The sequence below is a fragment of the Echiichthys vipera genome, assembly GCF_963691815.1.
Source record: "Echiichthys vipera genome assembly, chromosome: 13".
Classification (NCBI taxonomy): Eukaryota; Metazoa; Chordata; class Actinopteri; order Perciformes; family Trachinidae; genus Echiichthys; species Echiichthys vipera.
In genome coordinates, this window is record NC_139838.1 from 3178556 (window position 1) to 3250644 (window position 72089).

The following is a 72089-nucleotide window of genomic DNA, read 5'->3' on the forward strand; positions in this document are numbered from 1 at the left end:
CGACTCCAATTGTTCCACACGCGGGCGGTGTTAAATGGACCTGTATCTCAAGCTAATTTACCAAGAAGAAGTTGCTAAAGGAAGAAATCTGCCATCTTAAAAGTAATGCAGAGACTGCAAACACACCGACCGCCACCATCTAGAATAGATTTGGAAATGCTCATGCTGTCAGATTGGCAGAGTTTCTGGTCTTTCGAATTTTCTGCTCTTGACAAATAATGTGACAGACATATTAACATCTCTCTTGAAGCAATGTCGGAAAAGTCTGTGGACGCCTAGTATTATCATAGCTTTACGGTGATAATATTTTCACATACCTAACTATCCAGGAAGTAACAAAAAAGGCTCAAATAGCAATTTTTTGAAAATTTGCATGAGTCAAGTCCTAACCAACAGTGCTCTTTCTATCCATCTCATTTCCCTGTTGGCCTTAGCTCAGGCTGTGTACCACAGGGTAGGAGAACTGCTAAAACTCTTTGGGGATATGGTCAAGGCTGGTCTGGGTATTCAGAATTCTCTGCTCTTTATAGATAGTGTGACAGACGTAGTTACATCTCTCTTGAAGCAATGTCTGAAAAGTTATGAAATAAGCATGTGGCCTGTTTGAACCCGAACCCTCAAAGAATTGGAATCATGAACAGTTAAGAACTGTAATGGGTGAACAGTATAGCAATTAGAATGACATTTCGAAATTGTTAAAATCGAACCGATACCAATACTCCAATGTTCCACAAGCGGGTTTCAGTTGGTGGTACATGCCCCTGAATCTCTAGCTAGTTCCCTGAAAAGAAGATGAAAAAGAAGTGATAAAGGAGATAATCTGCCATCTTTAAAGTATTGCAAAGACTGTCACACATGAATGTTCATGCTGAAAGGACAGACCAAGCAAACCTCAAAAAGGTATGATAGAACTGTCTGTGTGACCGGTGCAAGTCTGTGGGCGCTGAGTATTACCATAGCTTTTCAATGACAATTGTATCACTTACCTAATCATCCAGGAGGAAAAACAAAAAATAAAGCTCAGAGAAAATGTGTTTAAAAAATATGCACGAGTAAAGTCCCTAAAAACCGTGCTCTTTGTTTCCATGTTGTTTCCTTGTTGGCCTTGGCTCAGGCTGCGTACAGTAGGGTAGGAGAACTGCTGAACCTCTTTAGAATTCTCTGCTCTTAGCGGATAATGTGACAGATGTAGTATCATCTCTCTTGAAGCAAAGACAACGACCGCCACCATCTGGAATAGACTGGGAAATGCTCATGCTGTCAGGTTGGCAGAGATTCTGGTCTGGGTCTTTCAAATTTTCTGCTCTTTACAGATAATGTGACAGACATATTAGCATCTATCTTGAAGCCATGTCGGAAAAGTCTGTGGACGTCTAGTATTATCATAGCTTTACGGTGATAATATTTTCACATACCTAACTTTCCAGGAAGTAACAAAAAAAGGCTGAAATAGCAATTTTTTGAAAATATGCATGAGTAAAGTCCATACCAACAGTGCTTTTTCTATCCAGCTTATTTCCCTGTTGGCCTTGGCTCAGGCTGTGTACCGCGGGGTAGGAGAACTATTGAAACTCTCTGGGGATATGGTCAAACAGTGGAAAGGGCACTTTGAGGCCTCCCTGAATCCGACCAACACATCTCAAGTCGCAGTCAGGGTGGGAGAGAGTTGTGAAAATCCAAATCAAGTTTTAGTACGTTTTTTTTGAGCCAATAACACTATGCAGATGATATGGTTCTGTTAGTTTCTTTAGACAATGACCTTCGGCACACACTGGGGCATGTTGCATTTGAGTGTGAAGCTGTTGGGATGAGAGTCAGCACCTCTGGGGCCGTAGTTCTCATCCATTGGGGGCAGGATTGCTCCCCATGAGTGGGAAGTAAGTTACTACCCCAAACAATGGAGTATAAGACTTTGGGAGACCTACATCATTTAAAATTGTGCTACTTGCTATCCAGTGTCCTTAGAATTCAATTTAGCAGATTTTGATTGTTTTAAGTGAACGCAAAGAAAGAAATCTGCTTCCACCCGGTTTCCAGGGAGGCCATCCGCGTACAGGTATAGAGGACTTTTCCCTGGAGAGGGGCCCTGCAAGCAAGTCATGGGTTTGATCCCTGCATGAGCCAACCAATAAATCTCATATATGACCCAGAATGTTTAACTACAGCATGTGTTCAAAACACAAAACTATCATATTCAGTCATTTAAACGTTTAAAGTGAAACTAATCACAATTTGTTTGCACAAATCACGTGGAAAGAATTGTTTAGGTTGATAAGATGATAAAACCATATTATTTAAACAATGGACAATAATGCAACTTTTACATGCTGCTGCTGGTAAAAAATAAATTGAACTAAACTAGCAGTAATAATATTACTTGAATTGAACTTAATAGTAATAGCAACACAAATAATAGATTAAACGCTAGACAAAGTGATTTACATAAAGAATACCCTTTAAATAATTACACAAGGGCGGCTGTGGCTTGGTGGAAGAGTGGGTTGTCCTCTGTTCGAGAGATTGGTGGTTCGATCCCCATCTCCCCTGAAGAATTAAAAATCAATGTGTTAGTGTGTGTATTAGTAATAATTCAATTAATAATCATGTGTCAGCATGTGTACTAGTAATGATTAATAAGAGTGTGATAATCAATGATTGAAGAATTAATAATAATATGTTAGCGAGTTTATTAGTAATGATTAATAAGAATGTGATAAGTGTGATTATTAGGTATGATCATTTAAAGTGTGATAGTGATTATTAGTCCAAGCTCAAACTTTTCTGTTTCCAAAAGCACACAAACTTTTGACTCAATCTTTTTCTGCTTTCTCCAAAAGCGCAGGAACAGTAAGTCGGTCAAGGTCACAAAGACAATGAACTAGCCATGTTGCAAATATGCACCTGGCAAAGTTAGTTGAGATTAGGGAAGTTGCTGTACGTGTTGTGCTTTCTTCACAGATAAAGAAGAAGACTCCTGCTCTACAGAGGCTACTCCTACGCACAGGGAGGAAGATGGAGGCTGGAGCAACTGCTACTTCTAAAATACACATATGCACGCACAAGCGCACACATAACCACGCCTTTGTAACAAGTTTATATGCTGGAGTTTTTACAATAGATATCAGAACTTCTTGCCTCTGATCACGGGTACTGTGTGCTCACAGTTACTCTAGATAGAGAATAGAACATTTCTCCAGACGTCTGTATCATCCGATGTCCTTCTGCTAATAAATGCCTGCTGGCGCACTAAACTACCAACGACTCTGCTGACTCCAGAAAGCCTCCTGTAGAATTTGAATTACGCAATATATACTCTGCTAGGTCCTTTTGATTGGTGTGAAATTCTGAAAAGTATTGTGTAAAATTCCTACAGAGAAACTTGGTGACCCCGGACCTGATTCTGACAAGGAGGCTCAGGTAAAAGGAGCTGCAGAGGTTGGACCGGTGACCACGCGGAGTCACTGGGAACCTCCTGGGGCCGACTGAACTTCTCCACAAGGGCCCATCACTGACAAAAGGTAAGCAGTCACCTATTCTTCTTAAGAAGTGAAGACTGTGATTCGGCCTTAAAATCTAAATTGGTGGAGAATGTCAGTATGTTTCCTAGAGGTTAATTTGATCCAAATTTAGCCGGGGGACTGACGATTGAAAAAAGGCCTGTTAAACTGATTTGGAATCAGTATAAGTAAAAGGTAAAGGAGTGTTGGGATCATAAATCCTGACAGGTCCTAGGCGCATAAACGGTGCTCAGTAAGACGTTCAGGGAACGCAGAAAGGCCGGAGGCTGTAGAGACCCTCGAATATACATTAGGCATTAAGGACTAAAAGCGCCACAGGGGGATAGCCCCTAGGTGAGCCTAGAAAGCCACCATAGGTCTGGGACCTAAAGGTTCTGGGAACCAAAGAAAAAAATGTAGGTCTGGGACCTAAAGGTTCTGGGAACCAAAGTATAAGAAATACTTAAAAACTGTGTTTATTTGTGGGATTGTTGTGTGGGAAGTTTCGAGGATAATAGAGAACACAAACAGATAAAAGTGTGAGTAGGTTTCTGTGGTGGTGGATACACCCAGTCTGTAGCCGCTGATGGTGAAACACTGTCAGTAGAAGCTTGTTGCAGACATCACAGAAAAGCCTGACGATTAAACTCACCACTGGTCTTCTCTTATCTGGGGGTACATAAATAACGGGGCTGTGACACTCGGCTTTTGGTCATTAAAAGTAGTGATTTATATCGTCTCACTCCGCTCTATCACGGTAGAGTAGAAGCTTGAGTGAGGGGAGGATCACTGGGGACTAGATCCACTGACCGGATAACGAGTGTGTGTGAATAAAGAATAAATAAATACCTGTGAATAGTACTTTAACAGCTGAAATAACTATGACAGGCCCTGTAGCGTCCCGGCTGATTGATGGTCGGACTCTTTAACTGATGGTTCACAAGTGTTTATTTTTGGGCAAAATAGATGATACCGTTGCTCCATTAAATCTTTTGACACCTTGAAGACTCTGAACACACCGTGAACACAACGTGAACAATAAGAGTAAGAGCTATGGAATGAAACAAAAATAATATGTAATAAATAAATAAATAATACCATCTATATAATATCATGTTCAACAATATCAAAATAGTGTGTTTTTAACCTTTTACAGAAAATGAATTGTCATTTACAATCATGAAATATACTTTAAACCTATTTTATCTTAATTACAAACTCAGAATAGAGTGCAATAAACAAACATATCTAACTAAAAAAATGATATTATAACAGTTATTATATCAGTTTGCAGCTTTAACTTCCAAAGATTGTTAATGCACACAAAAAATAATGCTGTATTTATTAAATACTAGCAGCAGTGTAATGAAATAATTGTCTCCTTCAGAAAGATAGATAGTCTGAATCGCTCCAAAACAGCGTTACTGATTAAATTAAAAGCTTAAAATAGACTTGTATAAAACGATGCAAAGCAACACAAGGACATCCCGTTTTGATAACGCATTAAGCACCACATGAAACAAAATGATGACAAACCTTGTGCCCTTATAAGCCAGGTGCTAAATAAACTTGTCGGTTTACATTTCCTTGAGTTTTTGCACTTTTGAGAGACCCGTTTGCAATACACTTAACTTTCTGTAAAGTTGTTCTTTTTTTCCGTTTCCGGTTACACTCTATCAAAATAAAAGCACAAGCCTAAAAACAGGAAGTAACAGTAAAATGCAACTACACATTTTAAGAGATTTCTCATGAAAATGCAACTACACATTTTGGGAATATGATGTGCTATATTAAAGGTAATTTACAGGCCCAGGATTAGGTTGGGATGAATACTGGCAGCGAGTAGTAGGACGGGTGAAGCGAGCCAGAGAATATGGTAAAAAATACTTCAGTTAGAGGAGGACAAGGCATGTGAAGAAGTAGTGGGAAATAATGGTCTGAGTAGGTTGTGGCATAAGAGAAAGAAGGAGGAGAAGGAATAGGAGAAGAGGGAGGAGCGAAGAGCAGATTTGCATATGGCCGGACTGGCAGCTGAGAGTGTAGAGACAGCTGAGAAATAGGGCAGAAGAGAAGGAGGCAGAAACAGTACCCCCACCCTATCCACACCCACCCCCATCACCATCAGCCCCTTCAGCAAGTAGAATTTATCCAGATTTGTCTTTACAGTTACCTACGATTGAGGCAGAAGGAAGTATGAAGGTAAGAATGAGAAGAAACGCAGATTATGAGGATACGAAAAAGAGGGAAGAAAGACTATAGTATAATAACAGGTGATTCTGAGAGGGTGAGACTTCAGACAGAAGAGGAGAGACAGTGGGAGGAGGAGAGACAGCGTCAGAGAGGAGCGCAAGATGAGGAAAGGAGGGTGCATGAGAAAGGAGGGGCTTTCGGAGAGACAGTATGAGAAAAAAAGTATGAAAGGGAACATGGGAAGTCAGGAATACTAGGAGAAGAGTTAGAGGGAGAAATAGAGGGAGCAGCAACACACACGACAGCGACACAAAGCAGGAAAACCCAAACCTGAGACTGACTTAACTGACTCAGACCACTCTGACTATGACTGTAGAAGCCAGAAAAGCGACAAACACGGGAGAAAGAGAGAGGGATTTAAAAACAAACACGTAAAATCAGTATGATGAGTTCAGGCTCAGAGGGGGAGGAAGAGGAGATACTATGGTCAGAATGCGGAAGTGAAGGAACAGGAATTAAGACTAGGGACAGGACCACCGATATACAAACCATTTAGTTTAGCAGACAAGGAACACATGAATGCACAACTACCACCACTTAGTGACGAAGCTGGAATATGGTTACAGAAATTAGCTGGTCTAACCGTAGGCACAGAGCTCACCATGAATGAATGAATGAATGAATTTAAATTTTTGGTTCTACATCAGATGTTAAATAAAATGACATAATATTTTGACAATTTCAACCAAAAAAGGATTGCTTTTATTAGCCCACCCTAACATCACAGTTCTGACTGTTTATACACAACGTATTTACTTATGATTAAACATATATTTGATTAAAAGTATATTTATTTATACCTAAATAAATGAAATAATTTACTTACTTTATATACATTTAAACATATTATACATGTAAACATACATACACATACTCACAAAGCAAAAATCAAAAATCTGCAAAATCAAAATTCATATTTGCTTGAATAAGGTTTACTTTTGTCTCATTTCCATGTATTAAAATGAATAACATTTCCCCTTTTCTTATTCATTTATTTATTTTGCTCTTTTCCAATTATAACATTTATACATATGCATTAATTATTTTCAAATTTCAAGGTCTTTTAAATATCGGTCGTGTTGTAATTACTTTCAGTTTATCATTAAGGTCATTCCACATTTTTACACCAATAACGGACACGCACACGCATCTTTGTCTAATGTTAGTTCTTGCTTTTCTTGTTTCAAATCGAAGCAGTCCTCTTAAATTATAGCAATTGTTTCTTAATTTAAATAAAGATTGAATACTTGTAGGAAGATTTTTTACAGCTCTGAATAAGATTTCAAGTATTTTTAGCTTGACTATATCCGTAAATTTTAAAACATTAGATTTTATGAAAAGCTCCTTAGTAGAGTCACGGTATCCCATCATAGGTGATGTGAGAGGATTAAGATTCAAGATTCAAGTTTTATTTATCCAGAGGAAATTATTGTGCAACTGTTTCAATTCAAAGATGGGAAAGGATCAGAGTAACAATAAGCTAACATAATCAAATAAAATAAAGCTAACATCAAATAAATCAAACAATAACTAATGTGACAGAGTGCAACGGACATAGTGGTTAAGCGTAGGTTTATACAATATACAACAATACGCACTGTGCAGTTTAGCAGCATATGAAATAAAATAAGTACAAACTAAATAAGTGATAAAGAGCAATAATTGAAACAGTGTTAAAAATGTAGCAGCATTTCCTACAGAATTAAGAATTAATTGGACAGAAATACGGATTAGGGACAACAGACCAATTAGATTTAGATGCAGGAAAGACTGGCAGGAAAAGGTCAGGAACAAACCCAGGGTCAGATCCACTGCAGGGATCAATGTTTAAAGCTGCAGTTATGAAAGGAACAGATAAGGAAGTGCAGGCAAAGATGGAGGATGACCCCAGAGCAGACACAGATCCATTACACATATGGATGAGGACACTTCAACATCACATGCGTAGAGCAGATGAAAGAAAGGCTGTGAGCAAAACAGAGATAGATAATTTGAAAATACAACTGACCAAATTACAGTTAGAGACACAAGCACAGATGAGCCAACAACAGGAGGAGCCAGCGCCAATGGGAATCCCCAGTTCCAGTTGCCCCAGTTGCAGGCCAATTCTATGCAGGACCCCCTCCCCAGGGACCATGGAACCCACCAGGACCATGGGGCCCACCACAATCACATTATAGAGGAGGAAGAGGACGAGGCTTTAATCCTCGAGGAGGTTATGGAAGGGGCAGGGGCGGACCACCGGGGGCCAGGGACAATGGGTGTTTCGTGTGTGGAGGTCATGGACATTGGGCACGAGACTGTCCACAAAACCAGAGAGGTCTACCAAGAGGGGGACCCCCGCCACAGCAGCAACAACAGCAGGTGCCATCACAACCACAACTGGCCCCAGGTAACCAGTTGCCCCAAGGCACCGGGTATCCAGACCAATACTAGGGGTGCCCCGGGTCAAGGGCAAGGGGAGAGGCTGACTCCTTGCTACGGGAGAAGTGAACGAACGAAAAGTGAACTTTTTAGTCGATACAGGCGCAACACATTCAACTCTGATACAACCTCAGTTCGGTCAACAGCTCTCCAAATATTCCATAGACCTTGTGGGATTTGGAGGACAGCCAATGCCACTCCCTTTCACAGAACCCCTCACCACTAAAATAGCTGGTTACCAGTTTCATCAAAGCTATGTATATACACACATATCCTATGTGGCCCACAGGGGGTGCAAGTTCATTTCCCTAATAGGGTAAAAATAGACTGTTCAGAGACAATTACTTCAAGATGTAACATTGGACAATGGATCCTAGGGGAAGATCCTGATCAGCAGCAACAGTCGGCCAACGTTTACTGGACTCAATTGAAAGAGGACCCAGACCCGCCAATTACCAATGTTTTGAAACTGTATCAACAATGGACACCGTGGATTCACTCAGTGCACCCATATGAACCGGTCCCTGACGTTCCCCACTGTACTTTTCTCTATGACCGCACCCAAACTGAAGAAGTGTATGAGGAAAGAGTTAGGGAAGTAGAGGGTTCCCCTTGGACACTGACTTTGGACTGTATATATATATATATATATATATATATATATCAGAATCAGAATCAGAAAACCTTTAATGTCCCGCAGACGAGGAAATTCTTTTGTCACAGCACCAACAGAATATTACAAAATAAGATAAAAAATAGCAAAAATAAGCAATAAAGTTAAATTTTAAAAAGGTAAGAAATAGAAATAGACATATATACATATTCACATGACATGGTGCAGTTGTTCTTGTTTTGTTTGTTTTGTAATAATATAATATGGAGTGAATAAATATGAGTAAATAAGACCAAATAGTGCAAAAACAGAAGTGACCATAGTTCATAGTACATATGTATCAAAGAAAGGAGTAGTAGCACAAGTCCTGCTCACTGCAGAGCAGGCAGAGTGGTACAACATGGGTGACACTGCAACACCCCATATTAGCTTAGCATTAGGAGCAGGAAGTCAAGCTAAAGATTTAGGGCCCATGGTAAAAACAACATCTCAGTTACAGGACTGGGAACAAACCACAATCCCGGCAGTCACATACTCTAAAGAAGGACAGGTGTACAAGATCACTCATCACATCACCTCACAATCAGAATTAGAGAAAAAGGTAATCCAGGCATCCACTCAAAATTTTGACCAGGCATAGTGTAATAACGTTAATCTCACCATCCGTTTTTACTCTATCAGGCTCTTGACTAAGAAAAGTAGAGGACGGCTTAAAAGCGCCAAACATAACGTACACACACAAAGGAGTTAATGCAGCGAGCTGTTTAGCAGTTCCAGATGACGAAAACCCACATGACTGCATTCCACTGACAACGCAAGCCATTATAGTGAGACCCGACTTGCATGCAAAATCACAGGATCGACCAGACATTGACTTGTATGTATACGGCTGCTGTTTCAGAAAAGATAATGGAGGACTAAACGCAGCATGGGCAGTGGTTATCAAAGATCAGGGAAAGTTTGAGACACTAAGTACAAGAGAAGTGAAAGAAAAAACCGTCAGCTCAGCGAGAGGAAGTGATGGCAGTGACAGCAGCTTGTAAGCATGGTGAGGGAAAGAGAGTGAACATATAAGATAGATAGATAGATAGATAGATAGATAGATAGATAGATAGATAGATAGATGGATGGATAACTTTATTTTTCCCCGAGGGGAAATTAGGTCATCGTAGCAGCGGTACAAAACAATCAGAAATACTAAAAATAAGATAAAATATAAAATACAAAATATGAACAACAATAAAATAAAATAAAAGTACAGTATCGCAGATAAACACTATATTACAGTGTGCTGTGTGGATTTTAATGTGCAAGAGAGATAAAGGTGCATTTCAGTGATAGGTTACTTTGAGTAGTGTTAGTTTATTCCCTGAGCGTCGCTCAGCGTGGCTGTGCAGCGTTGTACAGTCTGATGGCAGGAATATGCAGACTCTGCGTAGGCCAGTGCAGCAGTGCATTGTCAGTTGAAAGAGTGAGAGAGAGCAGGTTTTGTGACAGCTTCAGGTCTGCCTATTAAGCATGAGGAGGAAATGAGGACAGAGAAAATAGCTAAAATGATGGCAACTATAGGTTTATCATGATTAGACTGTTTGCCTATGACATTATGCTCTAAGAGGGCTAGTGTGAACAGAGAAAAGAAATTTACCCCTTATGAGTTATTTACAGGTCGCACCATCCCTGGACCAAGACACCAGGAACCGCTACAGCCAGGGGCCACACCAGGACTGGCATGGTCCTACGTGACTCAACTCCAAGGCTGGGTAAAAACATTGTCAGGAAGCCAAGGGAGGTCAGGACCAGTACCAGCCCCACTGACTTTGCTAGGAGAACCTTGGGTGTATGTAAAGACATTGAAAAGAAAGTGGACACACCCCAGGTGGACAGGACCCCATAGGGTAGTGGAGCGAACCTCCACAGCAGTAAAAGTGCAGGACAGTGACAAGTGGATTCACCTTTCAAGGTGTAGACAGGGGGAGGAGCCCAAAAGGTCCTTAGATCAAGTCAGAACAGATCTAACCGATCAGGGTTAAGGGACTTCTGTAAATACATATAATCTATGATTGACCCACATACACCAATAGTAAAGAACACCACAGTATATAGAGTAAATAGGGTAAAGGGGTTAAGTAGGAGTAGAGAACAAACAGTGTGTGTGTGGACACTTAGTGTGTTTATTGTAATATTCATTATTTTAGTGGTAATTTATCTCATATGTGCATGGTTTGATAATTGTTAGAGTTATAGAACTTGGCAGGCCACGTCCGTGGCATCCCTTTAGACATCCAGGATTTTGTGGTCTCGGAGGAATGATCACTCTGGTGAGTGATCAACAGGGGGAATTGAAGAATTAAAAATCAATGTGTTAGTGTGTGTATTAGTAATAATTCAATTAATAATCATGTGTCAGCATGTGTACTAGTAATGATTAATAAGAGTGTGATAATCAATGATTGAAGAATTAATAATAATATGTTAGCGAGTTTATTAGTAATGATTAATAAGAATGTGATAAGTGTGATTATTAGGTATGATCATTTAAAGTGTGATAGTGATTATTAGTCCAAGCTCAAACTTTTCTGTTTCCAAAAGCACACAAACTTTTGACTCAATCTTTTTCTGCTTTCTCCAAAAGCGCAGGAACAGTAAGTCGGTCAAGGTCACAAAGACAATGAACTAGCCATGTTGCAAATATGCACCTGGCAAAGTTAGTTGAGATTAGGGAAGTTGCTGTACGTGTTGTGCTTTCTTCACAGATAAAGAAGAAGACTCCTGCTCTACAGAGGCTACTCCTACGCACAGGGAGGAAGATGGAGGCTGGAGCAACTGCTACTTCTAAAATACACATATGCACGCACAAGCGCACACATAACCACGCCTTTGTAACAAGTTTATATGCTGGAGTTTTTACAATAGATATCAGAACTTCTTGCCTCTGATCACGGGTACTGTGTGCTCACAGTTACTCTAGATAGAGAATAGAACATTTCTCCAGACGTCTGTATCATCCGATGTCCTTCTGCTAATAAATGCCTGCTGGCGCACTAAACTACCAACGACTCTGCTGACTCCAGAAAGCCTCCTGTAGAATTTGAATTACGCAATATATACTCTGCTAGGTCCTTTTGATTGGTGTGAAATTCTGAAAAGTATTGTGTAAAATTCCTACACCCCCCGGTCCACATGTCGAAGTGTCCTTGGGCAAGACACTGAACCCTGAATTGCTCCCCGTGCTGCGCATGGGTGTGTAAATGTGGTGTGAATGGTTAGATCAGATTAGATGGTATGTAGATGTCCACTGCCATCAGTGTGAATGTCTGTGTGAATGGGTGATTGTGACAGACACTGTGAAGCTTGAGTAGTCAGATAACTAGAAATGCGCTATATAAGTACAAGTCCATTTACCATTTACAAGAAAGATATTAATTTCCAAAATAATGTTAGTATTATACTAAGGTTATATTAAGGCGCAATATATTGTGTTTATGCGTAAGCATACAGCTGAGCACATTAATGATTATAATATTTAATTCATTTATTTTTTCCACTATTACTTGACCCATAAAGTAAACACAGTAATAGATTATAATATTTAATAAAAACATTTCCTAATGACTCGTACTTCCCCTACCAAATAAAGACCGTCACAGTGATGCTTTATATTCAAAATTTTATTGAAAAACAGCTAAATTCTAGAACACATAAAAACTAAACTGACATGCTTGAAAACACATGAATAGAACAAATAATAATAAACAGCATGAAATATACAGTTTAAATACAGCTGATATTTGTGCATTCATAAATATATACAATATAATTAACAAAAAACAAAAGCATACAAAAGATAAAAATAACAATAAAAAAGCATAATGATCTTACCATTGCAAGCAAACAAAAAAGAAAAAATTAAATTCACACATTTGAAAAGGAGCAGGAAGAGGTATAATTTGTTTCTCTATAATTAGTAGTATTTACAATATAAATGGACATTTATAATATATGTAACCCTGTTAAGTATCCTTACTCATAAAATACATAATTCATGGTATATATGAGTTCATGTTTGGTTAAAACTTTAACGAGAAGTCTATCAAAAATGCAACGGTTAAAATAGCTTGATAAAAGAGTAAGGTGTAATAAATAAGATTAAAAGACACAAATTCAAGATTCAAGATTCAAGAAGCTTTATTTATCCCGAGGGAAATTATTGTGCAACAGTTTCGATACAAAGGCGGAAAAGGATCAGAGTAACAATAAGCATAAACATAAATCAAATCAAAATAAAGCTAACGTCAGATAAATCAAGCAATGAACCAAGTGTGACAGAGTGCAACAGACGTTGTGGTTAAGCGTAGGTATATACAATATACAACAATACGCAGCGTGCAGTTTAGCAGCAGATTGAAATAAAATAAGTACAAACTAAATAAGTGAGAAGGAGCGATAAGTTATAAGTGTTAAAAATGTTAAAAATGTAGCAGCATGTCCTACAGAACTAAGTGACAGTATGGAACAGTGGAGTGTAGCAGCATTTCGTACTTAAGTCAGTTACAGTAAACCACAGTGAAATGTAGCAGCATGTCCTAAAGCACAGTAAGTGTATCAGCAGATAGTTACAGTAAACCATTAATAAATAAATAAAGTGATGTAGTGGTGATATAAAGTGACAGTGTAGTATAGCAGCATTACTTACTGAAGTAAGTGACAGTACAACTGAATAAAGTACAACTGAATAAAGTGGTGCAGTGATGGTATAAAGTGACAAAGTGACATTTTCAGGATACAGTGTCTCCACTGTTCTTTACCTGACTGGGGGGAGATGAATTATAAAGTTTGATGGCCGCCGGAAGAAAAGACTTCCTCCGGCGTTCAGTATTACACCGGGGGAGAATGAGTCTATGGCTGAATGTGCTTTTGCTGGAGGTCAGCAGCTGGTGGAGAGGGTGAGAGTTATTGTCCAGGATGCTGTGCAGTTTAGACAGCATCCTCCTCTCAGACACCGCCACCAAAGAGTCCAGTGTGACCCCCAGGACGGAGCCAGCCTTCCTGATGATCTTACTGATCCTCTTTGCGTCTGCTGCCCTCAGTCTGCTGCCCCAGCACACAACAGCAAAGAAGATGGCACTGGCTACCACTGACTGGTAGAACATCCTCAGCATGGTGTTACAAACATTGAATGACCGGAGCCTCCTCAGGAAATAGAGACGACTCTGGCCCTTCTTGTATACAGCCTCAGTGTTCTTGGAAAAGTCCAGTTTGTTGTCCAGGTGTACTCCAAGATATTTGTAATCCTGGACAACATCCACAGTCAGTCCGTTGATGGAGATGGGTGTGGGGGCAGATTTACTCCTGCGGAAATCCACCACTAGCTCCTTTGTCTTGGTGGCGTTTAGAATCAGGTGATTAGCTGCACACCAGTCGACAAAGGAGTCCACAACGTCCCTGTACTCCTCCTCCTTCCCCTCACTGACACAGCCAACAATTGCAGAATCGTCGGCAAACTTCTGCAGGTGGCAGAACTCAGAGAGGAACTGAAAGTCTGAGGTGTACAGGGTGAACAGAAATGGGGAAAGAACAGTACCCTGTGGAGCTCCAGTGCTGCAGACCACGGTGTCAGACACTCCGTCCTGCAGTCTGACATACTGTGGTCGACCCGTCAAGTAATCCGTAATCCAGGAAACCAGGGGAGAGTCCACCTGCATCGCCGTCAGCTTCCGTCCCAGCAGAGCAGGCCGGATGGTGTTGAACGCACTTGAGAAGTCCATGAACAAGATTCTCACTGTGGTCCCCGCTCGGTCCAGGTGGGCGCAGGCACGGTTGAGCAGGAAGATGATAGCATCCCCCACTCCTAGTCTCGGCTGGTAGGCAAACTGTAGAGGGTCCAGTGATGAGCTGACCAGGGGCCGAAGAAGTGAAAGAACCAGCCTCTCCAGGGACTTCATCAGGTGCGACGTCAGCGCCACCGGTCTGTAGTCTTCTGGGGTGCTGGGACGCACCTTCTTTGGTAATGGTACCAGGCAGGATGTCTTCCACAGCACAGGGACCTTCTCGAGACTCAGGCTGAGGTTGTAGATGTACTGCAGGACTCCACACAGCTGGATCGCACAAGTTTTGAGGACCCTCGGGCTGACACCGTCGGGACCTGCTGCCTTGCCTGGGCGGAGTCTGCACAGCTCCTTCCTCACCTGCTCTGCAGTGAAGGTCTGTCTGCTGTGTGTGTTGGTGGGGGTGGAGAGAGGTGGTGGCGGGGGGGAGGGGACAGGTAGGGCAAAATCAGGAAGGAATTGAGGGGGAGGTGTCAGCAGGGTTGGAGGTTTGGAGGTGGGTGGTTGTAGAGGAGCCGTGGAGAGGTGGTCCAGAGCCCTTTCATCAAATCTGTTGAAGAACAGATTTAGCTCATTGGCACGTTCAGTACCACCTCCTACCGTCTGGCTACCAGATGGTTTGTAGCCAGTGATGCTCCTCATGCCGCTCCACACGTCCTTTAAGTTGTTCTGCTGGAGTTTGTGCTCCAGCTTCCTCCTGTAGGTGTCTTTGCCCTGTTGGATCCTCTCCTTCAGCTCCCTCTGGACCTGCCTCATCTGCTCTCTGTCCCCCTCTCTGAAGGCCCTCTTCTTCGCATTCAGCAGGACCTTGATGTCTCTGGTGACCCACGGCTTGTTATTTGGGAAACAGAGTACAGTCTCTGTAGGAACAACGCTGTCCACACAGAAATTGATGTACCCTGTTATGCAGTCCGTGAGATCATCAAGGTCCTCCCCATGTGAATTACAGAGCAAATCCCAGTCTGTGAGTTCAAAGCAACCCTGTAAAGCTTCGTCAGTCTCCTGTGACCATCTCCTCACAGTCCTGGTGGTCACAGGAAGCCGCTGGACTTGGGGCTTATACAGGGGCTGCAGATGGATGAGGTTGTGATCTGATCTTCCAAGAGGAGGAAGGGCAGTGGAGCTGTAAGCCTCCTTAACATTAGCATACAGCAGGTCCAGTGTCTTGTTTTCCCTGGTGGGACAGTCCACAAACTGCTTGAAAGTGGGCAGTGTTGCAGCCAGAGTGATGTGGTTGAAGTCCCCAGATATTGCAATGAATGCGTCTGGGTGCCGTGTCTGAAGTCCCGCGACGACGGTGTGGATGACGTCACTCGCGCGCGCCGCGTTTGCAGTCGGAGGAACGTAAACAACCAGAACGATCACGTGTGAAAACTCCCTCGGCAGATAATATGGCCGCAGACTCACGGCAAGCAGCTCAATGTCCGGGCTACACACACGCTCCTTTACAGTAACGTGTCCAGGATGACACCACTTGTTGTTAATAAGAATAGCAAGTCCCCCACCTTTCCTCTTGCCACTCTCACGGTGACTCCTGTCCGCCCGAACAGTCTGAAAGCCGTCCACAGTTACGTTCGGGTCCGGGATGTCCTCGTGGAGCCACGTCTCCGTGAAACACAGCACACTGCTCACACGATACATCCACTGAGTCTTCACCAAGCCCGCCAGCTCGTCCATCTTGTTAGCCAGAGACCTCACGTTCCCCATGGTGATGGAAGGGAGAGATGGTTTATATCTCCTCTTCTTTTCCCGTTGTTTACGTCCAGCCTTACATCCCCTGTACTTTCTCCTCAGTTCTTTGGGGATTTCAGGCCTCTCCCGCATTAGCGCCGTTGGTGCTAGCGACAACAGCTGTTCACGGGTGTAAACAAAGGAGCCGCCGCATTGTTGCGTCCAGACGGAGACGCGGTCGGCAAAAATAGTCCCAAGAATGAGACAAACGGACAAAAAACACATAAGAAAGTTCACGAGCATAGTCTGCTAAGGTTAGCACTACGACTTACAGGAAAAAGTACTAATAAAAAGACAGTAAAATAAGATAAAATAGCAAAAAAGTGCGGAAAGGAGAGGGAGCAACTGTTGCTGGCTGCCGCTTTACACAGCGCCGGAACCGAACTTCTAAATTGTCAAATCTTTCATTTTATTTTGAAGAAACTCATGAAGAGAGAGGAAGTACTGATTGAGAAGAAGTGTGATCCTGGCATTTTGTTGGTTAAGGTGTGATTGACAGGTGTAGACAGGAAGTGTGAGAGGGTGTGTTTTGGGGAGAGCTTGACAGAGAGAACAGCGACGTGACTAAGCGCAACGGCGACGCATGTCCGCGAGTATGATATTCTACAAAGAAAATAGTTAAGTGTGTAGTTTTCAATGTTTAAGAGACTGTCTGCTCGACACTCGTAACCTGGATATTGAAGCTACTGCTGTTCGGTGTACAGCTTGAGAAGTTTCAACTCGGAACTCCTGTCGAAACTGCACTGTTTTAGCTTAGCCTAGCTACTGAGCTAACTTTGAGCGTGTTGTTAGCATTCGTTAGCTAAGCGAATGAACTTAGCCGTGAGGAGCTAAACCAGCTTCTGATAGGCTGTGCCTTGTAGTCCCAACGCGGGAGCAAGAGGATTCGGCTCGGCCGCTGCTAGAGTGTGTGACTCGTTGTCGTTGGATATAGTCCCGAGCTGCTAGGCTCTATCGCCTGCTCGTCTGTCTTCATCTACCTGCATTGTCACCTTCCAGACTTCGGACGCTGGATTTCATCGCACTCAAAAGTCACCATATCAGGCCTGCAACGGGGTTATTTTATTTTGCCGGCTGTGTGTGTGTGTGTGTGTTTGTGTGAGTGTGGGCCCACTGAGTGTGTTTGAGTTTATTACTGAAAGTAACTAAAATCTAACTAATTAGGATTGAATTTAGTTGAGTCATAAAGAGTAATTTTGAAACTTAAAGGATTAGGATAGACATATATTTTGGGGAACTTAAAGGTGTTCTATTTAACTGAAAAGGTACTTTTTGGTGTTTTTCTAAATTTGATTTATTTTATAACTAGCAGTAAACAAATAATTTACTTTAAAAATATTTCAGTTAAAGTGTATTTGTGTTTTGTTTGAATACATTTAAAACTTGAAGTAAATCATTGATTTGTCTTTTTTTTTTAAAAAGAGTCTTGTGATATTTCCTTTGCCAAAGTTGAAAAGGTGAATTCATCTAGGTGTATCAGTTGAGGTCGTATTAAACGAAATCCAAATTACTTTCAGAAAATTACTTAAGAAAATAGGGTTAACATACAGTAAATGAACCCAGAAGCCTCCCCTTAGTAAAAGGTCTATTGAGGGGAGTGCTACATATAGTAATTACCACTTATCTTTACTTTACGCGGCTGGTGACATAAACTGCACAGGGGACCTGTAGGCAGCTGCACCGATGACTTCCTCTTTGCCCTCTCTTCTACCACTCTCCTCCACTCGACGCCTCACTTTCTGGCACCCTCCAGCTCCCGCTCAAAGAACGGAGATGCTGCTTACTCCTCAAAAGACATCCCCGGGTTTGTGAGGCCTACATCTGCATATGTCTTAAAGACTGTCGTGGAGCAGTAGAAGTACTTCACTGCTGTTGCCTGATGAACCGAAGAGCCATCGCAGAGATACCGGGACTTTGGCTGACCACAAACTGAACAGTTTCTGGTCGTAATCATCTTCTGCTGCTAATGTTGCTGTTGTCTTTTAAGGAACTCACTCACAATCTACTCCACTGTCGCCCGACTCAGTGACTCATCCTGGGGTAAAGCCAGAGGTGGAGGGTTAACAGGTGCATGAGGCAGGGTGATGACAGGCACACTGACCGTTTGACTGCCTGTTGTCAAACTCTGCCACAGCTGCTGTGTTTCCAGAACCTTCTCCGTGCATTTGTTGATGGAGGAGCTGGTGTTTTTTAACTTGGCCAAATGTTTTCCATATCTTGAGATATGTTGCCATGTGGTTGGATGGAGGAGGCTTTTGGGGTCAGTGCAAGTCCTCTGGACCATTGCAGCATAGTCTACATCCACCCGCTTCAGAGTGTCTTTCACACCATGTTGTTTAATTAGAAGCCCGTCGATGACCCCCGTGGCTTCTGTCAACCGGCTTTGATCCAGGACCTGAATAAGACCTCCAGTCTTATTGGGTCCGGTGCGGGTGGCCCTGGGAGACGAGGCAACAGGCAGCAGTGCTACCCCTGACAGATCTAAACAACAAAGCATATGTTTATTATATTGTTTTTGAGCTGTTCAAGATGTCACATTTATTATATTTTCCCTTCATTTTCGCATACATTAGCTTATAAATTCTTATTAATGAACAAAATATAAACGATTGTCATTAAATCAATCTTACCTCCTGCTTTGCTACAGTGCAGAATCTTTTCTGCTTGCTCTCGCCTTTGCTTGCATTTTTTGCTACTATCCGCTACTATTTGCTTCTCCTCAATAAGAAACAAAGTGCAAAAGCTCCTGTATACTTATGAAACCAGTGGGATTATATTTCTTTAAGATAACAGAGGCATTTTTGAATATTTTTACGACTTCCTCAACGCTAGGCAGGGAGGCCTACCATTCAAGATAAGCCTGAGCCTGTGCTACTGTACTAAAGGTAATCAGCAGAAGATTCCTCCCTTTTCTACGGAAGATTACCACAAACTACTACAGAAGATTTTACTGTTGGAAACAAAAATTAATCAGTTATACAAGTATATATAGAAGTGAATGGATGTTGTGGAAACAATACCACTCTAGCACTGACTGAAAACAGTGGACAGGGGCATGCCAGAACCAAGCCAACTAGCAATGATGAAGCTACAAGGAAACGGGAGGTCCCTGTACAGGGTAATAAATCTACCAGCGATAATACTCCCTGGAACACACTTGGTGCAAAGCCAAAGAGAAGACCACCTCCCCGCGACAAGGGAGGACGGATAATTGGGAGGACTGCGCTACCATCTCCATCCAGGCTTAGCGCTTCATCAACTCCCCTGCCACGTAGGACACAGCAGCGGACAGCTGAGAAGAGGAAAAGTACCAATGAACCTCCCAAGCAAGCAAGTGTTCAACTAAAGAATAGGTTTGCTCCACTGTTGCCTGACAATGGATCCCCCTCTGATTGCCTGAATAACCCACCATCACCACGCAGAAGGGTAAGACCTGCTAACTTAAAACCACAGAGAAAGCTAACAAGAGGGCCTGAAAATCTGATTGTGGGTGACTTTTCTGTAAAAGATATGAAAAGCAATAAACACACCAAAGTACTCTGCTTTCCGAAGGATATGGTGTCTGACTTGGAAAAAAGAATCCTGGAAATTGTGGCTGAACACCCAAATGTGAAAAATATCATTCTGCACATCTGTTTTAATGACATTGAAAAACAACAATCAAGGGACCTGAGAGAGCACTTCAATAAACTCTTTGAAACAGTCAGCGCTGTGAATGCTGAGGCGTTTATCAGTGGTCCTCTACCCCCGATCGAGAGAGAAACTGAGAGATGCAGTCGACTTTACTCACTGAATGCGCTCTCCAGCGCTTTTCTTGCTCATTCAATGCATTTTATTGACAATTTAAGCTTTTTCTGGAACCGCAGGCATCTTATTAAGGCAGGTGGACTTTGTCTAAATAAGCTGGGAGTAAGGCTTTTCATGACCAACATGTCTTACTTCCTGCGTCATCCATCTATCATCACTGCCAAGGACAAGAGACAAGAGGAACCAACGAAAAAGGAAGACACAACACAGCTTATCATGAACCTTGAAGGAGGACCGCCATTGGAAAAGGAGAGCACTGACCATTAGAGACACCAGAGCAAAGAGGAGAGGTGTCCATCCCCCTCTACCGCCCCCTTCATTTCGAATGCGCGTGAAGATCCCTCCCCCAGACCCCCCAAGCCTCCATCCAGGTCTCCATCCTTCTCCCTTCCTCAAGTAAGCCTTTCTCCCCCTTGGAGTCCCGGGAGTTACCCCCACCCACTCCCCACCCTACTTCTATTTTTGCCTCCCTTGACCGACCTCAGCGATCCCCCCCTCAGCGTCATCTCAGTGGCAACCCCTTCTCACCTCCTCCCTCCCCTCCTCGAAGGCGTGCTTCACAAACCCTCAGCCCTACTTCGCCCCTCTCATGTCAACCCCCTCTACGCCCTCAACGTCCACCTTCAGTAGTTCGTTCCAGCTCTGACGCTGCTCACTCCTCCTCCCCCTCATGGCCACCCCCGCCCCGCCCTGACAGCAGTCCTGAATATTACTGATACAGAAAAGGGTTCAGCAGTAGACCCAATTATCAGCTGGGCCCAAGGCTGCCTACGTCAAAGCTTGGCACCTTCTACATTCCTGTTGTGACTACCAAGAGAGTGAACATTGGGAAACCTAGACACCCTGCTAACCTAAACAATCTCATTCCTATTCTCTCCAAATCAAAATCAACATCGAAGCCTGTCAATAACACCATCAGGATGGGTCTGCCCAATGTTAGGTCTCTGAATAACAAATCATTTTTAGTCAATGATTTTATTACCACTTCCAAACTTGATTATATGTTTTTAACTGAAACATGGCTGGAGCAAAATAACAGTGCAAGCATTCTGATCGAGACAGCACCCCCGAACTATAACTTTATTGATGTATGCAGATCTGGGAAAAGGGGGGGAGGGGTTGCTACTATATTTAAAAACATATTTCAGGGGAAACAGATGTCACTTGGTGATTTTACATCATTCGAATACCTGTGTGCTGTGTTGAAATGCTCTACCAAAATTCTCCTGTTAATTATTAACAGGCCACCTAAATACTCAGCAAATTTTTTCGATGATTTCAGCGAATTTTTGTCTAGCATCTCCACTGACTTTGACTGCCTAGTTATAACTGGTGACTTTAATTTTTATATTGACGATTTGAATGACAAGGGTGCAAAGGAACTTTTTACTATTTTAAGTATACATTTGAACTGTCTCAACATGTGAAAGAGGCTACTCATTGTAAAGGACACACCCTGGACCTGATTATCACAAAAGGTCTCAATGTTTCTGATGTTCTTGTGACTGATCTTCCAATGTCTGATCACTTCTGTGTTTTCTTTAATTCCGGAAACACAAACGGAATCAAAGAACGTCAAAAAGCACTACATCAATGAACATGCTAATGTACTCTTTAAAAATGCCATCTCCTCGCTACCACCTCTAAACCCATGCCATGTTGATGATCTTGTAAACAACTTTAATTCCAAAATTGTGAATATCATAGAAGTCATTGCACCTGTTACAGTTAAAACGATTTCTGGTAAGCAAAAGGCACCCTGGAGAAAAGCTGCTGTTGTAACAGCCCAGAGAAGAGAGTGCAGGAAGGCTGAACGAATCTGGCGAAATACAAAACTTCATATTCACCATGACATCTATAAAGAGAGCCTCCAGGCCTACAATTTAGTCTTAAAAAGTGCGAGAGAAACATTCTTCTCCAATATCATAAACAGCAACACTAATAAGGCCAAGAACCCTATTTGCAACTGTCGACAGACTGACCAACCGCCCAACACAAATACCAGCCGAACTCCATTCCACACAGAAATGCAATGAGTTTGCATTCTTTTATACTTATAAAATTGAAGGCATCAGACGTGCCATCAATATCTCAAACAATAAAGTTGGATCACCACCCCGTTTAGGCCAAAATAACACAGCAATGATGGCAAGCTTTAATGCCATAGACTCTAAAACTCTAGTGGAAACAATGACAGATCTAAAGCCACTACCTGCTGTCTTGATGCTTTACCTACCAACTTCTTTAAGAATGTTTTTGACTGCCTATCAACAGACGTATTGCAAATAGTTAATAACTCTATTCAATCGGGCAATTTCCCAAAGGCCTTCAAAACTGCAGTCATTAAATCTCTTCTAAAAAAGAGGAGCCTAGATGCCTCTATTATCAACAACTACAGACCAATTTCAAATCTACCATTAATAAGTAAAATAATTGAGAAAAGTTGTACTCCAACAACTAAATCACTTCTTGGCTTCTACTGGCTGCCACAACAACCTCCAGTCAGGATTTAGACCTTTTCATAGCACCGAGACGGCCCTTATTAAAGTTATAAATGACATCCGTCTTAACACAGACAGCAAAACTTCAGTATTAATGCTATTGGACCTCAGTGCTGCATTTGACACTGTTGACCACTCAATACTTTTGGACAGGTTGGAAAACTGGGTGGGGCTCTCAGGCACAGTCTTAAACTGGTTCAAGTCATATTCACAAGATAGGAACTATTTTGTCTCCATTGGCGACTTTGTATTTGAACAAACCAACGTAACGTGTGGAGTCCCCCAAGGTTCAATCTTGGGGCCGACTTTATTTAACATCCATATGCTCCCACTAGGACAAATCATGCAAAATAATAACATTGACCACCATTGCTATGCTGATGACACCCAAATCTATGTAGCGCTATCACCAAATGACTATCGCCCCATAGATCGTCTGTGCCAGTGCATTGAGCACGTCAAACACTGGATGGTCCAAAATTTCCTTCAACTAAATGAGGATAAAAGTGAGATAATTGTTTTTGGTGCTAAGAAAGAATGGTTTAAAGTCATCCAACACCTTCAATCACTGACCCTGAAAACCTCAAATAAAGCCAGAAATCTTGGGGTTATTATGGATTCTGATTTACATTTCGACAGTCACATAGAATCAGTAACAAAATCGGCCTACTGTCACCTCAAAAATGTAACAAGACTTAGAGGGCTCATGTCAGCTCAAGACTTAGAAAAACTTTTCAATGCCTTTATTACCAGTAGGCTAGACTACTGTAATGGTCTCTTTGCAGGTCTTCCCAAAAAAACTGTCAGGCAGCTACAGCTTGTTCAGAACGCTGCTGCTAGAGTTCTAACAAAGACCAGAAAATGTGAGCACATTACACCAATTCTTAAATCATTACCCTGGCTTCCTGTACGTCAGAGAATTGATTTCAAAATCCTCCTGCTCACATATAAATCACTACATGGTCTAGGGCCGAAGTATTTCACTGATATGCTCCCACTACATAAGCCTTCTAGATCACTAAGATCCTCTGAGACCAATCTGAGAGATGTAAGACTTTCACCCACTCCGACCACTTTTAAAACTAGACTGAAAACTTTTATTTTCACCTTAGCTTTCTTCTAAATCTTTGCACTTTCAACGTCCTCACTGTTTTTATTATTGTCTGTTTTTATTCTCTTTGTCTTTCTGTAATGCATCTTAATTCATGACATGTTGTGCTGTGAAGCACTTTGAGTCTGCCCTGTGTATGAAAAGTGCTATACAAATAAAGTTGCCTTGCCTTGCCTTAAATCTATTCTGAGCAAACTGTTTTTAACTCACGCCTGTCTGAGGGAGGGGAGGTGGGTGGTTTGAGTTGCCTGTATCCGTCAAAGACTCTAGTTTGGCTGTGCCAGGAGCTGGTGTCAACGGCAGCTGCAACTGTGGAACTGCTTTCGATTGCGGCATAGACAACAGGACAGACGCGGCTCCACCTGGATCCTCACTGCTCTCCTGAAAAACAGCATCAATACAGTGACTCAGTGGGTCAGTCTGTAGGTCAGTCGGTCAGTGACAGTGAGTCATACATCTGGATTACCTGAGAGTCTGTGCCCACCACAGCGGCAGGGCAGGGATCCTCTGTCTCCATGGCTGCAGCAGCTGAGATGTTGGGCTGTGTCCTGTTCTTGTCCCGGTTTAGGAACACAGGACGACAGCCTGGCTCCAAGTACTGCAGTCCAAATCTCTCTCCTGTGTCCCTGTTGGTTGTCTGCAGCATTGAGTATTTTGCCCTCCCTGTCATTTTTACAGAGGCATCTCTGAAATCAACAGGGGGTAAAAAACAGCTGGCAGCTCCACATCAGGCAGCTTCTGGTCCACCAGCCTATGGAAGTTCCAGCGCACCACTACCGTCATTGCCTGAGCCTGGAACAGTTCACAGGACACCCGGTTGCTAAGACCCAGTGAGCCTGGTGAAGGTGGAAGCCCTCCTGCTGAGAAGTGCGTCTCACATGGAATCCAATCAGGTACAGCACGGTCCTTTGCCCCTGGTGTAGTTGAGCTGCAAGGTTCCACCAAACCTGTACAGGATTCCCTCCCCTACCCCCGAGTCGCTCAGGCAGCCTCTTAGGATGTGGACACGCTGGATCCTCCACAACTCCAACATGGAGGCTTTAAAGAGGAGCACATCATTGGCGTTCTTTGAGAGGTGGAAGCTAGGCAGACCATCTTCGAATCTCTGCAGCAGTTCTCTGGGCTGTGGCACTTTGGTCTTACAGTGCTTCCGGATGTGCTGCTTGGTGGGACTAGCAGGGGATATGCCACAGAAGCTGTACACCTCCTGGAGCCTTTTCAGGTCGCTCTGGTCTACAACAAGGAACGCTGCAGAAAGGAACTGGCAGAAAGAGCTGTACACAGGATGGTGCTCTGAGACACGATCCCTTGTAAAGCGGCGCATGGAATGAAACAAGTCCAGCTTGATCGTGATGTTCTTGTTAAACTTGTTAAACACTGGAACTTCGGCACCAACACTCACGAGTCCCGCTGGCAGCAACAGGGTGCCAGGCCCAAGTCATCGGCACCCTCCTCCTCCTGCCTTCTCCCCGCGGAGTGGCAGTGCTCCACCAGGGAGAACGGAGCGGCGGCCCCGGGCCTGGTGAGCTCAACCACTCAAGCCGAGGGAACCCTGGTCGAGGGTGAACAGGGGCACTGGGGCTCGCCGATCTCTCCCCCCTATGCCTCCGGATCTACCACTGGATAACAGGTTTGACGTCCTAAGCCTGCAGGAGTTTCCCCCGCTCGGTGCGCGCTCCAGCTCGTCTCCGGCATCCGCCCACAGAGTCAGTCGTGGCTCTCGCCGACCCAGGAGCCGGGGTCCGCTCGCCCAAACCACCCCCCCTGCTCCGTCCCGGTTAGGAGCAGCCGCGAGGCAGCGCATTTCCTCCTCCCGTGCTGGTTGTCAGAACCTCGATGTCATGTACAGCCGCCTCCGCCAGCTGCACCTGTGGCTTAAAGGACACTGCCTGGGGAAGAGCATTCCATTCGTGGACAACTTCACGACTTTTTTTAGAAGACCCAAGCTTTTTAGACGCGACGGCCTGCACCCTAACCAGGAAGGGTCAAGACTTTTGTCTGCAAACATTGACCTGACTATCGAGTCCTGCACCTCCACCTCCTCCTGACAAAAACCCAGTGTTGGGATCAGGATGCAGAGTCAGAGTTTAATTCACCTCTCTGTGCTGCCCTTACCGCAAGCACACAGCAAGCATAGCTGCAGTCTTACACAACTCTCCGCGCGCTCTGTGTATCACTTTACAGCTCAGTATCCTATACAAATGCTGTGTGCCCCACGATCATCTACATTAATTAAATCAAAAATGAACAGAAGAGGAGCTATACAGAAAAACTTGATGCAAATCAACACCAAATCTGCGATAATGCACCAAAATCAGAGAATAAAATGTGGACTTTTAAACATCAGATCTCTGTCATCTAAAGCTGTATTAATAAATGATCTGATATCAGATAACCACATTGATGTTCTCTGTCTGACTGAAACCCGGCTGCATCCCGAAGAATATGTTAGCCTAAATGAATCCACTCCTTCCAGTCATATTAATATTCATATTCCTCGAGGCAGTGGTCGAGGAGGAGGCGTTGCAGCTATTTATGACTCAGGCCTATTAATAAACCGTTAACCTAAACTAAATTATAATTCATTTGAAAGTCTTGTTCTTAGTCTTTCTCATTCAACCTGGAAAACTGCAGCCGATTATACTTGTTATAGTGTACCGGGCTCCCGGTCCTTACTCTGAATTTCTATCTGAATTCTCAGAGTTTCTGTCGAATTTAGTCCTTAAAACTGATAAAGTAATCATTGTAGGAGATTTTAATATTCATGTGGATGATAGCCTTAGTACCGCGTTTATCTCTCTATTAGATTCGATTGGTTTCAGTCAGTGTGTACATCAACCTACTCACTGTTTCAATCACACCCTCGACCTTGTTCTGGCTTATGGTGTGGAAATCAATGACTTAATAGTCTTTTCACAGAAACCTATTTTATCAGACCATTATTTAATAACTTTTGATTTCATATTACAGGACTACTCACCTCTGGGCAAAAGTTTCTACACTAGATGTTTATCTGATAGTGCTGTAACTAAATTTAAGGAAGCGATTCCATCTGCATTTACTTTAATGCCTTATCCTAATATTCAAGAGTCCTGCACTAACGTTTGTCTCTCTGAAATTGACCATTTTGTTAAAAGTGTTGCAGGCTCACTAAGAAAAACACTCGACTCTGTTGCTCCGTTAAAAAAGAAGAAAATAAAACAGAGGAAGTTAGCTCCGTGGTATAACTCACAAACCCGTGAACTAAAACAAATATCGCGAAAATTAGAAAGTAAATGGCGCTCTACTAAATTGGAGGAATCTCGCTTAGCTTGGCATGAAAGTCTAAAGACATATACGAAGGCCCTTCGTAATGCCAGAGCTGCCTATTACTCATCTTTATTTGAGGAGAATAACAACAATCCTAGATTTCTTTTCAGCACTGTAGCCCGGCTGACAGAGAGCCACCGCTCTGTTGAGCCATGTATTCCTATAACCCTCAGTAGTAACAACTTCATGACCTTCTTTAATGACAAAATTCTATTCTATTCAAGACAAAATCAACTCGCTTGGCACCAATTTTTCATCAAACCCAGGAACCTTAGAAACTGTACGACCTGATATTTTCTTGGACTGCTTTTCTACAGCTGACCTTAACAAATTAAACTCTACTATTTCAGCATCAAAGCCTTCTACTTGTCTCCTAGACTCTATTCCAACTAGGTTACTCAAAGAAGTGTTACCTTTAGTTGACACTCCTGTATTAGATATGATTAACATGTCTTTATTAGCAGGTTATGTACCACAGTCTTTTAAAGTAGCTGTAATTAAACCTCTCCTTAAAAAGCCCAGTCTTGATCCAGAGGTACTAGCCAACTATAGACCTATATCTAACCTTCCCTTTCTCTCTAAGATCCTCGAGAAATAGTTGCCAATCAGCTGTGCGGCTTTTTACATAATAATGAGTTACTTGAGGACTTCCAGTCAGGATTTAGAGTCTCTGTGCTTGTCTTACTAGATCTTAGTGCTGCCTTCGACACTATTGACATCACATCCTGCTACAGAGACTAGAGCATCTGATCGGCATTAAAAGAACCGCACTGAGCTGGTTTAAGTCATATTTATCAGATAGATCGCAGGTTGTACATGTTAACGACAAATCCTCCATGCACACTAAAGTTAGTCACGGAGTCCCACAGGGCTCTGTTCTTGGACCGATTCTATTCTCCTTATATATGCTTCCCTTAGGAAATATTATATGGAAGCACTCCATAAATTTTCATTGTTATGCTGATGATACACAATTATATTTATCGATCAAACCAGATGAAACCCATCAGGTAGATAAGTTTCAAATGTGTATTAAGGAAATAAAAAGCTGGATGACCTGCAACTTTCTGATGTTAAACTCAGATAAAACTGAATTGTGTCATTGTGCTTGGCCCCGAAGGCCTCCGAAACTCAATAACTAAAGATATTGTTACCCTGGATTATGTTGTGTTGTCCTCAAGCAGCACAGTACGAAATCTGGGTGTTATTTTTGATCAGGATATGTCCTTCGATTCTCACATAAAATTAACAACAAGGACTGCATATTTTCACCTGCGTAATATTGTGAAAATTAGGAACATTATGTCTCAGAAAGATTCAGAAAAACTAGTCCATGCATTTTTTACTTCTAGGCTGGACTACTGCAACTCCTTATTATCAGGCTGCTCAGAGTCTCCAGTTGGTCCAAAATGATGCAGCTCGTGTACTAACTAAAAAAAATCGAAGAGAACATATTTCTCCTGTATTAGCTTCTATGCACTGGCTACCTGTAAAATCTGGAATAGAATTTAAAATCCTTCTCCTTACCTATAAAGCGCTTATTGGTCTGGCCCTGTCGTATCTTAAAGAGCTCATAGTACCGTATCACCCAACTAGATCACTGCGCTCAGAAAATGCAGGGCTACTTGTCGTTCCTAGAGTCTCCAAAAATAGAAGGGGAGGCAGAGCCTTCAGCTACCAAGCTCCTCTCTTGTGGAACCAACTCCCAAGTGTTATTCGGTAGGCAGACACTGTCCCCATATTTAAGAGTAAACTTAAAACTTTCCTTTTTGATAAAGCTTACAGCTAGGGCTTACGAGCTCTCAGCTATGTTACTGTTGTTATTCTTAAAGCTGCGTCTGTTCAGTTTATTGATGCTGCTATAAGCCTAGTCTGCAAGGGGAAATATTAACTTTTCTAATACTCTGAGATTCTCTCCTCTCTATGTCATTCATGTCTCATCAATGCATGTTATTAATTCAACTTCTTCCCCGGAGTTGTTTGTGCTTTGTCATCTCGCAGGTCTCTGCTGATCGTGGTGGTGCCTACTGCCGTAGTCCTGTGGATCACTGCTGATGGTGGTAGTGCCTGCTGCCTTGGTCCTGTGTATCAGGTCCCTGCTGATGATGATGGGGCCTGCTGCCGTGGTCCTGTATATCAGGTCCCCGCTGATGGTGGTGGTGCCTGCTGCCCTGGTCCTGCGTGCACGTCTCGGCTGATGGTGGTGATGCCTGTTGCTGTGGTCCTGTGGTCCTGTATGCAGGTCTCTGCCGATGGTGTTAGTGCCTGCTGCTGTGGACCTGAGTATTGGTCTCTGCTGATCGTGGTGGTGCTTGCTGCAGTGGTCCTGTGTGCTGGTCCCTGCTGATGGTGGTGGTGCCTGCTGCCCTGGTCCTGTGTGCAGGTCTCTGCCGATCGTGGTGGTGCCTGCTGCCCTGGTCCTGCATGACGCTTCCTGCTACTTCAATAACTATTAGTCATTTATTCTGTCACTAGTTTTATAAATTATCACTTAAAAATTATAAAATTTGTAGCCATAAAAACACCATCAGTGGTATGTCTTGCTGTATCGTAGCTGCTATTGCCCCTACTCATCATTTTGTCATAATTATTTTCATTTTCATGTTCTGTCACCTTGGATGTGCGTGTTCCTGCTGTTCTGCTATGCAGACTGCCATAACATGTGGGTCATGTTCACATTACTATAGATATTGTTATAGTTACTGTTACTCGCTGGCTGCTTGCATCTCTGGAAGTGTGTCAGTCTCTCTGTCTTTTGTCTATCTTTGTGTTTCTCTCTTTCTCTCTCCTTTTCTTCCTCCCCAACCGGTCAAGACAGATGAAGGGAAGGTTTTCGTTGCCACCGTACTCTATGGGGGAATTGCTGAGTCTATGCCTACTCTGTAAAGTGTCCTGAGATAACTTTGGTTATGATTTGGCACTATAAATAAAATTTAATTTAATTGAATCCACTGTGACCCGAGTGCACCTGTGCGCACTGTTGGACAGGTGTAACCCAATTAAAAGCACACACCTTTGAACATACAAATTGCAAGAAAAGCTGGGATTATATTTAGGAAATGCTGAGTCAAATACATTCAACTTGCTCAAAAGATCCATTTCATTCATTTTGTAATTATGGCTGCAGTATATTTCCACAGAACATACAAAAAGGTGTTGTTTTGTGTTTGCTATTATCCAAGTTTGTGATTTTAAACTCTTTAAAATAGTTTATAGACTAAGTAACCAATTTTCTGACAGTTGTGGGTTAGCTGTATATAAACTACTCCTTTAGGTGGAAACAACAGCCTTCTGATCCAGAATATCACCTATAATGCAAGGGGGTGCATTTCACGGCAGGGGTGCTGAATACGGCACAACACCGACGCTCTTGCATCTTGGGACAAGCGGTTGAAGATTAATGAATGATTACAAACTGGTTAACTTTGCCTCATTAAGATTGAAGTAAAAAGTGACAAAATAACTTGTATGGACTGTTACCTGGATGATTATTGAATTCTAAAATTGGATCATGAAATCAATATTAAAAGGCTATTAAACTAAACTTTGTTAATCCATACTCATGTGTCTGCTGGTCAAACTCTGCACCATCTCACAATTTGTCTGCTTTAACATTTACGGTTTCCATTTTGTGATTTCTTTAAATTTAACTGACCTTTCACATTAACTATAGTCATTCATTAATATAAATTTATATATTTTTCAATTTTATTTATGTTTATTGGCAGTCACAGGACTGTTGTGCTCGTGGACTGATTAAGTATTGTCCTTTCCTACAGCCCACTACTTTTATTTTGAAATTTCATGTCACCCTGTTACAAAGGGCTTTAAAATATTTGTTTATTAAAGTTGCATTTAATTTTAGTTTCCATTAAAACTCTGCAGATGTTTATCTTCACTAAAACATCCAATATTTGATTTTAAATTTTATCTTTGTAATGTCACAATATTCAGGACTAAATCAACTGTAAGATACAATAACTGTGTATGAAGGACTGAGAGCTGACTGAGGGGAACTGTATGTTCTTTTTCAAAAAACAAAAACGTATTTTTTCAATAAAGTTCAAAAAACGATTTCCTTTAAACTTGCTATGTTTTGTGCTTTTTCAAAAAAGTTTAAATAACCTATTAAAAAAAACTATTGCGTGACTTTGCATAAAGTAAAAAAAAACTACATTTTCACTTCCGTCAAGCAAGGGGCTTTGTCAAGTGAGAGACCTGTGTCAAGTGAGGGGCTTGTGCTCCGGGTCTGCAGCTGGATGCTATTGGAGTAAAGATAAGAGAAATAAGCTCTACTTTATCTGGCACCCGCGCAGAAGACGGGGGTTCGAATCCCCGACGGGGAGTACTTTAGCCGCTGAGCACCTACATGCGACTCCAGTTGTTCCACACGCGGTTCCGTTACGTGGTAAATACACCTGAAGCTCAGGTTAGCTAGTTTACCAATGTTACGGCCACCAAGACAAAATGCCACAAAGGCCAATAACATAACACAAAACAAGGTTCAAATGCAAAAATTATTTATTATTGTCTGACAAAAAGAACTAAACCAAAACAAAAACAACAAAAAGGTCAGATGGGCTGATAAAAATAACAATAACAGGTGCTCTGGCTAACCACGGAATGGGCCGTCGGACCAGAGACTCTAAACTTCCTAAATAATAACCTAAACTTGCAACAGCCTGCCCACCATCGCAGCCAAAACAGGTTTGGACAACACTGACACAGTGTCTCCGGTTCAATACCCACAGACGTCTTGTGATATTGTTTTAGCATGTTTACATGGCAAAGCTGATTCTTACGCCTCCGATCAGGAGTGGCAATTAGGTAATCTCTCTCACCCATTTTCTTTTCGACCAGATATGGTCCGCTATAACGAGCTTGCAGACTAGACCCAGGAATTGGAAACACCAAAAAGTCTCTGCTCTGAGCATTCTTATCAAACCATTCTTTCATTTTTGTCTGGGTAGTTTCAAGATTTTCCATAGCCAACTCACATGCCCGCCGCAGTCTGAATTTAAAGCGACTGACATGTTCCAAAACATTTTGATGTCATCCCAGTCCTTCTCAAATTCCAGACATTACGTACACAACATAGACTTCAATGTCTGATGGAAACGCTCAAGAGCGCCCTGGCTCTCAGGATGATAAGCGCTTGAATGACAATGTTTGATGTCTAATTGCTTCAACACTTGAGCAAATACTTTAGACATAAAGTTCGATCCCTGGTCACTTTGTATCACCTTAGGTAGACCAAACAAGGAAAAAAACTTAGTAAGAGCCTTCACTATTGGGGTAGCAGTTATCTTTTGTAATGGAATCACCTCTGGAAAGCGGGTAGATGCACACATTATGGTTAACAAAAACTTGTTGCCAGCTTTTGTTCGAGGCAGTGGACCCACACATTCTATCATAATGCGCTCAAAAGGCCCACCAACTACAGGTATTGGATAAAAGGGTGCAGGGACAATAGTCTGATTTTGTTTGCCTGCTACTTGACATGCGTGGCAACACTTACAATGCTGCACTACATCCATCTTTATCCCAGGCCAAAAAAAAAAGTTGTATTATACAGTCGTATGTTTTATTACCACCTAAATGGCCAGCAAGAGGATTGTCATGAGCCAAAGAAAGGATTTCATTCCGATCCCTATGTGGGACTACAATTTGCTTAATAATGCACCAGTCATCCTGATCAGATGCATTCAAAGGAGACCATTTACGCATCAGCAAGTTATCCCACGCTCTGAGGACAGCAGATTTTACAATTTCTTGCTCAAGGCTATTGTCTAGAGACAATAAAGAATATACCTCACGTGCCTTTCTGACAAGGACACGTTGCAACAGCAATGTCCACACGCCCTTAGGACATCTCAGCGATGTAGCCACACGCTCAAATAATGTGAAATATTTGTCAACATCTTTTTCCCTGAACGGTGGAAACAAACAAATATTTCTGCTCACATCAAACTCATGCTCTTTACAAGAGAACCAGGAAGTATCCAATTGCTTCTCTCGCAGCTGAATTTCAGCCCTTTTGGTTTCTTTCTCAGGATGTCTCATTTCAAGAACATGTTGGAGTTCCTTCTCTTTTAAAGACAGTCTCTTTGACTCAAGCTCCATCTCCTTCAACTTCATGACTGCCTCCATGTTCTGAACTGGTTGTATAGGAAATTTTGGACTGTCAGGAATACTAGGCAACACCTCTTTGTCAACCAAAGCAGTCCATAACAATGTCTTAATTGACTGTTTGTTTGCTTGTTTGTTGATAGAAATGCCAAAGGTATCTGCAAGAAGCACTAAATTGTCAACCATGAAACATCTCTAGGCTAGGAGCCTCAACAAACTCTTTTACCTTAAATTTCATTTTCAAGGAAAATCACTTGCTCAAAATATGACAACCAATAGAAGCAAACATTGAGCACATAGCGACCACAATGGAGTACCAAACCAAAAACTACACCACAAATGCCACCAAAAAAGCCAAAACCACAGGTTACCAGAACCCCAAAACAGCAAAAAGGATTAACTGACCTACTAAGCTACCACTGCCACAAGAAGCCAATTACCATACACAAAACGTTGTAGGGTTTTTCTCAAGAAAGTTTGGACGAGCCCCCATAATTATGTTACGGCCACCAAGACAAAATGCCACAAAGGCCAATAACATAACAAAAAGAACTAAACCAAAACGAAAACAACAAAAAGGTCAGATGGGCTGGTAAAAATAACCATACAGGTGCTCTGGCCAACCATGCAATGGGCCGTCGGACCAGAGACTCTAAACTTCCTAAATAATAACCTAAACTTGATACACTAACAATAATGCCAGCCCATCCTTCCAAAACAACCAAAACACCAGGCTGCTGCCACCAGTCTGCGGGAGGAGAGACAGAGAGAGGGAGAAAGCTCTCTTTATGGCTGAGGCCTCATTAGGCCAACAGCTTGGGCCAAGAGTCTTCAATCAGCCAATCAGGGTTCAAGAAAAGAAAGGCAGCCTGAGGAACTAATGGAGCAGAGAGAGACAGGTTAATACAATATTTACACAAGCAGAGGGAGCGCATCACAACCAAGAAGAAGGTTCTAAAGGAGGAAATCTGCTATCATTAAAGTAATGCAAAGACTGCAAACACACCGACCGCCACCATCTGGAATAGATTGGGAAATGCTCATGCTGTCAGGTTGGCAGAGTTTCTGGTCTGGGTCTTTTGAATTTTCTGCTCTTTACAGATAATGTGACAGATATATTAACATCTCTCTTGAAGCAATGTCGGAAAAGTCTGTGGACGCCTAGTAATATCATAGCTTTACGGTGATAATTTTTCCACATACCTAAGCATCCAGAAAAAAAAAAAAAAGACTCAAATAGCAATTTTTCAAAAATATGCTTGAGCAAAGTCCTTACCAAAAGTGCTCTTTCTATCCATCTTATTTCCCTGTTGGCCTTGGCTCAGGCTGTGTACAGCAGGGTAGGAGAAATGCTGAACCTCACTGGGGATATGGTCAAGTAGTGGAAAGGGCACTTTGAGGCCTCAATCAATCTGACCAACACACCTTAAGGCATAGTCGGGGTAGGAGAGTGGCTGGTCTGGGTATTCAGAATTCTCTGCTCTTTACAGATACTGTGACAGATGTAGTTACATCTCTCTTGAAGCAATGTCTGAAAAGTTATGAAATAAGCATGTGACCTGTTTTAACCCGACCCCTCAAAGAATTGGAAGCAAGAACAGTTAAGAACTGTAATCGATGAACAGAATAGCAATTAGAATGACATTTTGAATCGTTAAAATCCAACTGATACCCATGCTCCAAATGTTTCACAAGTGGGTTTCAGTAGGTGCTACATGCTCCTGAATCTCTAGCTAGTTGCCTGAGAAGAAGATGAAAAAGAAATGATAAGGAGAAAATCTGCCATCTTTAAAGAATTGCAAAGACTGTCACACATGAATGCTCATGCTGAAAGGACAGACCAAGCAAACCTCAAAAAGGTATGATAGAACTGTCTGTGTGACCGGTGCAAGTCTGTGGGCGCTGAGTATTACCGTAGCTTTACAATGACAATTGTATCACATACCTAAGCATCCAGAAAGAAAAATAAAAAATAAGGCTTGAAGAAAATGTGTTTAAAAAATATGCATGAGTGAAGTCCTTGAAAACCGTGCTCTTTCTATGCATGTCGTTTCGTTGTTGGCCTTGGCTCAGGCTGCGTACAGTAGGGTAGGAGAACTGATGAACCTCTTTAGTATTCATTGCTCTTTACAGATAATGTGACAGATGAAGGAACATCTCTCTTGAAGCAAACAAGACAACCGCCACCATCTGGAATAGATTGGGAAACGCCCATGCTGTCAGGTTGGGAGAGGGTCTGGTCTGGTCTTTCGAATTTTCTGCTCTTTACAGATAATGTGACAGACATAGTAACATCACTCTTCAAGCAACATTTGGAAAGTCTGTGGACGCCCAGTATTACCATACCTTTACGGTGACAATTGCTCCTGGATACCTACAAATCACTGGGACAATACACTGGTGGATAGCAGACTGCCATAACAGACACGGAAATAATACATCATATAATCGCGGCCACTATAGCCGGACACTCAGCATGCAAGCTGTCGACACAGGAACACATACGCAGGATCACACACAGACAGGCACTCAGAAATTACATTAACAAAAGGAATCCCCACAAAAACCACCATAGTTAAAACATAAACTATTTATATCTATACAACATACTATAACACACATCGCTCACACATTTCAGATGCGCGAAAAAACAACAACAAAAACAGACATGTGTGACATCCCATGCGCCATGCACGTGCACGTCCAAATAGTGACCCTGATATACGACTGTTGTATTATTATTATTATTAGCAGTAGTAGTAGTATCATTATTGTTATAATCATTAATAATAGCAGTAGTAGTATTGTTATTATTATTATTATTATTATTATTATTATAAAGTGCTGAGAAGTGGGGGAGAAGGTCATCCGCCAGGCTTTAACAACTAAAGCTCCTAAGGTGACGACAGCCACGCATCGTCCAGGAGTAGATTGGAACTGAGGATGTTTTTCTGCTTGGGGAACACATTGAGGAGACACAGTTTGGCAACAACAACCATCATTCAAACTTGTTGTCATTGGTTGTGTCTGTGTTTCACAAGATAAGGCTGCACCACTTTGCCAAACATGTCCCAAAGCTGACCAATGATTGAGGGATTTGCAGTCCAATCACAGGTGGCTTTCTGTGGTTTCATCATATGGTTGTTTATGTCATTCAGGCAGGCCAGACGAGTGTGACATTGAAATGCTAATTGGAAGTTATCGAGTTATCAGCACGGGTCAAATTCCCTGAGAACTGCCGACAGCTGCCGAGAATCTGTGGGATTATCGTGAATAATTGGGAGTTCACCGGCACGATAACCTGGATTTTCATGCAGTGCTGGTTGTGGAGGGCTTTGTGGGAGAGGAGGAGAACTTTGAACTAAATGTGGGAGCCAGTAGAGAATTTGCAGAACAGGGGTAATGGGGTTACAGGAGCGGGTGTGGGTGAGAAGGGGGGCAGCAGAGTTTTGGATGTATTGCAGTTTGTTAAGGAATTGGCAGATGAATGTGGGAAATAACCAAGGTTTTCTTTTTTTCTTTGTAAGTGTTTCGTAGTCTATGATGTAAATCCTCTGTTTCTGTATGTTGATTAACATAACAGTCAAGCTGTAAATGAGTGCGGGAGGGGGGGGGTGCGGAGAGAAGTCACATAGGGGTTGCAAATGGTGACATTTGGTAGTCGTAAAACACTGATAACATCCACTGGGGTCATTAACATTGGATGGTGTGTTTTTGTTACTTTGATGTCATTGTGTTTGTCAGTGGTTGGAGGGACTGTATATATGCTGAAGTTACTTGGAGAGAGGGAGAGATCATTTCAGGCCCAGTTGAGGTTGCGTCTCTCCTGTATGCATGCAGTTTAGTAAAGACATGAACGTTTCAGTAGCAGAAAAGGTGAGTGATGGGCGGAGAAGTGCAATGTTCTCGAGGTTGAAAATGGCCGTCCTGGTGGTGTGAGTTACATGTTGTTGAAAGGTGAAGTTGCTGTCAAGACTGTCTCCAAGGTTGCACAGGTGTAGGGATGGGGAAAGAGTGGAGTTGTCGACAGAGAGAGCGAAGTTGTGGATGTTTTTGTTGAGGGATTTGGGCCCATGATTATCGGAGGAGGAGCTTGGGTGCAGGAGCTCACAAGCTACCCACAAACAACCTCGGAGTCATTCTTAACAGCAACTTCAACTTTGCTTGTGAGCAGGAGCTTGTCATATACACAACTGCTGGTGTTAGAGCCATTCTTAGTCAATTTCAGTTACTCATTTAAAACCACCTGGTGTTGATTGGTGGTATTGATGAGAGGCCTTAATAATCAGGTCCCTGATTACATGCAGGTGTGCAAACAAGTGAACACAGTCTTTTACTTCTCTTACACTGATTTATTGCTCTGCTTTTTTTTTGATACTCAACACTTAATGACACTATAGATTGCTACTGTTTAGATATCGCAACAGATTAGTGATGTTAGCATTTGTTTTGTTTATTCATACTTTTTAGTTTATTTAATTCAAATGCATGTTAGAGCTGCGAGCCAACACATGCACACACAATCCACCCATAAACCACCGGACAGACAATCAAATGCAAACTCATATACACCCGCCTGTTTTAGAATACATTAGCTTGACAGTCTTGTGTTAGTTTTTTGTTGAATGAGTAATTTGTAAACAACATTTCTTATACAATTGAAATGTCTAAGATCAAAACTTAAACATTTTAACAGTCTGCCACTACACTCCATGGTATGTTATGGTATTTTCATTCTTTCTCACCGATGGAAACAGAAGTTGGCCACCACCAGCACAATGACCTGTGGCAGCTCTTCGAAGGAGGCACTGAAAAATGTGGGCACCCCGCAGCCTGAGACCCAGTCCCCACAGAACGCCTTCGCTATTTGCACGTCCTCCTCACTGGCACACATATTCAGCTTATCAAAAACAAAAGATAAGTTTATATTGAATTTTCTGTGTTCTGTGCATTCTGTGCATTAATGTAAATATCTATTTCTTCTATGAAAGACATCCTCCAAAGTAGCTGTTGTCTACTATTACGTTGTAATACCTATCCATTACAACACACATGACTGTGCCTTTAATTAAGCTTTAATTAGCTCACTGAAGGGCGCTGAATGGCCACACATAAGCTTGTATACAGCTTTGTTAATGGACCCTGGCCCCGGGCCACCGTGGGCCACTGACAAGGCTTTGGGACAAGTTTTGCATTGAAATACTTTTGCTTGTCGAGGGCATAAAGATCAAACGTAAAGAAAATGTCTTTTGGGTGTCCCTCAAAGACCCCAAAGGCGCCCTGAAGCCCAATCAGAAGATGTCTGGAAAGCAGAGCACAGTGACAAAGTAATTTTATAATGTGGATTAAAGGGAAACTAACTAAGGGCGCACTCACACTGTCCATCCGTACCGTGCCCCGTGCTTTAGGGTACTGTGCCCCTCCCTCTCCCCCGCGGCCCAGGACCGTTTGTCACACTACCTGGGTCTCAGCGGAATGCTTTTTGCCTGGCTATACGTCATCAGGCCGTAACACGTCACACGCATTGATTGATGTCATCGCTATGTGTCGCTTTGTTTACAAATCTTTCCATAGACCTCTGAGTTTTTGTGCGTCTTGTTCGACTGGTTTTGAATATTTTCATCCGACCAAATATGGAGTAAACACTCCACCTCCGCATCACACCAACATGAACCTTTTTCCGCCATTGTTTTAAATGTCTGTGCATGGTCCGTCCTTTTTTCTATGTCCAAACAGGAGCACATAAAATTACGTCAGAACCGCCGCTTGTACATGTTCAAACGTGCTTTACAAAAGCCCAAAGCCGAACTAGACTTTAGCCGTGAAACGTGCTTGGGCTACCAGAACAGTAGAAAAGTAATCTGATAGTTTGGACTAAAGGGAAACTTGATATCCAGAGATATAGTCGTCCAGAGAATTTCTTTTTAATTCTCTCCTGGGCCCACCATAGTCATTTACAAACTCGTTCAGGAACCCAATACTTGGCTCTGTCTGCCACTCAAAATATGAGCAACCCAGAGCTGTGCAGGGCACTCTTCAAGACATTTGGCCGGCGCACTTCGATTGTCAATGGCCGGTCTCTGTCAATATGAATAGACTGAAACAGGTATATCAGCTCACTCAGAGAGAGCTGGCCGACATTAGCCTAATATGGGTAACAAAAAAATTACAATTACTGCGTGGTGAAATTCACAGATCATGACAATATCACATGGAGAGTACTGATAATGTACTTTATGTTCTTACATAAGTTATGTCATGTTGTGGGGAGGCATCGAAGACCTCCTCCACATCGGAATTGGACAGCACATCATCATTGTCGATGTAGAAGTCCTGTCTAGAACAAAAAAAGATTATAGAATTTAGGGAAGAATTATAGGGTCGGGGTTCAAAGATACCCTTTCTATTGGCCAGGAGATTTTTTAACTAATCTAAGACTAACTAAACCTAAATACCTCATACATAACAGTTTGGAGTAAGCTGTAAGACAATGGATATTTTTACTTTATTCTCTTGTTGCTTTACGTAGGACAGAGATGCGCAATTGTAATTGAAAATTTTGAGCCGTATAATGGTCCCCCAGGATAGGTTGATCCTGGTTAAGGTACCCCAAAGATCATTAAAGCCCTTGTATGTGGAGACCCTGGATGGGATAAATAAGGTTTATGGTTGGGTGTATGATGTGTTGAAAGAAATGTACCTTGATGGAACCCCAGGCTGGCCCACAATCTGCATGGTTAATCATGGTGTACAAAAGTAGAGTCAGACAACATAATTTACACAAAAAAAAGTTAACTTTAGTAGCCCTTATAATCAATATTGATTATGACTGAGTCCTATCTTAAAATACCCTAGGGCGAAGGTTTAAAATTGACCTGTTGAGAGCGTTTTGGTTCCTTATATCCAGAGGACACTGTTCAATAAATTGAGGTGAGTTCAAAGTCCTCCGAGACAGCTGGAACATTTGCCCTCAAAAATCCAAAGAAGGCTTCTGGAGTGAGGTCTAGGGAGACTGCCAAAGAAATAGGCTGCGTTGTGTTTGTGAACAAATGCAAACAAAGGTATTTTATTTGTAACATGACAACAACAGATGACAAAACAACATTCATTCACTGATGACTGTTCTTAACTTTTGAGAATCAGACCAGCATTGTGACAAATGCATGTAAATTATCTTTTCCATACAGCACATAAACATCTATCTCTGGTGATGCAAAAAAAAAAAGAAAGAAAAGAATTACCATTTCTATAACGGTTTATGGCATTATGCAATACCACAACCTTGAAGGTTATTTGACATCCACATTGTGCCTGGCAGCCTCGCCGTTAAAGCTCTGTAAGCTGGATACATTACAATGTCATCAGCATTTCTTGATTTATAAATTAGAAAAAAAAAAAAAATAGTCAAAAGAAATTGACACAGGGAATACCTTATAAAACTAACATGGTGTAAGTGTCTCTCTTAGTTGAATAGAGTATTTTTGGGTTAAGATGTGTAACAGCTGATATTCATGTTGCCATACATATATTTTCATATTTTACAGGTGTGCCAGTGTGTAATTTTCCAGTGAGGTCAACATACTCAACAGGAAGTATATATTTATAGTTGACTTTGTTAAACTAATTTCCTCTGTTTTTAATAATCTCTTTACAGCATTTCATGACATTGGCACGATATCAAATATTCTACAGTTAAAGACACAAACTGGTAAATAGGCTTTTGACACTGACCAAAAATTTATAAAACTTTTGTCTGCTATTAGTTTGTTCTTGAAAAGACATGCTATCCTTGTGTTTAAGAGTAGACATATATATTCCCTGTCCCCTTGAAAGTCAAGTTAATTTGATTTCATTTTATTTTCTATATAGCGCCCGATCACAACAGTAGTAATTTATGATCTTTTTCCTATAGAACAGGTCTACCTGTTGAGGCAGTGAACAAGCCTCCCCGGATCTGTTGATGAGAAAGTGATCAGTTTGGACACATACAAACAAGCTTAAGATATTTATTAATGCAAAGATCTTTGGAGATGTCACCATAGAGAATCACATCTGTTCAGGCTGCAGGCCCGTTGAGATAGATTCTTTATAGGTGTAAGCAAATCTCTGTCTGTTGAGTGCTTTTTGTGTTGTCAATGACAACATGACAACACTTGTCATGTGACTCAACTGGCTGCATTTAATTGGCAAGATTTTATCAGCCACAGCCGACGTTATGTTTGTATTGGTTAAAATAGTCAAATTCTAGAAATGCATATATTAAAAAATAAATTAATAATAATAATAATAATAATAATAATAATAGAGCAACGACTTAGCCAAATGCCTTCCGGCTCAGCTCTCTTTTCGTCACAACTGTGTGGTAGAGTGACTGCAACATCGCCCCCGCTGCTCCGATTCTCCGGCCAAACTCATGCTCCATCCTCCCCTCACTCGTGAACATGATCCCGAGGTACTCGAACTCCTTCACTTAGGGTAAGGACTCATTCCCTACCCGGAGTAAGCATGGCCTCAGATTTAGAGGTGCTGATCCTCATCCCAGCCGTCTGCGAATCGATCCAGTGAGTGTTGAAGGTCACTGACCGACGATGCCATCAGGACCACATCGTCTGCAAAAAGCAGAGACGAGATCCTCAGCCCACTGAACTGCAACCCCTCCCCATCATGACTACGCCTCAATATCCTGTCCATGAAAATCACGAACAGGATTGGTGACAAAGCACACCCCTGGCGGAGGCCAACCCCCACCGGGAACGAATCCGACTTACTGCCGAGGATCCGGACACAGCTCTCACTTTGGGTGTACAGAGATTGGATGGCCCACAGAAGTGACCCCCTCACCCCTGCAGCACCTCCCACAGTTTCTCCCGAGGGACCCAGTCATATGCCTTCTCCAGATCCACAAAACACATGCAGACTGGATGGGCATACTCCCAAGCCCCCTCAAGGATTCTTGCGAGAGTGAAGAGCTGGTCTGTTGTTCCATGTCCAGGATGGAATCCACATTGTTCCTTTTCAATCAGAGGTTCGACTATAGGACGAACCCTCCTTTCCAGCACCTTGGAGCAGACTTTACCAGGGAGGCTGAGTAGTGTGATACCCCTGTAATTGGCACACACACTCTGGTCCCCCTTTTTAAACAGAGGAACCACCACCCCAGTCTGCCACTCCCTTCCACGCAATGTTGAAGAGACCTGTCAACCAAGACAGCCCCTCCAAACCCAAAGCTTTCAGTATTTCTAGACGAATCTCATCAATCCCTGGGGCTTTGCCACTATGGAGTTTGACTACCTCAGTGACTACCGCCAGGGATATTGACACCGATTCCCCATCAGCCTCCAGCTCTGCCTCTACAAAAAAATGGGCGTGCTAGTAGGATTAAGGAGTTCCTCAAAGTGCTCCTTCCACCGCCCTACTACCTCATCAGCTGAGGTCACCAGCGTCCCGTCCTTACTGTAAACAGCTTGGACGGTTCCCCGTGAGATGTCGAATGGTTATCCAAAAGCACCTTGGTGCTGCCCGAAAGTCCTTCTCCATGACTTCTCCGAACTCCTCCCACACCCGCTGCTTTGCCTCTGACACAGCAGAGGCTGCAGCCCTTCTGGCCTGTCGGTACCTTGCAACTGCTTCCGGAGTCTTCTGGGATAACATATCCCGGAAGGCCTCCTTCTTCAGTCGAACAGCTTCCCTGACCACCGGTGTCCACCGTGGTGTTCGAGGGTTACCGCCCCTTCAGGCACCTAAGACCTTGAGGCCACAGCTCACCGCTGCAGCTTCAGCAATGGAAGCTTTGAACATTGCCCACTCCGGTTCAATGCCCCCAACCTCCACAGGGATGCCAGAAAAGCTCAGCCGGAGGTGTGAGTTGAGGATCTCTCAGACAGGGGCGTCCTCCAGACGTTCCCAGTTCACCCGCACTACTCGTTTGGGCTTACCTGGTCTGTCCAGAATCTTCCCCCATCCTCTGATCCAACTCATCACCAGATGGTGATCAATTGACAGCTCTGCCCCTCTCTTCACTCAAGTGTCCAAAACATACGGCCTCAGATCAGATGATACGATCACAAAATTGATCATCGACCTTTGGCCTAGGGTGCTCTGGTACCACGTACACTTATGAGCATCCTTATGTTCGAACATGGTGTTAGTTATAGACAATCCGTGACTAGCACAGAAGTCTAATAACTGACGACCACTCTGATTTAGATCAGGGAGGCTGTTCCTCCCAATCACACCTCTCCAGGTGTCTCCATCATTGCCCACAGGGGCGTTGAAGTCTCCCAGGAGAACTATGGAGTCCCCTACTGGAACCCCATGCAGGACTCCATTCAGGGTCTCCAAGAAGGCAGAATACTCTGAACTGCTGTTCGGAGCATATGCACAAACAACAGTCAGAGTTTTCCCCCCTACTACACGCAGGCGTAAGGAGGCGACCCTCTCGTACACCGGGGTGAACTCCAACACCGCAGCGCTCAGCCGGGAGTTTGTGATTATCCCCTCACCCGCCCGGAGCCTCACACCCTGGGCAACTCCAGAGAAGAATAGGGCTATAGGACCTCCAGAGGAAGTGCTGTTTAAGGAATTCTTTGTGTCTGGTTGTCGGCTCAGCGTCCCAGTAAGGGAGCCGTAGATAGGTAGATAAGACATTTGTATACTTGTTTCCATAGGAGATAAGGTGTGGTTTACAACCTCAAACCCTCCTAGGGTAATAAAAAAAAGACAGAACTCCAAAAGAAGGACCCCTTTTAACCTAAATCAACGTCAAATCTGACCGCAATTCGAACCAGAGGAGCTGTGCTTTGTTGGGAGACAGATGGACTTTCAGTAATAAAATCTACACAATAGAACTTTGTGTAGAAGTTTGAAAAACAGTTAAAGTTCAACGTTTCATCGCAACTGGCTGTTCATAGACATTCTTGCAAGTGTGTAACAGTATATGCATTATTTGTATCTTGTTGTCATTAAGTTTATGTGGTTTCAGAAGTGCAAAGTCTCTGTGTAATTCCTGAAATAATTTGTGTTTTAATAATAGGCCCGTCACTATATCTAGGAGAATGTGATGATGTGCAGTATCTGTATCTGTTAAAACTGTCTGCCTAAAGATGTTGGTTAAATTGGATATCAGAAAGCTTAATAATGAAAATCAACCAAAGATAGTTTAACCTCAAAAAGCAGTTGATTCGCTCAGAGTCAAAGGGATGGGTTAAACACCAAGACACCCCCCCTTTTCTGAGTAGAAAAGGAAGAGACTGCCGTCACCTCGCTCTTCTCTTCACCTTCTTGACCTCTCACTCTGCAACTTCCTACTGCACCTCTGCACCTCTTCGCACCTCTGACCCCCCTCTGTTACTTCACCTCCAGCACTTATCTCTTCTCCCCCTCCTCTGCGCCTCCTGCGTATCGTTTCCTTTGTCCTTTTGTTTTAACTTTGTTAACCCAAAGTTAGCAAGAGACTTTGTTTTCTTACTGAAGTATTTTCGTTTATTTTTACCGCGCAACTTTATAAGTTTCTACGACACATTTTGATTTTTCCTAAGTATAGTAAAACCCCTTGTGCCGTCTTTTCCCTTTTGTCCTGTCGACAAATTGCATCAAACTCTAACCGGTCAGAAATTTTTGTCAACCCAAAAACAACCTCCAGAGACAAGCCACCTGAAGAGCCGCGACTGGAGCACAAGAGCCCGCCGATCCAACCGCGCAGCTGACCCAGTCTACAGAACCAGAACTAAGGTCCGCCAAACACCGGGACGTGGACCTACGAACCTGCATCGGTACTGTAAGACGCCAGGGCGACTGTAATATCAACGGCAAAGTAAGGTTGGCCTTTTAATGCAACTCTTGGTTTAAACGTTGGTGACACTTAAATTCTGATCTTAAGTTCTGTGGAAAGGCCAATTAGAACCAGTTTCAGTCCGCCAGTAATATTATAAACCAGCCCCGTAGGTCTGAATCACTCTGGTCTTAAACTTTTTCATATCCACATTTAACCCTTTTCACTTGTCTATTCAGTGTTGCACTGTCCTGTATTCTCCTTGTTAGGTAGTCAAATAAATGTTTATAACCTTACGTCGTTGTGTGAGTCTTCCGTTCTGTACAGAAAGTTTGGTCACTGATAAAGGCTGTGGTACGAATTAACGCGTTCAAGACGAGACTGATAAAATTTAAACCATCAATTACTTTAAATAACTAACAGGTATTAAACCTTCACCAAAGTTTAATAAACACCCTGTCTTAATTTGGTGTGGTGCCCTACTACGAGGTAAAATAAATCCTAAATTTTATCGAGTCGAGTTCATTCATAATTAATTCAGCGACTACTATATTCTAGCCATAGTAAAGTAGGCTCACTCTCCTACAGGGTCCAACCCCTATCCAGGAGTACGGTTCCAGAACTGAGACTGTGTGTGGAGGTAAGCCCCACCAGGTCTAACTGGTAGCGCTCCATCTCCCGCACAAGCTCCGGCTCCTTCCCCACCAGAGAGGTGGCATTCCTCGTCCACAGAGCCAGCTTCTGCTGCCCGTGTCTGGTCCGTCGAGGCCCCTCACCTTCACTGCCACCCGTGCAGCAGCGCACCCAACCCAAGTGGTTCCTCCTGCGAGTGGTGGGCCCACAGGATGGAGAGGAGGGAGGTGCCACGTCACTTTTTCGGGCTGTGCCCAGCCGGGCTCCATGGCAAACCCAGGCCCCGGGTTTTCTCTGGGCAGGGTCTCTCTTCCTCTTCCTCGTTTGTCCATTGAGTCTTTGTGAACCATTCGTAGTCCGGCCCCTCGCCTGAGACCATTTTGCCATGGGAGACCCTACCAGGAGCACTAGGCTCCAGACAACACAGCCCTCAGGTTCACAGGAACACACAAACCTCTCCACCACGATAAGGTGATGGTTCCCGGAGAGGTTGTGGCCCTTAAAAGACAGAAAACAGAGCACAGGCCAAGGGTGATACAATATGCCAAATATAGTATCCCAGGCTAATACATTATTACAATATTATAAATTGACATAGGCTTTAATTAGATAATTAAGATGTAATAGATCTATTTGAACATTTTCTTGTCCCAAATCACCAAACATGGTGTAGCAAATTAGGACAGCTTGTTGCAGGTAATTTGGGACAACATTTTTAGGGTCTCAAATGAAATGTCTATAGTTTGGTCATAAATAAGCTAATTTATAACAACAAAAAAGACCAATGAGGCCCCTTTTAGCAGATAGAATTAGAGATAAGGTTAACAGTAGAGATGAACCAGATACTCGGCTGAAACGAGAGTCCGTACGGATAAAGCACTTTTGCAGAGTACGAGTATAATCCAAGTAATACGCATTACTATCCGTGCTCGGATTGAATGACAATCCTCATTAGCGGACTGTGTCTCCCTTCTGTGATATGTCCCCCTCCGCTACACATACACACATACACAACACTTGCGGGTCTTTTCCTTTAACGTTTAAGTTTCTTCAGCTTCAGGTTTGTTTTAAATTTGGTTTGTACTCACTTATTAACGGCAGAGTAACCTGAGAATACATCTTAAAGCAGACTGACTTGATAACTTCGGAATCAAACTTAAAGCAGACTGACTTGATAACTTCAGAATCAAACTTAAAGCAGACTAACTTGATAACTTCAGAATCAAACTTAAAGCAGACTAACTTGATAACTTCAGAATCAAACTTAAAGCAGACTGACATGATAACTTCAGAATTGAAGATTATGAAAACAGGGTTGTTATTTCATTCACAATTATCATATTATAAAGGACAGATATCAGTCGTTTGTGTTGTACGTTGAGAGAAAGGAATTGGTCCATCTCAGCTTCAGGAAAATTTGGAAATTACTTTTGGATAAATTGTCTCATTTGAAGGTATCGAAAGAGTGGCTATTAGGCAAGCTGTATTTGTCTGACATAAATGCAAAGAACACAAAAAAACCTTCTTCATACAGGTCGTTAAATGTTTTGAGGCCCTTATCTGACCGTATGCAAAATGCAGGGTCGGTGCAGGAAGGGAGAAATGCATAGTCATTCAAAACTGGGGCAACGATCGAAGCCCTTTGCAAGCCCTACTGGTTCATGAACTGGATCCAAATTTTAATGATATTGGGGACAACCGGATTAGATGAGACTTTATGGGCAGTTCGTAAATCGTAGAATGCAAAGAGCAGGAAAAAGATGTTATCTCAGTATGAGCCCAGGGCGGGCAGACGTCTGTAACGCCACCGCAGAGCCAATATAAAAATGTATTAATGTTGCAAGCCCAGAAGTAGTCGTGCTAGTCCCCCTTCAGGTGTAGGGAGTTGGACGATATGTTTTTAATACAGGTTGGTTTATTCTGCCAGATAAAGGCGTTACGTTGTTGGTCTAGATTAGCAACCTGGACAACTAATCTAACAGCATGCCAGCCATGGAGGTGCTGAGTCTCATCCTCAATCAGATCAGGGAAGAGCAGAGAATTCTGAATACCAAGACCAGCCACTCTCCCACCCTGACTGCGACTTGAGATGTGTTGGTCGGATTCAGGGAGGCCTCAAAGTGCCCTTTCCACTGCTTGACCTTATCCCCAGAGAGTTTCAGTAGTTCTCCTACCCTGCATATACACAGACTGAGCCAAGGCCAACAGGGAAATAAGATGGATAGAAACAGCACTGTTGGTAAGGACTTTACTCATGCATATCTTCAAAAAATTGCTATTTGAGCCTTTTTTTGTTACTTCCTGGATAGTTAGGTATGTGAAAATATTATCACCGTAAAGCTATGATGATACTAGACGTCCACAGACTTTTCTGACATTGCTTCAAGAGAGATGTTAATATGTCTGTCACATTATCTGTCAAGAGCAGAAAATTCGAAAGACCAGAAACTCTGCCAATCTGACAGCATGAGCATTTCCAAATCTATTCCAGATGGTGGCGGTCGGTGTGATTGCAGTCTTTGCATTACTTTTAAGATGGCAGATTTCTTCTTTTGGCAACTTCTTCTTGGTAAACTAGCTTGAGATACAGGTCCATTTAACACCTACCGGCATGAGCCACCCGTAAATGTCATATATGACATGATATTAAACTACAGCATGCATTCATAACACAAAACTATCAGATTCAGTTGTTTAAAGTGAAAGTAATTACAATTTGCACAAATCAAGGGTGTTGTCACGTGGGGTGACGGGGAATTCACAGAGGATTGGACCCAAATGCAGACACGGAACTCAAGAGTCAGTTTTAACAGATTTAATAAACTTACTTTAACAAAAAGGTGCACAGAGAACAAAGGCAAACACGAAGAAAACTGATACAAACTTGACACGGGGCATGAACACAAGAGGCCACGTACACAGGGAGACATCTGGTTGGATAGAGTGTGTGGAATAATGATCCGGCCCCGAATGAGGCTCAGGACCGGCTTAATATACAGTGTTGCAGGTGATCAATGCCAACTAGAATCACCTGCCAGGAAAACTAACTCGAACCAGGGGAACCAAGGGGAGCACATACAGAAAAACACCGACAGAGGGAGACAAAAACAACGAAAAAGGAGAGTAAGACTGTCCTGATCCAATCATGACATGTGTACCCCGCCTCACGCCCGATGTCAGCTGGGATCGGCTCCAGCCCCCTGCGACCCCGACAGGGACAAGCGGTTGAAGATGAATGAATGAATGTAGAAAGAATTGTTTAGGATGATAATAATATGATAAAACCATATTATTTAAACATTGGACAATAATGCAGCTTTTTACATGCTGCTGCTGGTAAAAAAATAAATTGACCTAATGTAGCAGTGATAATATTAATAATTATATTACTTGAATTGAACTTAATAATAATAGCAATACAAATAATAGATTAAACACTAAACAAAGTGATTTACATAAAGAACACCTCTCCAAAATTACAAAAGAAAGATAATAATTTCCAAAAAATTTTTTTCATATATAAAATAAAAAAAAATGTAGACACGGCCATGTACAGTCTGTGCGTGTGTGTGTGTGTGTGTTTGTGTGTGAGTGTTTTGTGGGTGTGTGTGTGTGTGTGTTTTTGTTTTGTGTGTGTGTGTTTGTGTGTGTGTGTGTGTGTATATCTGGGGTTTGGGGGGTATGCAGTCACTTTCTCCTCCCTGCAACCCATCGGTCCCTCTCAGCCTCATAAAAGTCAGACAATTTGAAGTTGGTCCAGGTGGTCTCCTTCTCCATGCCCTGTGGTTGGTACAGGGAGAACACTCGAGTGAAGAGAGGGGCAGAGCTGTCAACTGATCACCATCTGGTGATGAGTTGGATCGGAGGATGGGGGAAGATTCTGGACAGACCAGGTAAACCCAAACGAGTAGTGCGGGTGAACTGGGAACGTCTGGAGGAGGCCCGTGTCCGAGAGATCTTCAACTCACACCTCCGGCGGAGCTTTTCTGGCATCCCTGTGGAGGTGTGGGGCATTGAACCGGAGTGGGCAATGTTCAAAGCTTCAATTGATGAAGCTGCAGCGGTGAGCTGTGGCCTCAAGGTCTTAGTTGCCTCAAGCGGCGGTAACCCTCGAACACCACGGTGGACACCGGTGGTCAGGGAAGCTGTCCGACTAAAGAAGGAGGCCTTCTGGGATATGCTATCCCAGAAGACTCCGGAGGCAGTTGCAAGGTACCGACAGGCCAGAAGGGCTGCAGCCTCTGCTGTGTCAGAGGCAAAGCAGCGGGTGTGGGAGGAGTTCGGAGAAGTCATGGAGAAGGACTTTCGGGCGGCACCAAGGTGCTTCTGGAAAACCATTCGACATCTCAGGAGGGGGAAACGGGGAACCGTCCAAGCTGTTTACAGTAAGGATGGGACGCTGGTGACCTCAGCCGATGAGGTAATCCGGCGGTGGAAGGAGCACTTTGAGGAACTCCTTAATCCGACTAACACGCCCTCTTTTGTAGAGGCAGAGCTGGAGGCTGATGGGGAATCATTGTCAATATCCCTGGCGGAAGTCACTGAGGTAGTCAAACAACTCCACAGTGGCAAAGCCCCAGGGGTTGATGAGATTCGTCCAGAAATACTGAAAGCTTTGGGTTTGGAGGGGCTGTCTTAGTTTACACGCCTCTTCAACATTGCATGGAAGTCTGGGATAGTGCCAAGGGACTGGTGGTGGTGAGGCAGCTACTTCTTGACATGGACTGTGACTCTTCTTTCCAGCTTCTCTACTGTTGAGATAGGCACCTCATAGACTGCCAGAGGCCACAACACCCGGGGTAGTAGACCAAACTGGAAGCACCAGGTCTTTAACTTCCCAGGTTGTTGGGTTTTGTCAATCGCCTGTAGGCCTGCATTGATGTCACTGCACAGTTGCTTCACCTGGTCTTTTTCCTTCAGGCTAGAGTCATAGCGCCTTCCAAGGCTTTTGACTGGCTGCTCAGATACAGTGGGGATTGGGTCGTCGCCAATGAAGAACTGCACAGCGGTAAGCACTGTCTTCACCACTGAGATGCTGCGTGACTTTGATGGTTTTATCCTCATACGGGCCCAACTGATGTTCTCCTCAAGTTTTCTGAGTAACCTCCTGGTGCATGGGACGGTGGTAGTCAGGGTGGTGATGTCGTTCATGTAGGCTCTGAGGGGAGGGAGGCGCCGGCAAGAGCCGAGTCTTTGTCCACCTACGACCCATTTTGAGGCTCTAATGATGACCTCCATCGCCATGGTGAAAGCCAAGGGAGATACGGTACATCCGACTATGATGCCTACTTCCAGGTGCTGCCATGAGGTGGTAAATTCAGGCGTCGAGAAGCAGAACTGCAGGTCCTGGAAGTAGTCTTTGACCAGGGTTGTGATGGTGTCTGGGATGTTAAAGAACTTAAAGGTTGTCCAGCGGAGCTCATGGGGCACAGAGCCGAAGGCGTTTGCGAGATCCAAGAAGATTGCATGGAGGTCCCTTTTCTCCAGTTTTGCCACTTGGAGCTGGTGCCAGATCATGCTGGCATGTTCTAGGCCCCCGGAAAAGCCAGATATTCCTACCTTCTGAACAGATGTATCCACGTACTCGTTTCTGTGCAGGGACTCAGCCATCATTTGTGCGATGACTCCAAAGAAGATCTTACCCTCCACGTTAAGCAAGGCAATTGGGCGGAACTGCCTGATGTTTTCTGCGTCTTTCTCCTTTGGGATAAGGATTCAATTCAATTCAATTCAATTTTATTTATAGTGTCAAATCATAACAAAAGTTATCTCAGGACACTTTACAGAGTAGGTAAAGACCACACTCAATGACTTATTTATGATTTACATAGACCCAACAATTCCTCTGTAGAGTACAGTGGCAACGAAAACCTTCCCTATAACAGGCAGGAACGTCGGACAGACCCAGCTCTTTGGAGGACGGCCATCTGTCTTGACCGGTTGGGGAGGAAGAAAAGGAGAGAGAAAGAGAGAAAAGACACACAGATGGACAGGGAGAGACAGACAGACACACTTCCAGAGATGCAAGCAAAGCCTAACAGTAACTATAATATTTATAGTAATGTGAATATGACGTATATGTTAAGGCAGTTAATACAACAGAATAGTAGAAACAAGCACAGCTAAAGTGACAGAATATGAAAATGATAATAATTATGGTGGCAAACATGATCAATGATGAGTAGTGGCAATAGCAGCTACAATACAGCTACAAATTTTATAGTTTATTAAACTAGTGATAGTATATATGAGTAACAGTGACAATAGCAGCAGAAAGCGTCATGTAGGACCACGGCAGCAGGCACCACCACCATCAGCAGAGACCTGCGAGACGACAAAGCACAAACAGCTCCGGGGAAGAAGCTGAATCAGTAACATGCATTGATGGGACATGAATGATTCAGACAGAGAGGAGAGAAGCTCAGAGTAACAGGAAAAGTATTATCCCCCGGCAGACTAGGCCTATAGCAGCATAATTAAGCAGAATAAAGTCTCATCGTAAGCCCTAGCTGTAAGCTTTATCAAAAAGGAAAGTTTTAAGTTTACTCTTAAATAAGGGGACAGTGTCTGCCTCCCGAATAACATTTGGGAGTTGGTTCCACAGGAGAGGAGCTTGGTAGCTGAAGGCTCTGCCTCCCATTCTACTTTTGGAGACTCTAGGAACGACGAGTAGCCCTGCATTCTCAGAGCGCAGAGATCTAGATGGATCCCCCCTGCCCTACGCCACGCTTTGGGAATGGACCTCTTCTGCCATACCGTTCTCATGAGGCTCCAGAGAAACCTACAGACACCTGGTGCATTCTTGTACACTTTGTATGGGACTCCGTTTGGCCCAGGAGCTGAAGCTGTTCTCACCCGATGGACAATTTTCTCCAACTCCTTCCACGTTGGAGGACCGGTCTCAAATTAATGCTCTGGGGGGTTGATTGGTGGAATGTTTGGAGGAATGGCCAGGTGTTCATGGCGCTTTGGATCAGAGTGCGTTGTTCTCAGGTGCTCCTCCAGGTCTTTCTTTGTTGTTTTTAGAGCTCCGCTTTTCTCCTTGGTGAAGAGAGTCTTCGTTTCCGTAAGTTATCTGCTCTGCGGAGGGATGCCAGACGTGTTTTGATGTCAGCTTGGAGAGTGCTGATGCCCTCCTTTTCCACTTCCGAGGCCTTCTTCTTGAGTTGTCTCCGTTCTTGGACGAGGCGCTTGATCTCTTGTTGCCTCCTGGAGACTGGTGTAGTGGGAGCCTGTTTAGCAACTTTCGGCTGTAGCACTCCGAAGCGTTCTGCTCCATATTGATAGATGATGTTTCCCATATTCTCCATTTTCTTCTCAACTGTGCCTCGAAGTTGTTCGAGGGACAGGGTCAGGTCACTGTTCACCGTTTTCCGCTTCTTTTCGACAGCACTGGGCCACTTCACACCCAGTTTGTAGCTCGGAAGTCTCAGCTCGACTGCAGGTCGGGGAGTTTGGGTGGGTTCCACCGCTGATGTTTGTTCCACCGCTAGTTCAGTGCTTGAGTTTGCCTCTTCCGTGACAGGAGTGCTGATGTTGTCCAAACTATGGTTTTCGTCCAGTTGGTGAACTTAATTCGACTGATTTGACTCCTTCCGCAAGAAGTAGTCAATGCGAGGCTTTGGTCTCTCTTCTGTCAAGCGCTTTTTCCTTCCCTGGTGAATCCTCAGACCCCGAAAAGATGTTATTTTCCTCCATCCGCAGCTACATATCTGCAGCTTGTGGTCCGCTGTGCTGGTTGCTGTGGTGCTCTCTTGCGCAGTGTTGTCTTTACTCGTAGTCGTTTCCGGTCCAGTCGTTAGCATTTTGTCAGCCGATGAGTCTTCTTCTGCCCCCGCTCTCGCAGACTCTGGGGGTGTTCTCTTTGTTTGCTTCTTCGTAGCTAAGGGGGGGTGTCTCCTCCAACCTGCAAGGCGTGAGAGACTACAGTCGCTGGCAGCTAACCCACGACTGTCCCGTTGGGGTCTATTCCCTCCTGCCAGCTGTCTCTCCATGCTGTCACAAGGGCTTTCCCCTGTCGTCAGCTGATCTTTCTCAGCAGTCACTGGACGGGTCCAGATAAGCAGATTCCAGAATACACAGGATGAGATGTTGTTATCCTTGTGCAAGCACATACAATTAGCTGATGGACTTATCCGTGAATGGTGGATGACTTGAAGGAGAATTGAATTTATGGGACGCATCATCAGTAATGTTCCTCTGGTGTTTTGGCCATTTACACTATACACCCTCCCCAGAGGCGGCCAGCCACAGGGTGATCAGCCCTGAGCTTGCGTCCCAAGCCCAATTAGCTGTGAAAGTCACCTTGTTGTCAAGTGGCGGACATCTCAGGGGACTATGCATGGCAGGGGCGTCCAGCTCCCTGAGTCAGGCCTAGGCTGACCGCATACCTCCTATCACACTATTTGGGGGCCCAACTGGGGTCGTTTTGCTTCAGCCAGAGCCACTGGCTGCTTCTTTCTGCTGCCTCTGATGCGGCTTTGACGGCTGTGCGTTGGCTCTGGCCCTTAACTCCCAAGTCCCTCAGAAGTTTTGTGGTAGATGTCCCCACGAACCCCCTGCACCCAACTTCCACTGGGCGGACTTCAGCGTTCCAGCCACTTGTTGGGCTTCAGCGGCTAACTCGGTATACCGCAGGTGTTTCCGCTCGTATGCCTCCTCCATGGCATCCTCCCAGGGCACAGTGAGTTTGATTATGTAAACCTTCTTTAAGGAAGGGGACCAGAGCACCAAGTCAGGCCTCAAGGTGGTGGTGGCGATCTTCGAGGGGAACACCAGCTGTTTGCCAATATCTGCCAGCATATTCCAGTCACATGCTAGGCACAGCTGGCTTCTCTCTGATGGTGTAGAGTTGCTCCTGGTAGCTGTGGCCCCTTCGCGGACGAAGGCAGTTGCCCATGAGGTGTAAGATGAGGCTGATGAGGGGCAACTTGAGGACACTGTCTCCGTAGAGGCCTATGGTGCTGAGTCAGCGCGGAACTCCAAGCCACTTCTTGACATGGACGGTGACTCATGAACAGAATACTTCTTGTTGTGTGTGTATTGAGACTTAACCAATTTCTTCCTAGCTGCACGGTCGTATTGTTCAGTTCATGCAGATACTTTTTGGCAATGTGGACAGGTGTTGGATCTTGGTTAGGGCTATATCCCAAACTGTCTGGAGTTTCATGCAGGTCGGTAGGGGAAATTGAGCTATCAAGTCTAATCTGCTAGAGTATTCATTGCAGATATCGTTCACTTGTTCTTGCCATTCTCCTGCGACATTAAACTTATGTCCCAGGTAGGTGTATGTTTCATGTCTTGTATAGACTCTGATTGGGCTCTGGGCGATTCTGAATGATGGAGGCTGGTCACACTTGGCTTTGTACCATCTATTGCCACCACTGCGTCGTTCGTAGAGCACCGCACATTTGTTGTTCTTGACTTCGAGTCCAGACCATTGCAGAAAGCGATCGGTGTATGACAGCATGGTGTTAATGATGTTTTGCTCTCTCGATACTATGAGAACATCGTCTGCAAAGGCCTGGACTGGGTTTGGAGATATTATTCAAGGTGGGGCAAGGAGGCATAGCCATTTCAGCCAGTGGTTTAGGGCCACTAAGAAATTCACAGCACTCGAGTGGCACCCCGTCTTAATCCCAACTTCAAGTTTGACCGGTTTCGTTAGTTGTTGTCCACATGTAGGAATGATTTGTGGTATACATCCTTGATTACATGTATATACTGTTCCGGCAGTTCTATTTCCTCAAGGGAATGAAGCATAACGCTATGGGGCAGGGAACCAAAAGCGTCTCGAAAGTCAAGGAATACCGCATAAAAACGGGATGATTCATGTTTAAAATCGTCAATGGCAGTCTTCAAACTGAATACGTGCTCATTCATTCCTTGCCTCTCAATGTATGCCTTTTGTGTTGTTGTCACTGTTCCTGATTCCACCAGCCAGGGTAATATGCGGCTTAGGATGCATTTCATAAATACCTTGTATATAGTGGGAAGTAGCGATATGTCCCTCCAGGTGGATGGGTCTTCTGGTACGTTGTTCTTTTTGGGGATCCTATAAATAATAGCCCCTTTCCAGGAGTCAGGGACTTTCCGGTTGACTAGGCAGACATTAAAAATCTGTGTGAGGGCCATTGTTGAGAACTGTTTTGTTGCTTTGAGTACTTCGTAGATCACACTGTCTGCACCACATGCCTTGTTGTTCGGGAGGCTGCAGAGTACTCTTGAAATCTCCTCTGTGGTAAAGTCCGAGGTTGTGGGTTGGTCCTTCGGGTTTCCCAGGTCAAGGGCGCCGCACCGTGGGGGCCTGCTGGTCTGCTGGTGTAACTGCGCTGGTTGGCATTTCGCAGCATAATACTCGTAGACTTTATCCACGTCGCTTATTGTAGGAGGGCGGTCTGGGTAGGTGCTGTGGTTTAAGATGATGTCTATTGCCTTGCTCCTACGGTGTCCCCAAAGATAAGCCAGTTCTTTTTCGCTTACCACTCTGGGCTCTCTCACACTGCTGGAGTCCGTCACTCTGTTGAGTGCTGGCTAGATGGTTTCCCGTACGAAGCGCAGCTGTTGATAGCGTCTCTGGGTTAAGCTCCGCTGAAAGCGCTCTGGAGAGGGAGGAATTTCCGTAGGATTCTTGCGTGTGTACTTCAACAAGGGTAATCCTAGTGGCCTTCCGTCTCGGTGAGTTGCTTAATAAGCTCCATTTCTGTAGTATACTCCGCATAGGATGGTTATAAGTTTAGTGCAGTGGCGCGGGTTGTTTCCAGTGAATCGTACTGTTTGTCTGTCATTAATTAGCTTAACATCCAGGGTTTTTCTAAACACTCTCTCTTGTCCCTGAAAGCACATCCATTTCTAGTCGGAGAGTGGGCAATTGTAATGTTCAAAGTTTGCCCAGGCAGCGTTCCGATGGTTACTTTCTGGACAAACATTTGTCGCACACACACACACACACACACACACACACACACACACACACACACACACACACACACACACACACACACACACACACACACAGAACTGTATCATCAATCATATAATCATTATTCAGCATTTGTATTGACTAGGTAACAATAAACAGACAGACAGTTAGATGATAATTAATTATGTGTTTCACATACAGTATTATTATTTCAGTATTCTGTGTAATACAGAGCAATGTGACCTCCATCTTACATGTAAGCTATATAAAGGACACACAGTGTAGTAACGTTATTTACACCGCTCAATCAAAGTGTACACCTATACAGTAAGGCAGACAGACCGACAGACCCAGACGTTATACACGCTGCTCATCATAAGTGTACTGTTATTCCCCCTGTTTTAAAAAATATTCACAACGACAGTAATCAACTTACACAAGGATAGCACGAAAGCCATTAGTTCCCATATGTTTTAATTAGAAAAGACGATGAAAGAATGTAGATAACGTTAACTAACGTTAACTAACTAATGACAATCGATGAACTTAAAGTTGAACGTTAAATAGCGGTGACGAATACAGTTACAACCTGTCGATGCTGTCATAACAAAAAAATCTTTAAAAATACACTTGCCCGTTACACTTACACTTGTTCTTCTTCGTTTCCTCCTGTGCATAGCAAACCATAATGCATATTATATAGTAATGATTAAAAATGTATGCACACTATTGTAAACATACACATGTATATATATATACACACACACAAACACACACAGAACTGTATCATCAATCATATAATCCATCTTACATGTAAGCTATATTACAGACACACAGTGTAGTAACATTATTTAGGGCTGCTCAATCAAAGTGAAGACATATAGAGTACAGCAGACAGACAGACAGACAGATACAGACATTATACACGTTGTTCATTCAAAGTGTACTGTTATTCACCCTGTATCAAAAATATTCACAAAGACAGTTATGAACTTACACAAGGATAGCACGAAAGCCGTTAGTTCCCATATGTTTTAAATAGAAAAAAAGATGAAAGAGCGTAGATAACGTTAACTAACGTTAACTAACTAATGACAATTGATGAACTTAAAGTTGAACGTTAAATAGCGGTGACGAATACAGTTACAACCTGTCGATGCTGTCATAACAAAAAAACTTTAAAAATACACTTGCCCGTTAATATAACTGAAAAACGTTAATTTAGCACTATGAAACATGAGCCCCACTTACCTTTGTTGAGTCAAACTGTCACTAACTGTTTAGTCTGTGATAAAAGTCCGTGTTTATGCCAAAACTCCGTGCACTGATTGTGTTTCTGCTGCTGCTTCATCTGAAAAAAATCACACTCCTGACTGTTCACAAAAGGGGGAAACAGCGCCCCCACAATCCCTCTTGTGGCCAAAAATATATGGCAGTCGTATTGATAAGAACTATTATATAGAATGAATGGAGAAGATAAGAGAGAAAAGCTCTACTGAACGCAGCGGCCATAGATTCCCGGCCATGCATCATGTTTTTGTTGCACTAATGTTGTGTTATGGTGTAAGACTTGTTGTAGTGAAAAGACTTAATCCTTAGTATCTCTTTCACAAATGTAGCACACAACAGGAAGTTCTCAGTGTCATATATGTTCTGACTGAGTGGAAAACTTAGTTTAACTGCTTAGAAGTTGAAAAGTTTCAACTTTATGTTGATGATACTGTACCATTTGTTTGATAATTGGAACCATTTTCGGGATTGATATTTCTTTGTGAATACAAAGTAATTCAGGACACTTTTGTATAGATCGGTGCGGACGTTTAAGGATCATGGGAGCTCATTTAACCCATTCTAATTGGCCATAGGTCAGAAAATCAACACTTTCGATTTTGAATCTTTTTTTTGGAGCCAGTCACAAGGGCGTTGGTGGTTCAGTGGTAGAATTCTCGCCTGCCACGCGGGATACCAGGATCCGATTCCTGGCCAATGCATCGTGTTTCTGTTGCACCAATGTTGGGTTTTGTTGTTAGACTTGTAGTGAAAAGACTTAATCCCTAGTATCTCTTGCACAAATGTATCACACAACAGGACGTTCTAAGTGTCAGTTATGTTTTGACTGAGTGGAATACTTAGTTTAACTGCTTAGAATTTGACAAGTTTCAACTTTATGCTGACATTACTGTACCATATTTTTGATAATTGGAACCAGTTTCTGGATTGATATCACTTTGTGAATACGACTCTATTCAGGACACTTTCGGAATGATTGGTGCGGACATTTTGGGATCATGGGAGCTCATTCTACCGATTGTATGTGGCCAGAGGTCAGAAAATGAACCCATTCGTTTTCAAATAGCTTTTTTGGAGTGGGTTACATGGTCACTGGTCGGCATTGGTGGTTCAGTGGTAGAATTCTCGCCTGCCACATCGGAGACCCGGCTCACATTCCCGGGCAATGCATTGTATTTTTGTTGCACTAATGTTGTGTTGTGGAAACAACTTTTTGTAGTGAAAAGACTTAATCCCTAGTATCTCTGTCACAAATGTAGCGCACAACAGGAGGTGTTTTCTCAGTGTCAGATGTGTTCTCACTGAAAGGAATACTTAGTTTGACTGTTTAGAAGTTGACAAGTTTCAACTTTATGCTGATGATACTGTACCATTTTTTGAAAATTGGAACCATTTTCTTGATAGATATAACTTTGTTAATACGACTTCATTCAGGACACTTTCGGAAAGATTGGTGTGGACATTTCAGGATCATGGGAGCTCATTCTACCCATTCTAAGTGGCCAGAGGTCAGAAAATGAACACTTTCCTTTTCCGAATGCTTGTTTGGGTTGTCACATGAGCGATGGTGATTCAGTGGTAGAATTCTTGCCTGTCACGCGGATGGACCGAGTCCAATATGCGCCCAATTCAGCATGATTTCGTTGCACTAACGCTGGGTTGTGGTGTAAGACTAGATGTAGTAAATAGACTTAATCCCTGGTGTCTCTTTCAGAAATGTAGCACACAACAGGAAGTTCTCAGTGTCAGATATGTTCTGACTGAATGGAATACTTAGTTGAACTACTTAGAATTTGATAAGTTTCAACTTTATGCTGACGATACTGTACCATTTTTTGAAAATTGGAACCCTTTTCTGGATAGATATCACTTTGTGAATACGACTTCATTCAGGACTCTTTCAGAAAGATTGGTGCGGACATTTCGGGATCATGGGAGCTCATTCTACCCATTCTAAATGGCCAGAGGTCAGAAAATTAACACTTTTGTTTTCAAATTGCTTTTTTGGAGAAGGTTACTTGGACATTGGTGGTAGAATTCTCAACTGTCACGCCGAAGGACAGCGTTCAATTCGCGCCAAATGCAGCATGATTTCCTTGCACTAACGTTGGGTTGTGGTGTAAAACTAGTTGTTTTAAAAAGACTTAATCCCTGGTGTCTTTTGCACAAATGTAGCACACAACAGGACGTTCTCAGTGTTAGATATGTTCTGACTGAATGGAATACTTAGTTGACTTGCTTGGAATTTGACAAGTTTCAACTTTATGGTGATCATACTGTACCATTCTTTGATAATTGGAACCATTTTCTGGATTGATATCACTTTGTGAATATGACTTGTGTCATGTGTAATGTTCAACACATACATACACTTGCATATACATATAGGAACATTTATTAAGAATAAGTATTGGTGTCAATAGGGAAAATTAGGGTTTTGCAGTGAGAGTTGATCATTAGACAAACAGAAAGTTAAGGTTTTGATTGCTATGCCCAGACAAAATCTTTTTTAGCTCACATAAGAAAAAATTCAAGTTATTGAAAGCAACACTAATTATTTCTTACAAAACAAACATGCCATTGTGGAATGTCTCAATATAACTCCCATTTTACCTGAAGAGGCATCATAGATGTCACAGGTTTGAGTTTCTGGTGATTGATTTTAGAAAATGCAATATTGATGCATCACTGTAAATCCTGACTCATTATTCTGGTTTTTTTTACTTTCACTCTCAATGGTATTTGAATTTTTGGAATTTGATGGTACAGTTTTCTGGGAAAACCTGGTTTAAAAAACTGCCATAGTGATGGTGAAGTTTTCAGAAACATACGTCTTGTTTTTGCAAATTGAAGCCTTAGATATAACAATAATAATAAGGATAATATTATTAATAATGATAATAAGTGGGTCCTGACTGCATCCATAGGAACTGGATGTGTTTTAAAAAAATAAATAAATAAATAGATTAAATTCTATTGCCACTTATGGATTATTTTATGTTTCTGTGGAGATCTCCCTGACCCTGTATAAAGAAACTTGGCCAATGATTGACTTTTTAAACTGTGACTGCTGAGGCAAACAGCCTGTACCGACTTAAAATGACCTAACTGATCGAGCTCTGATTGTTTCTTTTGAATTTTTGCATTAGTTGTATGTCAGTAGTTTTATGTCGATTAACAAACACTAACATCTGAACCTATTGTATTTTCGAAGTGTGCATGTTCTGCATGATACTCATTGTCACACTAATGTTTAATGTCAACCTGAAGCGCTGTACTGTCTTAATTTTTGAGCTTTTGATCCAACAGCTGAAGATGGAGAACCATTCTTGAATGGAAATGTTTAACAAGGGATCAAAACCATGGGAAGCATTGTTTAATACATAGTGTCTAACGATGATTCTGTTTTTCTTTATAGATGGTTCTGCGAGGAGTCCATCTAACTGCTCTTTCTGTGTTTGCCTTTGAACCAAACTGCCAAATAACGTCTGCTAAGGCGGCAGAGTTATTGTATTAATCTGTAGTTTTCTTTCTAGGCGCAACAGATGATACAGTGTCAGAGTCACAATATGCTCTAATATTGTCCACAACTTTCACATTCTGGGTACAACTGTGGCATTCTGACTCCTACAGGAAACCCTTGTCCTTAACCTTTTGTCTCTAACACTTTTACCTGTTTACAGTTAAAAGAGTTCACGCTGACTGTAACAACTCAGTTTTCACAGGGCAACACCATTGCAGATGATGGTGCTAAAGAAGAATAATGAGACAGTGGTAAAGACTGGATTCCGACGGTGTGTTAAGTGCTGGTAACCTCTGACACCAGGACATGGAAGAGAGAAGAAAATGGCATCCATGGCATCGAATGAGGCATAATAAAGCAAAGAAACCTACCGTAATTTCCGGACTATAGAGCGCACCTGACTATAAGCCGAACCAGCTAAATTTAGGGGAAAATACAGATTGCTCCATATATTAGCCGCATCCGACTAAAAGCTGCAGGCGTTTTGATGTGTAATTACCTTAGTATATAGGGGTTCCTGCTACCACGGAGGGGATTGTCGGGACAGAGATGACTGTTTGGGAACGCAAAGCGTCCCATTTATTAACAATAAAACTTTCACATCACATGGCGAACAGCATTCGTGCAGAGAACAAATAATAAATGCAAAGTAAAACAAAGTGCTCACCTGTAACACGGCAGTAAAAGTGCAGTCCCGCGGCCGTTTATGTTATCAAAATAACATTCCTACTACCGGTATATGAAAAGTCAGTCTTTAATCATTGTGTCATCGTCTTCCTCCTGCATACTAAAACCACCGAAATCCTCTTCGTCGGTGTCGGAGAAGAACAGGTCCAAAGTGGCGTCGTCAGCCACTCTCTCTCCGTTGTTCTCGCTCTCAAAACCTTCCTCTTCGTCAGTGGAATCAGCGGCTCCGGCTTCGTCAGCCGTTACGCCGTCCTCTTCATCATCACGACGCAGCAGTCCAGCTTTTCGAAAGCCGTTGATGATTGTGGATGTTTTCACACTTTTCCATGCCGTCAGGATCCACTGGCAGACTTGAGCAAAAGTTGCTTTTCGCATGCGACCAGTTTTGGTGAATGATTTTTCACCGTTAGTCATCCATGCCTCCCACTGAACTCGTAGTGCCACTTTAAAAGCACGATTCACACTGATGTCCAGTGGCTGCAAATGCTTTGTTGTGCCCCCAGGAATCACAGCTGGAATAGAGTTTGTGCTCTTGATGGTTGCTTTCACAGCATCTGTGATATGGGCCCTCATGCTGTCCAAAACGAGCAGTGCTTTTTTTTTGCGAAAAAATCCCCAAGGTCGCTTGCCATAGCACTCATTCAGCCATTCCTTCATAACGCTTTCCATCATCCACCCTTTCTGGTTGACCTTTACGGAGATGTCTTTCGGGAATTTTTCATTTGGCATAGTAATCCGTTTAAAAATCACCATCGGTGGAAGCTTTAGTCCGGATGCTGTGCAGCCCAGAACACAAGTGAAATGTGTTCTCTCATGGCCAGTTGTTCTCAGTGTGATGGACGATTCACCTTTTTTGTTAACAGTCCTTGTGAGAGGCAAGTCAAAGGACAGAGGCACTTCATCCATGTTTATTATCTCGTCTGGTCCGATGGAATATTCGTCTATCTTTCTTTGTGTGAATTCGCGGAAGTTTGTTATTTTCTCCTTGTGGTCGGGAGGGAGTTGCTGACTCAGAGTCGTCCGTGCCCTAATGGACAGTCCTTTTCGTCTCATAAATCTGAGACACCATGATGGTCCACCTCTAAAATCTTCAATATTCATTTCTTTGGCGGTTGTTTGGGCTTTCAGTCGGATCTGCACGGTGGAAACACCCCGGCCTTCTGCTCTCTGTGTGTTCACCCAGTCCTCAAGAAAGTTTTCAAGTTCCGGCCATCTGCTTTTATTACCTCTGAAGGATTTTTTTGTCTTTTTGCATTGAATCAGTTTTTCATGCTGCAGTCTCCAACGTCTCACCATCGATTCATTGATTTCATAGGTACGTGCAGCAGCTCTGTTTCCCTCCTTGACAGCCAGATCGATTGCCTTTAACTTGAACGCAGCATCATATGCACTTCTCCGTTTTTTTTCCATATTGTGGTTGTTTGCATAAACACTATCTTCACACAAACTGTCGCTGACGCTCTCCTACTCTTTGTTTTTCTCTCGTTACCTGGCGCCAGATGTCAGCCTCGGTCTCGCGCATCCTCGGTAGTGCGCGCCCGTGGTTACCGTAAGCCGTAGAAAAGCCGCACCGTTGTATAAGCCTCAGGGACCAGAACGAGGGGAAAAAGTAGCGGCTTATAGTCCGGAAATTACGGTATATAGTGGCTCAGATGATGATATGGTGTGAATAGAATTGTGTTTTAATGTTTTTCGTTGTTTTTATTTTTCCTTGTCATATTCGGAGAGTTAAAAGTGAACCTCTACTAATGTTTGCCGTGTGTAGTCAAAGAAAGAGTTAGTTGATGATATTGTGTTATTTCCAAAAAATTATTTGGCACTTTGTGTCAAAAGGGGGAATGTGAGAGATAACCAAGGGTTGACCTACCTTATTTATCTATGATGTAAATCCTTGATTAACATAACAGTCAAGCTGAGAATGAGTGCTGGGGGGATTGTGGATAGGAGTCACATGGGGGTATGCAAAGGGTGACATTTGGGGTGGTCGTAAACACTGATAACATCCACTGGGGTCATAAACATTGGGTAGTGTGTTTTGGTTACTTTGATGTCCCTGTGTCTGTAAGGAGCTTTGATGTTACTGTATAAATGTTGAAGTGACATGGAGACAGGCAGAGATTGTTGAGACCCGGCTGTTGGTAGACCTCTCTCCTGTTATGCATACAGTATTTAGTAAAGACATGATTTGAGAAACACTGAGGACTCCAGAGAATTTCTTTCACAGGTCAGAAAATTAACACTTTTCTTTTGAAAGATTGGTGCGGACATTTCGGGATCATGGAACCTCATTCTACCCATTCTAAGTGGCCAGAGTTCAGAAAATTAACACTTTTGTTTTCAAATCGCTTTTTTCAAAAGGTTACATGGGCATTGGTGGTTCAGTGGTAGAATTCTCAACCTTCATGCGGAAGGACCACGTCCGAATTGCGTCCAATGCAGCATGATTTCCTTGCACTAATGTTGGGTTGTCGTGTAAGACTAGTTGTAGTGAAAGGACTCTTTCACAAATTTAGCAAACAACAGGACGTTCTCAGTGTCAGATATATTCTGACTGAATGGAATACTTAGTTTAACTGCTTAGAATTTGACAAGTTTCAACTTTATGCTGATGATACTGTACCAATCTTTGATAATCGGAACCATTTTAGGGATTGATATCAGTTTCTAATACGACTTCATTAAGGCTACTTTCAGAAAGATTGGTGCAGACTTTTCGGGATCATGGAACCTCATTCTACCCATTCTAAGTGGCCAGAGGTCAGAAAATTAACACTTTTTTTTGGAAATTGCTTTTTTGGAGAAGGTTACGTGGACATTGATGGTTCAGTGGTAGAATTCTCACCCTTCACGCGGAAGGACCACGTCCGAATTGTGGCCAATGCAGCATGATTTCCTTGCACTAATGTTGGGTTGTGGTGTAAGACTTGTTGTAGTGAAAAGACTTAATCCCTAGTATATCTTGCACAAATACGTGGACATTGGTGGTTCAGTGGTAGAATTCTCAACCTTCATGCGGAAGGACCACGTCCCAATTGCGCCCAATGCAGCATGATTTCCTTGCACTAATGTTGGGTTGTGGTGTAGGACTAGTTTTAGTGAAAAGACTTAATCCCTGGTGTCTCTTTCGGAAATGTAGCACAAAACAGGACGTTCTCAGTGTCAGATATATTCTGACTGAGTGGAATACTTAGTTTAACTGGTAAGAATTTGACCAGTTTCAACTTTATGCTGATGATACTGTACCATTTTTTGATAATTGGAACCATTTTCTGAATTGATATCACTTTCTAATACGACTTCATTAAAGAAACTTTCAGAAGGATTGGTGCGGACTTTTCGGGATCATGGAACCTCATTCTACCCATTCTAAGTGGCCAATGTTCCGAAAATTAAAACTTTTTTTTTTTAAATTGCTTTTTCGGAGAAGGTTATGTGGACATTGGTGGTTCAGTGGTAGAATTCTCAACATTCACACGGGAGGCCCGTGTCCAATTACCGTCCAATGCATTGTGTTTCTGTTGCAGTAATGTTGGGTTGTGGTGTAAGACTAGTTGTAGTATAAAGACTTAATCCCCAGTATATCTTGCACAAATACGTGGACATTGATGGTTCAGTGGTAGAACTCTCACCATTCACGCGGAAGGATCACGTCCGAATTGCGCCCAATGCAGCATGATTTCCTAGCACTAATGTTGGGTTGTCGTGTAAGACTAGTTGTAGTGAAAAGACTTAATCCCTGGTGTCTCTTTCACAAATTTAGCACACAACAGGACGTTCTCAGTGTCAGATATATTCTGACTGAGTGGAATACGTAGTTTAACTCCTAAGAATTTGACCAGTTTCAACTTTATGCTGATGATACTGTACCATTTTTTGATAATTGGAACCATTTTAGGGATTGATATCAGTTCCTAATACGACTTCATTATGGAAACTTTCAGAAAGATTGGTGCGGACTTTTTGGGATCATGGAACCTCATTCTACCCATTCTAAGTGGCCAGAGGTCAGAAAATCAACACTTTTCTTTTGAAATTGCTTTTTTCGGAGAAGTTTACGTGGACATTGATGGTTCAGTGGTAGAATTCTCACCATTCACGCGGAAGGACTATGTCCGAATTGCGCCCAATGCAGCATGATTTTCTTGCACTAATGTTGGGTTGTCGTGTGTAATGGTAAATTTGAATATTCCTTCTTCCTTGAGAAGCCTTTCAGACAGACAGAACAGAAGGTTTCCCCCCCAAGATATCAGATCCCTTTTTTCTTTTCTACCCATTTGTGTATTTTAAAGACTAGACCTTGTAATTGCATTTCACGTTTCAGAGACAGTCAACAGCTCACTGTCTCATGAGGTATCCAACCCTTGTGTATTCTGAAACTGTGTTGATCAGACCTGTTAATTATACGGCAGGATGTCTGGGCTGGTCAACCCCATAGTAAGACAAAGGATGTAATACACATTCAAGGGGTGGGCTTTCGTCAGGTATAAATGTTCAAGGTTTCTTTTGCTTACTGGTCTTTCCTCATTCGAATCGCTTGCATGTCGATTGACCTTTTCTTTGCAAAGAAAATAAACTTTGTCGGCCGGCAAGAATTCGTTATTTCATTCTTCACCAAGAGCAGAAAATTTCCACGACACGTGTAAGACTAGTTGTAGTGAAAGGACTTAATCCCTGGTGTCTCTTTCACAAATTTAGCACACAACAGGACGTTCTCAGTGTCAGATATATTCTGACTGAGTGGAATACTTAGTTTAACTGCTTAGAATTTGACCAGTTTCAACTTTATGCTGATGATACTGCACCATTTTTTGATAATTGGAACCATTTTAGGGATTGATATCAGTTTCAAATACGACATCATTAAGGAAACTTTCAGAAAGATTGGTGCGGACTTTTTGGGATCATGGAACCTCATTCTACCCATTCTAAGTGGCCAGAGGTCAGAAAATTAACACTTTTCTTTTGAAATTGCTTTTTTGGAGAAGGTTACGTGGACATTGATGGTTCAGTGGTAGAATTCTCAACATTCACGCGGGAGGCCAAGGTCCGATTCATGGCCAATGCATTGTGTTTCTGTTTGCAGTAATGTTGGGTAGTGGTGTAAGACTTGTTGTAGTGAAAAGACTTAATCCCTAGTATATCTTGCACAAATACGTGGACATTGGTGGGACAGTGGTAGAATTCTCAACCTTCATGCGGAAGGACCACGTCCGAATTGCGGCCAATGCAGCATGATTTCCTTGCACTAATGTTGGGTTGTTGTGTAAGACTAGTTGTAGTGAAAAGACTTAATCCCTGGTGTCTCTTTTAGAAATGTAGCACACAACAGGACGTTCTCAGTGTCAGATATATTCTGACCGAGTGGAATACTTAGTTTAACTGCTAAGAATTTGACCAGTTTCATCTTTATGTTGATGATACTGTACCATTTTTTGATAATTGGAACCATTTTCTGGATTGATATCACTTTCTAATACGACTTCATTAATGAAACTTTCAGAAAGATTGGTGGGGACTTTTCGGGATCATGGAACCTCATTCTACCCATTCTAAGTGGCCAAAGTTCAGAAAATTAACACTTTTCTTTTGAAATTGCTTTTTTGGAGAAGGTTACGTGGACATTGATGGTTCAGTGGTAGAATTCTCAACATTCATGCGGGAGGCCAAGGTCCGATTCATGGCCAATGCATTGTGTTTCGGTTTGCAGTAATGTTGGGTTGTGGTGTAAGACTTGTTTTAGTGCAAAGACTTATTCCCTAGTATATCTTGCACAAATACGTGGACTTTGGTGGTTCAGTGGTAGAGTTCTCAACCTTCACGCGGAAGGACCACGTCCTAATTGCGCCCAATGCAGCATGATATCCTTGCACTAGTGTTTGGTTGTTGTGTAAGAATAGTTGTAGTGAAAAGACTTAATCCCTTGTGTCTCTTTCAGAAATGTATCACACAACAGGATGTTCTCAGTGTCAGATATATTCTGACTGAGTGGAATACTTAGTTTAACTGCTAAGAATTTGAAAAGTTTCAACTTTATGCTGATGATACTGTACCATTTTTTGATAATTGGAACCATTTTCTGGATTGATATCACTTTCTAATACGACTTCATTAAAGAAACTTTCAGAAGGATTGGTGCGGACTTTTCGGGATCATGGAACCTCATTCTACCCATTCTAAGTGGCCAGAGGTCAGAAAATCAACACTTTTCTTTTGAAATTGCTTTTTTCGGAGAAGGTTACGTGGACATTGATGGTTCAGTGGTAGAATTCTAACCATTCACGCGGAAGGACTATGTCCGAATTGCGCCCAATGCAGCATGATTTTCTTGCACTAATGTTGGGTTGTCGTGTAAGACTAGTTGTAGTGAAAGGACTTAATCCCTGGTGTCTCTTTCACAAATTTAGCACACAACAGGACGTTCTCAGTGTCAGATATATTCTGACTGAGTGGAATACTTAGTTTAACTGCTTAGAATTTGACCAGTTTCAACTTTATGCTGATGATACTGCACCATTTTTTGAAAATTGGAACCATTTTAGGGATTGATATCAGTTTCAAATACGACTTCATTAAGGAAACTTTCAGAAAGATTGGTGCGGACTTTTCGGGATCATGGAACCTCATTCTACCCATTCTAAGTGGCCAGAGGTCAGAAAATTAACACTTTTCTTTTGAAATTGCTTTTTTGGAGAAGGTTACGTGGACATTGATGGTTCAGTGGTAGAATTCTCAACATTCACGCGGGAGGCCAAGGTCCGATTCATGGCCAATGCATTGTGTTTCTGTTTGCAGTAATGTTGGGTAGTGGTGTAAGACTTGTTGTAGTGAAAAGACTTAATCCCTAGTATATCTTGCACAAATACGTGGACATTGGTGGGACAGTGGTAGAATTCTCAACCTTCATGCGGAAGGACCACGTCCAAATTGCGGCCAATGCAGCATGATTTCCTTGCACTAATGTTGAGTTGTTGTGTAAGACTAGTTGTAGTGAAAAGACTTAATCCCTGGTGTCTCTTTTAGAAATGTAGCACACAACAGGACGTTCTCAGTGTCAGATATATTCTGACTGAATGGAATACTTAGTTTAACTGCTTAGAATTTGACAAGTTTCAACTTAATGCTGATGATACTGTACCAATCTTTGATAATTGGAACCATTTTCGGAGTTGATATCAGTTTCTAATACGACTTCATTAAGGATACTTTCAGGAAGATTGCTGCAGACTTTTCGGGATCATGGAACCTCATTTTACCCATTCTAAGTGGCCAGAGCTCAGAAAATTAACACTTTTCTTTTGAAATTGCTTTTTGGAGAAGGTTACGTCGACATTGGTGGTTCAGTGGTAGAATTCTCAACATTCACGCGGGAGGCCTGGGTCCGATTCCCGGCCAATGCATTGTGTTTCTGTTTGCAGTAATGTTGGGTAGTGGTGTAAGACTTGTCGTAGTGAAAAGACTTAACCCTTAGTATATCTTGCACAAATACGTGGACATTGGTGGTTCAGTGGTAGAATTCTCAACCTTCATGCGGAAGGACCACGTCCAAATTGCGCCCAATGCAGCATGATTTCCTTGCACTAATGTTGGGTTGTGGTGTAGGACTAGTTTTAGTGAAAAGACTTAATCCCTGGTGTCTCTTTCGGAAATGTAGCACAAAACAGGACGTTCTCAGTGTCAGATATATTCTGACTGAGTGGAATACTTAGTTTAACTGCTAAGAATTTGACCAGTTTCATCTTTATGCTGATGATACTGTACCATTTTTTGATAATTGGAACCATTTTCTGGATTGATATCACTTTCTAATACGACTTCATTAATGAAACTTTCAGAAAGATTGGTGCGGACTTTTCGGGATCATGGAACCTCATTCTACCCATTCTAAGTGGCCAAAGTTCAGAAAATTAACACTTTTCTTTTGAAATTGCTTTTTTGGAGAAGGTAACGTCGACATTGATGGTTCAGTGGTAGAATTTTCAACATTCACACGGAAGGTCCGTGTCCGATTCCCGCCCAGTGCATTGTGTTTCTGTTGCAGTAATGTTGGGTTGTGGTGTAAGACTTGTTGTAGTATAAAGACTTAATCCCCAGTATATCTTGCACAAATACGTGGACATTGATGTTTCAGTGGTAGAACTCTCACCATTCACGCGGAAGGACCACGTCCGAATTGCGCTCAATGCAGCATGATTTCCTAGCACTAATGTTGGGTTGTCGTGTAAGACTAGTTGTAGTGAAAAGACTTAATCCCTGGTGTCTCTTTCACAAATTTAGCACACAACAGGACGTTCTCAGTGTCAGATATGTTCTGACTGAGTGGAATACGTAGTTTAACTGTTTAGAATTTGACCAGATTCAACTTTATGCTGATGATACTGTACCATTTTTTGTTAATTGGAACCATTTTAGGGATTGATATCAATTTCTAATACGACTTCATTAAGGAAACTTTCAGAAAGATTGGTGCGGACTTTTCGGGATCATGGAACCTCATTCTACCCATTCTAAGTGGCCAGAGTTCCGAAAATTAACACTTTTCTTTTGAAATTGCTTTTTGGAGAATGTTACGTGGACATTGGTGGTTCAGTGGTAGAATTCTCGCCTGCCACGCGGGAGGCCCGGGTCCGACTCCCGGCCAATGCATTGTGTTTCTGTTACAGTAATGTTGGGTTGTGGTGTAAGACTTGTTGTAGTGCAAAGACTTAATCCCTAGTATATCTTGCACAAATACGTGGACTTTGGTGGTTCAGTGGTAGAGTTCTCAACCTTCACGCGGAAGGACCACGTCCTAATTGCGCCCAATGCAGCATGATATCCTTGCACTAGTGTTGGGTTGTTGTGTAAGAATAGTTGTAGTGAAAAGACTTAATCCCTTGTGTCTCTTTCAGAAATGTATCACACAACAGGATGTTCTCAGTGTCAGATATATTCTGACTGAGTGGAATACTTAGTTTAACTGCTAAGAATTTGAAAAGTTTCAACTTTATGCTGATGATACTGTACCATTTTTTGATAATTGGAACCATTTTCTGGATTGATATCACTTTCTAATACGACTTCATTAATGAAACTTTCAGAAAGATTGGTGCAGACTTTTCGGGATCATGGAACCCCATTCTTCCCATTCTAAGTGGCCAGAGTTCAGAAAATTAAAAATTTTCTTTTGAAATTGCTTTTTGGGAAAAGGTTACGTGGACATTGGAGGTTCAGTGGTAGAATCCTAAACATTCACGCGGGAGGCCAAGGTCCGATTCATGACCAATGCATTGTGTTTCTGTTGAAGTAATGTTGGGTTGTGGTGTAAGACTTGTTGTAGTGAAAAGACTTAATTCCTGGTGTCTCTTTCACAAATTTAGCACACAACAGGACGTTCTCAGTGTCAGATATATTCGGACTGGGTGGAATACTTGGTTTAACTGCTTAGAATTTGACCAGTTTCAACTTTATGCTGATGATACTGTACCATTTTTTGATAATTGGAACCATTTTAGGGATTGATATCTCTTTCTAATACGACTTCATTCAGGACACTTTCGGAAAGATTGGTGCGGATATTTCGGGATCATGGAACCTCATTCTACCCATTCTAAGTGGCCAGAGTTCAGAAAATTAACACTTTTGTTTTCAAATTGCTTTTTTGGAGAAGGTTACGTGGACATTGGTGGTTCAGTGGTAGAATTCTCAACATTCACGCGGGAGGCCAAGGTCCGATTCATGACCAATGCTTTGTGTTTCTGTTGAAGTAATGTTGGGTTGTGGTGTAAGACTTGTTGTAGTGAAAAGACTTAATTCCTGGTGTCTCTTTCACAAATTTAGCACACAACAGGACGTTCTCAGTGGCAGATATATTCGGACTGGGTGGAATACCTGGTTTAACTGCTTAGAATTTGACCAATTTCAACTTTATGCTGATGATATTGTACCATTTTTTGATATTTGGAACCATTTTAGGGATTGATATCACTTTCTAATACGACTTCATTCAGGACACTTTCGGAAAGATTGGTGCGGAAATTTCGGGATCATGGAACCTCATTCTACCCATTCTAAGTGGCCAGAGTTCCGAAA